The 64713-nt window shown below is 47.7% G+C and overlaps 2 protein-coding genes and 1 long non-coding RNA gene across 9 annotated transcripts in view; all 3 read right to left on the bottom strand.

Annotated features, from left to right (window-relative positions):
* The window catches only part of GPATCH2L (G-patch domain containing 2 like), a 36037-nt gene extending 35863 nt beyond the window's left edge, over positions 1 to 174 (bottom strand). For 4 of the 5 annotated variants that reach the window (XM_035327661.1, XM_035327662.1, XM_035327658.1 and 1 more), the window contains exon 1: positions 67 to 134. The gene's annotated coding sequence lies outside the window, so the exon portion shown is untranslated. Of the gene's footprint in view, positions 1 to 66 lie in introns of all 5 variants that reach the window. The other variant, XM_035327659.1, reaches the window with a different exon arrangement.
* A 4499-nt stretch (positions 175 to 4673) lies between these two features.
* On the bottom strand, positions 4674 to 25395 carry LOC118168652. Of its 2 annotated transcripts, none has more exons than XR_004751713.1 (3): positions 25069 to 25395; positions 6029 to 6202; positions 4674 to 5740 (listed from the first exon to the last, which is right to left on the bottom strand). It is a non-coding gene; the product is annotated as an uncharacterized LOC118168652 (long non-coding RNA). The 2 variants fall into 2 exon arrangements; XR_004751712.1 differs by having other exon boundaries at positions 4674 to 5456.
* A 14325-nt stretch (positions 25396 to 39720) lies between these two features.
* The window catches only part of IFT43 (intraflagellar transport 43), a 46553-nt gene continuing 21560 nt past the window's right edge, over positions 39721 to 64713 (bottom strand). For both annotated transcript variants that reach the window (XM_035327652.1, XM_035327653.1), the window contains 6 exons: positions 57552 to 57584; positions 57109 to 57155; positions 43952 to 44024; positions 42424 to 42499; positions 42021 to 42083; positions 39721 to 41240 (listed from right to left, as the gene is read on the bottom strand). In XM_035327652.1, coding sequence (XP_035183543.1) covers positions 41130 to 41240; positions 42021 to 42083; positions 42424 to 42499; positions 43952 to 44024; positions 57109 to 57155; positions 57552 to 57584 — 403 coding nt within the window. In that variant the 3' untranslated portion in view covers positions 39721 to 41129. The remainder of the gene's footprint in view (positions 41241 to 42020; positions 42084 to 42423; positions 42500 to 43951; positions 44025 to 57108; positions 57156 to 57551; positions 57585 to 64713) is intronic.

Below are 64713 nucleotides of genomic sequence, written 5' to 3'. Positions count from 1 at the left end.
TAACTCCCGGCCCCGCCGCCCCCTCCCAGCCCCGCCACCGGGCCGCGGCCCCCCGTCCCCGCTCACCGGCCAGCGGCCGCTCCGCCCGCCCCTCGAACGGCGCTTCCGGCCTCCCCGGGCCGCTTCCTCCCCGCCCGCCCCGCCGAGGGGCGGGCCTGGCGCCGGGGGTTGGCCCGGGACGGGGCCGCGGCGCTTCCCGGCCCGCCCCTCGGGGCCGCCGGGGTGCCCTGAGGGAGGGTTGTGTAACGGCGGGGTCCTCGGAGGGCTGTCCCCTCCGCACTGCTCCTGTTACTGGGCTCGCGGAGTTCTGTCCCCTCAACCTTTTCCAGGCGCTGTTGGGATAGGGTGGACACGAGGTGCCTCAACGTGGCACTGCTTCGTGGGAGGGTGTCTGTGAGGTGCTGGGACTGCTGCCACGCCACCGAGGTTTACTGTCACCCCAAGCCACAACCACAACTTGTCCCACGTGAAGATGCCCCCGTGTTTTCATGTTTCACCCCAGTGACCACTGCACGCCTACAGACACAGGGCCCAGCGTGAGAGGTCCTTCCTGAAGCTCAGCACCCAGATCTCTAATCTCGACACATCCCTTGATTTAGTGCGTGTATATTATCAGGTGCCACGGGTCGGTTTATGAAGTTCTTATTTATGGAAATATCAGCCACCGGCTTATCTGACCTCTGGCCTGCTTGCGAATGAAAGTAACATCTGCCCTATAGAAGGCCCGGTGTTCCTTATCGATTTTCTGAAGATTTGTGCCTTGGTAGGTCCTGTTGTCGGAGTCCCAGCCCGTGTCTCTACAGATCATTAGCTGCTAATAGAAGCTGTATGTTCGCAGCTCTTGTCATGCGCTCACTCTTGCGCTGCTTGATTTTTATTTTTTAATTGTAAGACATAGGTAACCAGTAAACTATGAACCAAAACTCCTCCATTTCATTTCAGTGCTGACACACCGATTTTATATATCTGGATGAAACTTTGTTATTTCTCAAGTTAAACCTCTCTGTGTAATTCCCTTGTCCTTAAGAGCTGTACCTCCCTTCATATTGTCACAGCATATTCTTATAATCTCTCCTATATTCTAGATCACCAGCAGCCATCAGCAAAGCCAAGTGTGACCCCACACTCACATTGTACTTAGCGTTCCCTTTTGTTTCCTGCCTTTCCGTTTATTTAATCCATGTGGCAGCATTCATATTCAAGACAATATTGGTTCATTTTTCAAGTAACATTTTACGAGGCAATATATTAAAGGCTTTGCTGAAGTCCAGATATATTATGTACATGGCATTCTCTTCATCTGCTAATTTTGTAAATTAAATCAGAGAAAGTAATCAGGTTTGTCTGACATGATTTGTTCTCTATAAATCTACACCGCTGCTTATTGCTCATAGATCTATTATCCTTTGTATTTTTGCATTTTTTTTTCTGCCTCTGTTCTGTCATGTGGCTGGGAACAGAAGTTATTCTGAAAGGGTGATAATTGCCAAGATCGCGACTTCCCCCTGCTCCCCCCTAAAAGACTGGTACTGTGCTTGCTCTTCCTCAGTCCTCTGGCACCCTCCCTAGTTTGCTAAGATACTTCAGGAATAACCATAAGAGAATCCTTGAGCTCGTGGCTGATTCTTACACCCCTCTAGGACAATCGCCATTTAGCTTCACTGAGTTCTCTCCGTGCCATTTTTCCAACTCGTCCTTTATTTCGTTCTGAGCTGTCATTTTAACATTTTCATTACCTTTTAGTTGTCTGAGAAATTTCCGTGGAAAAAATATTAAAAGAAGAAAAACAGTCATTCAGTAGATAATTTTTATCCATTTTTTAATGTCTAAATTCAGTTAAGTTACTTTCTCTGCATCAATTCATCTCTAAATGTCTGTGCTTTTATCTTTTTAACCCTTTCTATGGCATTAACTCACTCTCTTTGACTGCAGCATTTTTCCCTGTCAGTTTCCTATTTCCAATACAGGGGTTTTCTTTTTACTCTCAGATCTGAGAGCCAGTCCCTCCTAAAATCTAATCCTGTTTTACCACTGCAATCCTTTTTCATGCTTCAGGATATAAAACAGCTACAGAATGTCTGGGTTAGAGAGAAACTCCCCTGATGGGAAGGTTATTCTGTAAACATCCACTTCAGAGCTTCTTACCCCCTCATTTCAATCACTCCGTGCTGGCTGCGGTTCTGGGCAGGACAACAAATTAGACAAACAGTTGTGTAAAAGCATTCCTGTGTTGGTGTGTCCTGGGCAGATGCACAACAGTGGATGCCCAGTCTAATTTCTCTTATTTTCCATTTGTTTTCCCAAACAGTTCTCTGTTGTTCCGTTGGTCAACAAGCTGTTTTGCAACTTTGCAGCTGATACAAATATTACTTCACCTGCCCTCCTGTCCTTTTTTTTTTTTTTTTTTTTTTTTTTTTTAACAATTTTCAGCATTTTAAACTAAATTTCAATAGATGTCAGCAGTCTTTTTCCTGATTTGGGGGAGGTGGGGGTTGATTTTCTGGAAGAAGGTTAAGGGTAGCAGAAGTGCTTTTGCAATTTGCAAGTCACAAGAACTACTAATACAATCCAGAAATAGTTCATTCACAGTACAAGAAAAAAAAAGGCAATAGGAGTTGGAGATACATAATGGGGCAATTGGGGTAATCTGGTTTTGAGCAATTTATGATATTTCTGTTCTGTCTCATGAAGTCGAGAATTGAGTCAGTGACTATAAATTCTGAATCCTTGCCTGAGTTCAAAGTAATCCCTCATCCCTGGCAAATTATTTAATCTTTGTGTAGTTTGTGTTTTTCCTGCATGGACAACAGGAACTGATCCATCTTCTCAGCACTTATTTTGCTTGTGAAATGCTCTGGAGGTGCAAAATGTTCAGCACTCTTATCCTAGCTGGATTGTTAGCCTTTCCTGGGGTTTGCACATGCAGCTATCTTTTTCTTGCCCAAAGGTTGTCGTGACCAGCACCAAACTGTTTCTGGGACTAGAGATGGGAGCAGAGATGGTGGTGGTGAGGGACATTCCTGAGGTGAGCAGGAAAGGAAGGTCCATGGGATGCTAACAGCATGTTATAGCTGCTTCTTTGCCCAGCTCATACTCCAGCTGGCACAGGGAGAGGTATGGCCTGGTAGGACGGGAAGAGTAAAGGGGTCGTTGCTCTACCCCAGCAAATGATCTGAGTGGTCCCATGGTGCTTCTCAGCAAAACCTTCCAGGGGTTAAAAGGAAAAAGAGAGAGACAGAAAGGGGACAAGAGACAAAGGGAGGAATAAAGTCAAAAAATGTGCCGTGAAGCTTCTTGCAGCAAAATGCGGAGAAAGTCATTTCCAACTTCTTTCATCTCGGAGATGAAGCCACTAAATAAAAGGGCAGCGCAGAACACAAGGGCTTTTAATCTGTCTCATCTCCTTCATAATAACTGCAAATTTTCCCTGGGCTCCTGGGAGTGAGCCTCTTTCCTCTGTCTTTGCCTTATCTCCCCCCTCCATATTTCACAGCCGGCTCGGCTCCCCTCACTCGGCTGCCCCCGGCCTAGTCTCCGAGAGGCCTGTGGGAGCCGCCAGCTCCCAGGGCCGCATTGTTCCCGGCTTGGGAGGAAGCTCAGGGAGGGAATTGAAGGCAAGTCAAAGGGAAACGGCATCATCGCTGCTTCATTAATGGGAACCTTTCAGCAGAAAACATATCAGAGCGAGGTCTTTTCAGAGGCAGTAATTAGCAATTTGGAGCCTTCCCCCCTCAGGAGATGCAGCTGCGATCTAACAAGTGGGAGCAGTGCTCGCCTCCTTTTACGCTCCGTATTTATTGTTTTTCATTTTCTCCATCTTCCTCCCATTGTCCAGCCTCCTCCTCGCTGCCAGATAAGGGCCCTTTATTAATCACTCCCTTTTAATTCTTCATTAATGATAATAACTTTCTCTGGCACGCGGAGAGGAGTTAATCTTTCCTGGGTATTGAGAAAGGACAGGGCTGAAAGGGAGGGAGTGAAGAAGTGCATGGTGGACAAGGCTGTACCACCACGCTTCCCTCTCTCCCCACCACCCGGAAGGAGTTCCTGGAGACTTTGGCTGTCAAGCTGTGAGATGCCCATTGGAAAGTCCTGGGCTGACAGTGTGGATTTGGTAGGACATACCCTGGCTCAGGGAGCAGGCCCTTACCAAAAACAGGAATACTTGGGCCAGATGGAGGCACTTCCTCGGTGTCTTTGCCAAAAAGCCAGTGGATTGGTGTAACTGGTGGTCTGTGTCTACTCATCTTGTAAGAATACTCCCTCAGGCACCTTCAAAGCCCAATTTCCAAACTGACAATATCGCCCAAATCTAAATAGCACCTGAAAGTGAAAAAAAAAAAAAAAAATGTAACTGGGGGGCTCTGCACAGGACAAGACCCTCCTTGGTGCCTCCCTCCAACAGATGTCAGAGTCTGTTCTGAGCACTGAAAGGAGATGCAGACCCAACCTCAGGATTCATGAGGGATTTATTACTGCAAGCAGTTGGCTGAGCAATGACCACATGTGGGGTACGTGGTAAGAGTTGTGACAAGGGGCCAGTCCTGCTGATACGGCCAAGTCAAATTGCTATCAGCTGTGGAGAGGGCATTGTAAACAAATAGGTGTAAGACAGCTTAAAGCAAACGTGATTATTTCTGTGACAGGCAAGAGACAAAGCATCACAGATGCAGAATTCCTCAGGAAATAAGTTTAAATATTAAGAGAAACCGGTTTTATTTGGATTCTTCCATGGCAAGGACATTTATATATAGTGTGCAGGGTGTTAATAGTGTTGTAGCTTGGAAGAACTAAACAAAAAGAGAAACTGAGGGCAAGCAAGACAGGAACTAAAGAACAACTAAACAAGCTACAGGAATACCCCTAGTCTTACAACCAAAAGCCCGATCATGAAGCTGCTCATCTCTTATCTAACTCATTTGATGATTTTATTTATTTGGCAATAGATCACTGCCTCCTGTATAACTGTAATGGTCTGGGTTCTTGCTGTGGCTGCCTGTGCCCCAGCCATCGCTGGTGTAATAACAGTGGCCTCTGAGCCACCCAAAGGGGCACTCATCAGTCTCCCAGCAGGCCTCAGGGGCCCAGCTAAATTCTCTGAGGATTCTTTGATGCTCAGAAAAGAAATACGTTCACTGTGGCAGCAGAGAGCTGGAGGTGTCACTGGTGATGCTGGTGGGCGCTGGAACATTGTGGACATTAATATCGGGTGGCAGAAACTGGATGCTAGCTTGCCGACAGCAAGAGCAAGCAGCATTTCAAACGTTGTGGGCCTCAAACACAGCCAGCAGAGCCAAATGCAGGGATCACCCACAAGGACTGGTGAAGCCTCAAGGAGAGTGGAGGGATGACTTTTTCAGTTATAATAATTGCAGGTTTTGCTTCCTGAAAGTCCTCTTACTCCTCTCCTGTTGTCCTTGCATCTTGTCATTATCTGCCTGTTGCAGTGAGAGCAGCTGGAACATGGGAATGCAGAAGGTCTTTGTAGATAGTGCTGCAGGGCATGCCACAGGTCTGCATAAAGCAGCCAAGCAGAAGAGGCAGAAGGTCTCACTGGCTGTATTGTCATTCCCAATTCAAGGGGAAGATGAAAATGTCCTCCTAGCTGCATGTATGAACAGGGCTGGGTGTTTCAGCCAGGGGCACACTTGTTGGAGGAGACCTGCAAGTTGTCTGGCATCATTATGTTGGTCTGGGCCTGGTGCTGCTCTTTACACATGGATCTGTTATGCATATGGGTCTATAAAGAAAGCAACCAAGATGACAGCGATCCCTGAGTCACAAGTGTTACTAAAACCTTTGCACACAGCAGCAGCTGGATCCCTGCCCCAGGTTGTACCTAACCTCCCTCTGCCCTCCAGTCCAGCCTGCAGCCAGGACTCTCCTTGTCTCCATGTGGGTGCTCTTCCCTTCTACCATCACTTTCTTCCTGCACCATGCATTTTCCTGGTCCTTACCTCTTGCTGCTCGGGACCTGAGCTGATCTGCAAGCCCCCACCCCTTGAGCAGCTCCTGCTCACTGCCTTACCTGGCTTTTGCATGCTGGGTGCTGCGACTTTCCATGGCTGTTCCCAGCACGGAGCCCAGACACCCCCTCCTGCTGCCCCATGCAGCGGCCAGGGGAGCCTGCGGTGCTGACATTGCCAAGCCTTTCGGAGGTTTGAGAGCGTTTCACGGTGAGGAAGAAGGCGGCAGCATGGATCTGCAGGGAGGGGGAGGGGAGCAGCCTGACAATCCCCTTCGAATTATAAACATATCCTCTTTAAATACATTTCTAAGGATAACATTTGTATTACTGCGTCCTGTGGCTGCTGATAGGGCCCTGCTTATCGCCTTGGTCTCTCCTCCTTTCTCTGGGCCCTGCTGGGAAAGGTCCCTATCTGGAGCCGAGCTGGCAATCCTCCGCCAAGCAATTGTTTCAGTCCAGGGGAAAAATTAATTTCTGCCTATCGTTAATTGAGAGAATTGTGTGGAGAGCTGGGAGGGGGGCTGATGGGGGGAGTGGGGGATGGAGTGGGGAAGAGAAAGATCGTGTTATTAACAGTGTCCCTTTCATAACCAAATACCCTGATTTCCATCAGTGAGATGAGAGGCTCATTACAGCAAGAAGGTGATTAGAGAACTTGGAGGAGCTATCAGGCTAAGCAGGAGAGTGGCAGGGAATTCGGGAGGGACTTGCAGCAGAAGGGCAGCCACACCAACCAACCATCCCCTCTCACCCTAACTGCCTTCTCCTCCACCCCTCTTCTCCCTGTCAGGCTGTGACCCCCTGCACACATCGTAGGAAAAAGCCATGAAGAAGTTCCAAAGATCAGCAGTTTCAGCTGGAGAGATAGTTTATGTGGTGGCAGAACCCACACGCTCAAACTGAAAACCCACTGGAGATAACCAGATCCTAAAGGCCCAGCTGAGAGTTCATTTGAATTCCTTTTGCTGGTAGTAAAAGAAGATGCAAAAAACATTGGCCTCCTTCCAAGCTACATGGTCATTCGGGGTGTCTCTAAGCCAGTTCCTTGACGGGTAGCTAAAAACTAGGACTCTTGACCATCTCACTCACCAAAATTACATACAGGTGGAAGAAAACTACCCCTGATGCTACTCTTATCCAGCTTTTGCACCACTCTTTGCATGCACGTCCCCTACAAGATATTTCCCCTATTTTAGAGGTATCAGTGCTGTGATACAGCCCACCAGCCCCCGAGCCATCTCATGCACCATGTGTATGTCTTCATGAATTTGCTGTCCTTCAGCTCACAATTGCTCCCCTGACAAATAGCTGCAGAATCCCCTTGATTCCTGACATTGCTAGAAATAACTTTCTCCCCCTTCGGGAAGGTAAGCAGCCTTGAAAATTCATCCAGCCCACATAAACATTAGGGGAGGGGACTCGGATAAAAAGTTGAACTTCTCCCACCCTGCATGTGAATAATGCAATGAAAAAAAATCCATCAATTTAATTTTCCTTCTTTTTTAATATAAATCTTTGGCATCCCAGAACAAATTTGCAGTGGACAAGATGATAATAAAGATTCTACTTAATTAGAGCAATCTATCTAACCCGTTGCTCCCACTGTTAATATTAGTTAATGCTTTAGTTATTAGGGTTTTTCTGTTATTAGTTCATTGCCAATACTGCACTTAAGACTGTTAAAAATCCTGTTCTGAGATGATAAAGGAGTCTTCAGCAAGTTCCAAACTGGAGAGAAAAGGTGCAACAGAGAAGTCAAAGTATCAACTGAACAGGCACAGATTGAAAACATGATGGGGACTGAACTCTCCCCTTCCTTTGATGAAAACCACTCCTCAGGGGTAGAGAGGGGCAGAATGTCTCACTCCCGAGACTCCAGGAAACTCAATATAGTATGGCACTCACAATAAATTGATGTGAAAATAGAAATACTTTTGGAAGGTAAATGGACTTCTTTTCCTCTAAAACACACAGGAGAATGCGAAGGCAGACAGAAGTGTTTGGTTTCACAGTATACAGAGCTCTCAATAAAGCAGCACAAACAACCACTCCTAGCTCCCACCCCATGCAGATCTCCTACCTCTTCTTAGCCTAATCCCATCTACCCATGACCATGTGTTGAGCTCTAGTAATCTCCAGCTCCCCAGGGAGATCCAGACAGAATCCAAAGCAGACCATCCACACAAGGCAAACCCTCCCATTTTAGCACTAAGTTTCATTGCTGTCGATAGAGGAAACGCCCAGAAGTACATGGTCCCTTGGAAAGCTAGTTAGAGGGCAGAGTGGTCACCATGGTCCATTCGATCCTTAGCAATTTCTCTTTGTTCACTTACCCCCGTGAGACAATTACCAGCAAACAGCAAATCAAGACTGTGCCAATGGTTAAGAGTAGGCACAGAGCCAGACTCAGAAAACTTTGAAGTCAGAATGATTTGTGAGAATCTGTATATTTAGACTTTCCTCTTTAGCACAGTCCATTTCTTACTGACTTCTTCACCAGTAAAATGGAAATGGAGAAAACTATCATAGTTTGTGTTGAAATTCTATGTTAGTCATGTCATCTTCTTCTAACAATGCTGAGAGCTCCATCTTGAATTTCTAGTATTATCAGTCAACTAATTAATAAAGATCCCAAAACTGTAGGTAGCTCTGGTCTAGTACAATTGCTGGTTGATTGAACACAGGCTACATGACAGCTCCTCAGCTACTCTGACATCTGGCCAGAGGGGCTCTGGAAAAAAAATACACTTAACATGAGTGGCAGTACTCAGTCCTGGGCAGTTGGACACAAGTGTCCTCTTGCCAAGCCATAAAGAGCAGTAAGCTGGTGGTAGCCTCTGGCTGCGGATACCTAGTCTGAACTATTGTTCCACACTTACAAAATTGAGATTGTCTTCAAGTGGCAAAATCAAGGACTTACATCTCAAACCAAAAATGATCAGGCACTTAGAAAAGCCCCAGCTGCTAGCTGCTTTCTTCCTCAGACAGTATTCTGGCACCGACTTTGTGAGGCCGCAGCAATGAGGTCTGAGGAACAGCCTGCATGGCAGCTTACCCTCTCACTCTCTGGAGCACATCAGGAAAACGGTAAAGAGGGGAGAGTGCCTGCTCAGCCTCCCACTAAATTCATCCCAGTCAATGGCTCTGAAGTGTCAATTAGACTGACTAGTGTAGAATGAGACCAGGAAAGGGGACAACTGGAATATATAAACAGAACAGAAAGGGAAGATGTTTGGAGGAAAAAGATCCAAGTAGTGACAGTGAACCAAAAGCAGTGACTGAGATAACTCCAGAATATGGATGGGAACAAGAAGAGAGGATTACAGCTTCTCAGACAGGAAAAAGTGCTGAAAAGGAGAAAAAGAACAGACAGAACTTTAATATTAGAGATATAAGATCTATGTGATCATTTCATTAAATGGGTCAATGAGAACACAAGATAGAAGTTGACAGATGGTATACAAAGTAAAAAAAATTAAAAGCAAATTAACTGAGGGAAGGTGGGAAACCAACCAAGAAAGTACCTGCAGCTTCAATGCTACTGAACTGAAATGACCGACGTTCCTATTTATTTTTACCTTCTTGGCCATCACCCTGTGTCTAACTTCTCTTTGCTTCTCTTTGTTGAGTCCGTCAGCATGGGATTCAAAAGGGACTGTGATTATTTTGACCATATCTTTCTGCATTATCATGAATTACTCTAGATCTCATAATGAGACAGCTAAAGAAGAAAGGAGAGCATAACTGAATGGCACCAAAGCATGCTGAAGTATCTCAGCAATTAAGAAGGCTCCCTCCCACATACACAGCTGGTCCTGCTGAAACCCTTCTTGGGCATTACTGGGTGACACCGTGTACTGGGTCTGGCTGGGATGTTAACTTTCCTTGCAGCAGCCCATACAGTGCTGCACTCTGCACTTGTAGCTAGAACAGCAGTGGTATCACACCAGTGTTGTGTCTGCTGCTGAGCAGTGCTGGCACAGCATCAGGACTCTCTCTAACCCTCCTAAGGGGTGGGCAAAAAAAAGTGAGAGAGAAACATCAGCAGGACAGCTGACCTAAACCAACCAAAGGGATATTCCATATCATACGATTTCACACTCAGCAATAACAGGTGGAAAAAGGAAGAAGAGGGGAGGGGTGGGCTCTCATTGTGAGAACGTCTGTCCTCCTCCAGAACACTGGCTACGTGCGTTGAGGCCCTGCTTCAAGGACGTGGTCAAGCATCGCTCATTTGTGGGAAATAGAGAGCAATTTCTTTCCTCTACACTTCCACATAGCCTTTACTGGTTTTGTTATTCCCTTTCCCTTTTTTCCCTTTAGTTGAATTGTTTAATAATAATATTTCCTTAATAATATTTTTTTCATCTTTAATTAAATCATCCTTATCTCAACCCATGAGTTGTTCTTTCCTTTACTTCTTCCCCTCCTCATCTGAGGAGGGGGAGTGAGAGAGCGGTTGTGGTGTTCAGCTGCCTAGCACGGTAAAACCACCACACATCGAGGGCCAAACTGCACTTAGCTGGAGACCTTGGAGAGAATGGGACAAAGGCGCGAGTGCTGAAAACCAGTTCTTAGGGCAACTCAGACGCTCTGATGATCTCTAGCATCCCATGGAGTCCCAGGGCAGTGCAATCTGGGACAGGCACTACTCTGTCACAAGGTGCATGCACTTCCCAGCATCTTTCCTCCAGAACCTCAGTTCAGCACAGAGGAAGAATGGAGATCAGCCAAATTCATTGAATGAAAGAGAACATGACACCTGTACAAAGAGGGACAGACAAACAAGCAGAGCTACAAGCAGAGAATGCGAGAGAATTTCAGGAGGAAGAGTTTGAAAAACAGAAATGTGACTACAAAAAGAGGAGAGTGAGGGTGAATTAGACAGAGAGAGATGGAGACATGGGTCGTGTTTGGAGGAAAGAGCACAGGGGGGGAAGGAGGGGGCAAAGTCCGAGGCACTCAGCGAGTTCAGAACAATCTCCATTCTCCGCAGTGCTTTCTGTTTAAAAAAATAAAAAAGGAATGATGGAGAAGGGGAGAGAGTCAGACAAGTTTAATGATGTGTGTTCAAAGCTCAGATTGGAAAAATGACAGAGAAAAGCAGCCTGTTTCGGCTCTAATAAATTGTTCTTTGCTGTAAGAGACGCCTGTCGCAGCATTAATACAGGGCCCTAATACACGGGTCAGGGTTAAGTAATTTTCTCCGGCAACTTAAGCGAATAATGAAGCTGGCAGCGGCTAGTGGCGCAGTGGGAGAGATGGCCTGGGCCGCCAGCACTTTGTCTTCATTTATTATGCCAGCTCTCATGATTTGGGTACTGGCTGCAGCAACGGGAAGCCTCCACCGAGGAGATATCGCTTCATTTCGGCAAGGTAATGAAAGCTGGGATGGGGGGAGGATAAACCAATTTGCTGGCTGACATGGGAAGGAGTGATTTGCAGACCTGGGTGAGGGAGGGGGGTGGCCAAGCCAGAGGAAGCACAAGGCTAAACCAAGGGGGGTGCTCAAGGCCCTTCCCTGAGGTAACGCACCATGGGCTTGTGGGGAGGGCAACGGAGGATCGGGTGGGAGGGGATGGTGGGGCTGGAGCCTGGAGATACCAGCTCCTGAGGGGGCAGGGAGCAGGGAAGAGCCACCAGGGAGGACAGCAAGGGTAGAAGAGAGGCAGTGGCTGGTGGAAGAAGCAGCGGCTGGAGCAGGTTCAAGGGCTGGTGGAAGCGGTTGGTGGAGCAAAGCTGAAGAACACACAGTGGTGGGATGAAGAAAGACAAGCAGAGAACAGCCATGTTGGGGAAGGCAAGCATAAGAAGCAGGGTGAAAGGGAGAGCTTGGGAGGTTGTCCTGTCATTGAAGGTAAAGGAGACCCTCAGGAGCTCCTTGTCTGAGGCATGGACAAGGAAGTTCCCCCCCCCCCAAGCTCACCACTCTTGTCATGAGGGAGAAAGCCCAGATGAAGCACAAGGCTCCCCTGCAGCCGCAGCACTCCAGGGAGAAGAGGGAACTTGTGTCTCCTGGACTCTCTCCCACACCACACAGGCTTAGGCAATGCTGCTCCAAGCCTACTTCTTCAAAGCAGATTAGCAATGACCGATTTGGTGACTTAACTCCCCAGCCACGGGTATCACTCAGACCAGGCCAGGCATACTGTTCACATGCTCTGAGTACTCAGCACTGCTGTCTTCTCTTCTCATCCTACCTGAGGGGATATATCCCAGCAGCTGGGATGCCATTTTCATACCTGCTCCAAAATACCTGCATCTCTCAGAGCAGATCCCTACCTCCTTCAACCCCCAAGCTCCCAAAACAGCAAAAGGAACAGAGGGGACAGAGCCCTGCCAGAGTCGAGTCTGGGACTCTTGCATTTCTCCCCCCCCTTCCCCCCCTCGATGTGGGTTAAGGATTTCCAATAAGGACCAAGTGTTGGAGGCTTAACACTGCAGTCTCTGGAGAAGCAGGCCAATTTCACACTAATCTTCCCCATGAAGGCAGAGAGCATCGGAAGCAAGAATTACATCAAAGAGAAGTTAATGCTGAGAAGCAGACGACAAAAAGGAGCTGCTTTCAGTTTCAAATGAATACACACAGCTGGATTAAGAGATCAGGCAGCTCAAAGCCTGTATCACAAGCTTTGGTACCCAGGATTTAGCCAGCAGGGAAGAGTTCTGATCTGGGGGCTCTTTTGAAAGGAGAGGAGGGTCTTTATGGAGCACTGCAGGTATTTGAGAAGAGCTGGGTAGAAGACACAGAAGGCTGATCTCTTGGTCTGGCCTCTGCTGACCTCTTCTAATAAATATCATGACAGACTCAGATAATGAGATGGGCTTGTGCAGCCTACACAGCTCCTGAAGTCTTCTTTCAGTAAGCAAGTGGTTACCCTGATATTTTCCCCCTGCCCCATGTGCTGGCAGACATGAAACCAGCCAGGGTCTCACAGCCCTCCCTCCCCTTTTAGTCTGGGACATTTCAGCTGTGTGGGGAATAGCCCTTCAGGTGCTGAGATGCAGGCAGTCCTTTCCCTCCTGGCAGGAGGCATGTCCAGCTTCAAGTGCGAGTAGCAAAGGCAGCCGAGCTCCCTGTAATATAAAACACACCCTCTGGAGGAAAGGAGAGCAGAGGCTGATTGCAGTAATGTGTCTGTTGTCCCATTTTAAGTGGTGCTGAAGTGAGTCCCAGCACGCTCCCCCCACCGGGAGGCTGACAGGTGTAAATCCCGCGATGAATGAAGGCACCGAGCCCTATAAAGCTGGTGTCTCTCCACGCATCTCCGCTCTGATTGACTTGTCCGCTCTCTAAGACTGACTCTATCAGCTCCTTGCTGCCTCCAATTCCAGGTGTGATTTAGTTTGGAGATGAGAGGTGACAGTTAACATTGGTACTCGTCAGTGTAGATCAGACACAGTCACGCTGTCTTCTTCTGCCTCACTCACTTGCCTCCTCCCCCATGCTCCCCACCCCTCGGGTATCTCCCACTCCTAGCTGTTGCTCTCACTCTCCCTGCCTATTCTCATCCAATTCCTCTGTTTACCATCATATCTTTTTGCCTCCCATCGCCATTGCCACAGCTCTTCAGTAAATCACTCCCTTTTGCTTCTCTTTTCTGACCCAGAATAACAGATTCTTAATGCTTTTTTCAAGGAAGCTTCTCTTGTGCAAAGACTAGGAACAGCTGTTTTGGCTTGTCCTTTCCAGCCGCCTATAAAGCCAAGCAAGTAATAGATCACAAATATTCTATTTGCCAGACTTAACCTATTTCTCCATTCATGAGTTGTTCACTCAGGTTTAATTCTCTTAAGTGTATTTGCTGTTTGGAATTCACCAAACAGCTTTGAGGAATGAGTCTGGGCTTGATGACAGAAGAAAAGAAGGGTTTTGCACTTGGTATGTGAGATTACAACTGCCTTGTTTGGTTTGGAAGGGCTTCTTGTAGTCCATATGCTGTAATGTCCTACAACAACCCTAGAACAACCCATTGTTTCTGATACAAATGCTCAGATTTCATGTTTGGAACTCCTCCTTGATTTAAAATTCCCAGTTCACCAAACAGCTCCTGCCAATGCCCACTGTCTGTAATCCTTAAGGAAAAGGAACACGATGGAAAGGAATCACATTTAATAGAGTTAATAACTGCAAAATTTGATGTAATCACACAGCTCCAAAGTAACTTAATACTCTATATCAATATTCGTCTCTCATTTCCCACTTGTTCTATTTCAGTCCCTAGTACTTTGCATGAGAGGTTTTCTCTAAGTCACACTAAAAAGACAGCAGCTCCAGCATGATCAAACAGGAGATGACTCAATGGACAATGCAGTGGTTAGGTTCATCCTTTTTGCTTCCCACCCTTCTAGTTTTCAATAACTTTTGTAGTTGGTTCCAACATTCTTGTTTCCAAACGGTGGTCACCCAAAGACTTTCACCGCAACAGACTATAATCACAAATTTACGGAAGACAAGCTGGAAGAGATGGCATGGACAATGAAGAACAGGCTAAGAAACAAAAATGACCTTGACAAATGACCTGAGGAAAGGTCTAGAAGAAAGGAGGCAGGTGAACCAACGTACCACACTCAGCTAGGAATTACACAAGCGGATACAGCTATACAACTAAGTGGAAGGACTTGCAGAGCCACATCATCTCAGCACAGGACATATCACATGCTTGTTGCACTTGATAAAGGAGATGGGCTAAAGCTCCCCTAGCTTAGTCCCTCTCCAGCCTGAATAATCAATCATGTACGTGGGTTTGAGAAGTATCATGCAGGTAGCAGCATTACAGAAAAGTGGAGAAAGTGGGTCACAACTTGAAAACATTCACATGCCAAGTTGTCATGAAAAGGCAAACGTACTGGTCTGTATAAACAAGCCTGCAAGGCACAAGAACTAATTCTTGTGCTTTGTTTAGTATTAAGGCCTGAGCTGGACTTCTCTGCCTTTCCTTGTTCCTCTCTGGACAGTGAGGTTCAAGAAAAAAAGTGAACGAGCCAGAAAGACCCAGGGAATCTGAGCAAGAGTGATCAGAGACATCGAAAATCTGCCCAGCAAGGCAGATTTATTTAGTCTAGATGTAAAAAAAAAAAAAAAAAAAAGAGTGGAGGGGTATATAACAACAATCTTCAGATACATATCAGGCTGCTTCAAAGAGGCAGAGTCCTTGGAGAGCAGAAATTGTCAGTTTAAACTGCATGAAGAGAAATTTAGAAAGCTGGGATAACTTTTTAGTTGTCTGATTAGCAAAGTCCTAAGAGAATTTGGTTAGAGAGGTGGAGGCAGCACCATCATTTTTCCTAAGGACCAAGTTATGCAAGCATTTGGAAGGAATCACATAGATATTTGGGCACTGGATTAGTTTTCCCACTAATTTCTCTGAATCTGCAAATATATTGATGACACTGCTAATGTAACATGGACTACACACATAGTCCCTTCCAGAAATAAACACATTGCTGAAAATCTGCAGTGGAGCCACATTAGCATGGAAATAACAATGAGGCATTAGGTAAGTTCCTATCTATGCTTCCCAGCATGGTTATGACAAAATGGAGAGGAAAAGGAGAAGAGCCACTATACATGTACCACAACACTGCTGAGGATCTGGAGGAACGTGTCTCCTTTGCAGGAAAGACCAAGATGTATAATTTGGAGACTGCAGTTTGCCTGTTCCAGGTATTGCCGAGTTTTGTGATTCTTTCTAAGTTTAGGTGTTTTAATGATAAATTAAATTATGAGCCCTTGCGCTTCAATGAGGTGTGACAGTAGTTTTGTCCAGGCCTGGTGAGAAAGACACTTATCCTTTAAGAATACACTTATCCCTTAATTCAAGCTGGATGAATAATATTTACTCTTAGCTTATTCAGTGATATCTTTCCTCTGACCATAAATTATTGTTCTGGTTAAAGATTTGCACTTAGAGCTATAACAGTGTGAGAATAGCGATGCTATGAGAAGCTAAGGTCAGTTGATTCCTTCACATTTGGTCTCTTTTGGGTTGGTTTCTTTTTAATTATTACATAGGTTTTGTTCATATCTATACATAACCACTCATCCTCCTAACCTAGCGGTACCACAAATGAGACCTATCCTGGCCCTATGTATCACCAGGAAATCACATCTGTTCCTCCTGACACGTCTGCTCCTTCAGTCTGAAGGGCTGGCCTTCCTTGCACTGTCAAACAAGGCTAGTCAAAAGCTCGAAGTGGTACTGTGCACAGCTCTCCCCATCACCATCCTACAAACTTATGAGAAGACCTTAATTGTGTAACACAACAGACCTGTGGACAGAAAGAGGAAATTCAAACATATAGCCTACCTGGTGCATCTGGAAGAGTACTCAGGCAGCCTCAGCTTGTCCACAGAAGACTCCAAACATGGGAAGTGCAGAGGAAAATGGGCAGTGCCAGCACTGGGTGACTGAGCCTACCAAATTCTGTCAACTGAGCCCCAGCAGATCTTGCAGGCCTACCATTTCTGTACACCTGAAGATACTCCTGCCAGTGTAGTGCTGTCAGTGTTGGGATGCAGCAACACATGGGCCTTACAGCACTTCAGACTGACCAAAAGCCTCTCCAAACAGAGGGCTACCTCCTGATCCCAGCATCTTTCCAAATGCCCTTCCTCCCCATCCTGCCCTTCAGAGGCTAGAAGTTCAGTTCTGGGCTTTTATACTTCCTACTTCCTCTTGAAAACACAGAGTCCCTGTTTCTCATAACTCGCTGTATGTCCATCTGCTCCCCCTCCCTGCTCCAGCACCTCTTTCCCTACCTCCAGCCCGGGTGACGATCCATGAAAGCCCCCAGCAGTATGTCACGGGAGTGATAATTACATCCCCCGCTCGCATCATGCCGCCTGCTGCTGACCTCTCACCCCTCCTCTCTTTTAATCACCCCCTGGCATCAGTCACTCTGACAGGGCAGCGGCACAGCACACGTGACATGTCAGCCCAGGGACATGACTTATAGGGCCTGGCCAGTGGACAAAGGGAAGGGAGATAGGCAGCATAAATCTCCAGGGTGAATAAAAGAGAGTGATGGGGCACTCTGCCGGGGCCTGCGTTAGCAGATTCTCGGCCTCTTGTTATTCAGCCCAGAGTTATGGTGATGAGGAAGTGGCTGAGAGTGACACGCACTGGTCCCAATCAACCTTGCAAAACCTGCAGAGACCTAGAGGAGCCCTAACATCACACATGGCTGGAGGGCCCCAATGAGGTGCAGGTGCATGTGGGCCAGGGAGCAGCCAAGGCAGTCTCCAGCCACCAGGTGCATCTGACCAGCAAGGGCTTCATCTGTCGGGGCAAGGCATTAAGTCACACAGAATGAGGACAGAAGACCCCAGGTTGTACATTTCCACCTCAACTGAGCATGGCTGGGGCAGGATCTGCACATCAGAGCATCTGCTGCTGGCCCAGGACACTTTCAGCTTCTCCCCCAGCTCACACACCAGCCCTCCGCCCACTCATGGGGGTCACCTGCCATCTATCTCCTTTCCATCTCCTCCTTGCACTCATCTGTTGCCTGGTAGGATTAAATCACCAGTGCCTCAGTCAGCTGCTGCCACTCTGAAGACTTAGGACATCCAGGCTTTCCACCAAGCAGCAGACCCACACCACTCCTCTGGTGGGACAGAATTGCTTCTCTGGGGAATGCAGAGAACTTTTACCTCTGTACAGGATTCAGCAGTGTGTGTTGCCTACCTAAACATGTTAAGATCACAGAATCACAGAACTGTAGGGGTTGGAAAGGACCTCGGAAGATCATCGGGTCCAACCCCCCGCCAAAGCAGGTTCCTCAGAGCAGGCTGCCCAGGTAAGCGTCCAGACAGGCCTTGAATACCTCCAGAGAAGGAGACTCCACAACACCTCTAGGCAGCCTGTTCCAGTGCTCCATCACTCTCACCATGAAGAAGTTCTTTTGCATGTCGGTGTGGAACTTCCTGTGTTCTATTTTGCGGCTGTTGCCCCTTGTCCTATCCCCACAAACCACTGAGAAGAGGTTAGCTACATCCTTCTGTCTCCCACCCCTCAGATATTTGTACACATTGATAAGATCCCCTCTCAGTCTTCTCTTCTCCAGGCTGAAGAGACCTAGGTCTCTCAGCCTTTCTTCATAGGGAAGATGCTCCAGGCCTCGTATCATCTTTGTGGCCCTCCGCTGCACTCTTTCCAGGAGGTCCCTGTCTTTTTTGTACCGGGGAGCCCAGAACTGGACACAGTACTCTAAGTGAGGCCTGACCAGGGCAGAGTAGAGGGGGAGGATCACCTCCCTTGACCTGCTGGCCACTCTCCTCTTAATGCACACCAGGATCCCATTAGCCCTCTTGGCCACCAGGGCACACTGCTGGTTCATCACCTGTCATCCACCAGGACCCCCATGTCCTTCTCCTCAGAGCTCCTCTGCAGCAGGTCGTCCCCCAGCCTGTACTGATACTTCTGGTTGTTCCTTCCCAGGTGCAGGACTCTGCACTTGCTCTTATTAAACCGCATCTGGTTTCTTCCTGCCCATCTCTCCAGCCGGTCCAGGTCTTGCTGAATGGCAGCACAGCCTTCTGGCGTGTCAGCCACTCTTCCCAGCTTTGGGTCATCGTCGTACTTGCTGAGGGCAGACACTATTCCTTCATCAAGGTTATCAATGAAGATGCTGAACAAGACCGGACCCAACACCGACCCCTGGGGAACACCGCTAGTCACAGGCCTCCAGCCAGACTCTGCTCCACCGATCACCACCCTCTGAGCTCGGCCAGTCAGCCAGTTCTCAACCCACCTTACTGTCCACTCATCTATCCCACACTTTCTCAGCTTTGCTAGCAGGATGTCATGGGAGACTGTATCGAAAGACTTGCTAAAGTCAAGGTAGATGACATCCACCTCTCTCCCTCCATCTACCCAGCTGGTGATGCCATCATAGAAGGCAACGAAGTTGGTCAAAAGATGGGTGTCGCAATGGACAAATGGCCCCAGGAAGACTTGTCTGGACTGCCATCACTGTACCATGCCAGTCACTACCCAGCATCCCTACAGGTCATTGCATTCCCTTCATCCATTTTTCTCAGGAGGGACAGTGGCAAGGCAAAGTTGATGTCCCCAGTGGCTCTGTGATTCCCCTAGCACCACACCTTCAGAGAGGAGAGAGAAGTCCAGGAGTGCCTATACTAGCACGCCCCAGGTGAGGGTTCTCATTGCAGAGCCACAGCCACACTGCACAGCCACAGCAGCATCCCACATGTCCTGTGGGGGATACCCTCTCTCCTCAATGTTCGCCAGCCCCTCAGCAGCATGAGAGGAGACTTTTGGTCGGGCTGGGACCTGCTCAGCCCCAGAGATGAGACCAAACATGGCCCCACACCTCCCACCCCATCCTTCCTGAAGGCCCCATCCCTGCATCGCGGCTTCTCTCTGGGCTGAGGGGGAAGCTCTGCAGCCCCCTGCCTCCTCACCAGCTGGGTCCTAGTCTCCGAGATGGGAACACACAGCTCCCTACCCTCCTCCCCCCCATCTGCCTTTTAACGATGATGGAAGCTGCTGTCAGCATGCAGCGACAGTAATAAACACTCTTCTTAATAACACAGGGTGTCCCTCTTATTAAAATGAATAGACTTCTGTGGTGAAGCCGGGCTGCCTGCCTTGCAGCCTGGTGGGGACAGCAGCCCTCAAGCAGAGCAGTTTATCTGCTGTAATTACTACAGCAGCTTCAGCTCCAGGACATCCCTAGTTACAGCACAGTACTGTAGCCCCAGACAGAGGCACAGGCACACGGACAGCCCAAGGTACCATCCAACACGAAGAAATGCAGGCAGATAATTACCTGCGTGCCTGCAAACACCTACAGTAAGTGCCAAGATGCAGACATAGAGCAGGGTTAAATGCACTGACAGCCAGGCTTGTAGGCATCCTAAGCCCCACTCCTTCCTCTTCTCTCCTGCATAACAGGCATATTAACACACATCCATGACCACGCTGCACTGAATACAGGTGGAAGAGGGAAAATATTTGGCCTGTGGGTGAGAACCTCCTCCAACAGCTCACAATACGCATGCCCAATCTTTCCTGTTCCCTGGTTAACAAGAAGCACAGGATAAACGTCCTTCAGGTTTTATATACCAAGGTTTCTCACCCATATGGAAGCTGTCCATTTCCCACCTACTAATTCCACAGGATCTCTGTATCCCAAGTACTGTCTTTCACCCTGCATGCTGTAGCCAAACACCAAGTTGGGCATTCATGGGACAGGCAAGGAAGCCATTCGATATACTTGCCAACAGTTTTTTTGGAGGTATGTCTGGACTGGCTATTACAGAAGATTTTGTGCATGCTTTCTGGCCTGGGAAACCAAAGCATACTTCTCTTCTGCCCATTTTCACAGCATTTTCTAAGCTATTGCTGCAGTTGTGCCTGGGGCTACATGCATGTGGAAGAGCTGCACTAGGAAGCACTCTTTACTCCTTCCGAGTGTTATCCAAGGGAGAAAAAAAATCCATCAGAAAAACATGGCAGTAGCACATCACCACATCCAACAGTTCTCTGGACTGCAGGGACCCAGCAAGACCAGTCCAGGTCTACTGCATCTCACCCATCCAGGAGTAAGCACAGAAGACCAGTCCTCAGCCACTGCATCATTTCTCTGCACCTTTAGTGCATTAAGGGCACTTTCTGCATTGCTGTCATCATCAGGCCCTGAACCACTCCCTCTCTGACATGCCTCAAGTGAAGAGGAACACCTGTAAGGAGCATTGCAAGGTTAGAAGACCCAGCAGCAGGCAGCAAATCCAGCAGTTGTCAGTTTAGCAGATTTGGCAGTTGGGTGGAATCAAAACCATCTGATTCACACGCAGCCAGGAGCAGCAGTCTGCAGAGCCTTACCACAAAGAACCAGACTGAGGTACATCTGCCTTACTATCTGTGAGAGAGACTGGCCCTTCCCAGAAAATATTCCTGGCACAGGATATTGCAACCTTACTGTTTTCATCGGTGTTTGGTACAGTAAGAGAGACTAGGGCACTAAAGCAAGTAGGATAAAAAGAATGCAACAAATAATGATGAACAAACTAGTCTTTTGCAACCAGCTGTTTCCCAAGTTCAGAAGTCGCATGCTTCACAAGAAAGCTTTAGACCTGCTGTTTATGCACATTTCTCAAATCACTTGTGTCATGAATTACCTGTATTTCTGTTCAAAGGATGGTTAGCAAGGATATATTTTGGGGGGTAGCTGATGAATGCAAAACAAGACAAGGATTTAATATATCTTAAGCATTTCTAAAGACTCAGTATTATCCCAGAATGAATCAGTATCTCTACCTACTTGCAAATAGACTACAACACATTTGTCAACATTACTTCCACCTTCCCAGGTTCTGGCATGGATGCTCCAAAGCCCACTTCTCAGCAGCAGATCTAGACTTCCAGATTCACACAGCTCACTCACTGCCACGGGCTTTCTCCTTGTGAAGAGGCCTTGAGCAGCAGGGAATGGCTGCCCTGCAGGGAACTCCAGGGGCCAGAGAGGTCCCAATGCATCACCTACATAGCAGTAATGGCTGCTGCATGCCACTGCACATGAAAAAGAAAATATAGGAATATTTTTTTTCCCCTTCCATTGAGAAAGCAGTTGAAACTTCATTCACTGCAGCACTTGGCTCAGGCACTGACAAAGATGTGCTGGTGTCTGGAGACACTGGGCAGTAGCTCATTGCCTGTCACCAAGCAGCATATGGAAAACACAAGAGGGAAAGAGGCTGCAGTGTCCTGAGTGAAGAGTTTCTCAACCATGGATACTCCAAATCCTGAAGAGGCCTCCTGCTTTATATGTAGCCTGCAGAGAAAGTTTTTGCCTGAGGACATGATTCACCATAGCTACAGTGAAGTCATATGGGAGAGCAGAGAACCAGTCCTCCAAAAACCTCAGCACCAGTGACACCATTTGCAGTGACACCCAAGCAACATCAAGGTTTTTCTGCTGGTGCTCCTTGCTGTGGGCTTCATCACACCATGCAGGAGTTACAGAAGCATGCACACATAGAAGAAGACTGAGACCTGTGGCCAACAGCCTGGCCAGAGGACAAGGAGACAGGAAAGGACCAGTTCTTAATGATCGCTAGAAAGTTCAGACCATGGTTGTGGCAAATCAGTTTCTGAGCAGGTGCCTCAGTGGTCAGACAGAGGGCAATGGGTAGCACCCAGCTGCAGAGCTGTGTGATGCTGAGCAGGGTGCTGGGAGGAGGTGAGCTCCAGGGAGAGCTGAGTAGCAGAAGGCACATCCCAGACAGAGACTCTCAAGTGCTTGACATCCAGAGAAACTGAGCCATAAGGATTCAGCCCCATGAATTCACCAGGCTCACATGCTCTACGAGGCTGTGACATGTCAAGAAGCAGATGAAGAAATTATTCCGAGCAAGTGTATTTTTCTCCCATTGCCCTGAAGACAAGCACATACAGATAAAGAGAGACCTCTAGTGATGCTGGAGGGACTTTGCCTGTCCTCCCCCTCCGAGCATCCCTCACAGCCAGAAACAAATGTCTCAGTTGCTCTGACTAGTGCAGTAATCGCCTTCCTCCTGAGCCAGAGAAAAAAACAGGGGCTGATCATAAGAACATTTGCTCAACCACAGAGCTGGAGAGGTGCCACTCTGAAAAATGGGTTCAGATCTTGGCCACGCTGCTTCTCCAGTTGCAGCCTCCCAAACTCCAGCACAGTCCCAGGCATACACATCAGCAGACATGTGGAGAGCAGCAATTGCCAGGTTTGAGAGATGGGCACTTGGGCTGCAATTTTGAACATGTGGCTGAAGCTTGCATCTGGTAGGAGAGGGAGCTCAGCTGCTGGCAGCTCAGCACGGCTGGAGGCAGGAGCAAATTCTGGCTGAGCTCTGCCACACCAGGAGACACTACCCCCTTTGCACAGTTCTGACAACTGCAGCATCACATGCAGCTGCAGGACAGAAGAACATTTTGGTTCTTCTGGATTCAAACCCAAATTCCCAGGGTGCAGCCACACAGAGGATGATGGGCTGCATGTATGGGTGTGTTCATGCCAAGCTCCCCAATGCCCAGCACAGGGAGAAGGCAAGCAACCACCACCATTCACCTTCTCAACTCTGCCCAAAAAAGGGCAGAACACAGATCCAAGAAAAGAATTTCTAAGTCTATTCAGACAGCAAACTACTACATTAAGCCTTCCAGGTATGAAAGGATTTGAGAGGAAACACCAGAAGTGGCACAAGCTAGAGGCACACCTGGCTATGGCAGAGAGACAGCAATTGCTCTGTGCAAACTCAGAAGGTGGACAAATATACCTATCCTGTATACCCATGGCAAGAAAAAGGAGGGAAGAGCTCCTGTCACCTGCTCCTCAGTTCAGAGCCTTGATTGCTCAGTTAGCAGCTTCTATAGTGCCTGCCTTCTACTCTGCACTCTCTCCTGTTGCCCAGCCAGCACATAAATCAAGAGGGAGCAGCTCTTTTCCTGGGCTTCCTTTCTCTTGTGCTAGTCCAAGCCCCGGTGACCTCCTGTAGGGAGGAGGGGGGCAGTTCACTGGGGCTGTCGTATTTTGCTGGAATGTTTTATTTTCTGTGCTGAATGAAGAGTAATTGTGGAGGGGAGGGAGAGCACAAGCACAAGAAAGTGCGTGCACTGCCAGCCAGGCTGATGTCCTTGTCCCGCAAGGTTATGGAACCATTTTAGCTCAAATAATAATAAAAAAGCCTCATAGAAGCAAGGGATTCATAAAACAAAATGAGCTGGGCATTCGGCGGCAGCTGCCCACAAAGTGGGAAGCACACACTGAAGCCTGGAGGTGGACAAACTCTGTACCCTCTCAGCAGCTCTGCAATTTCAGGAAACTGGCAGGGTTTGTTACAGCATCTGCATGTACATGTGCACACATGTAGGAAGAGATAGCTGGCACAAGCCCATTTCTACACAGGCACAGCAGAAATGCAACTTTAAGTGCTACATGAGGCACTTGCACTGAATGTTTCTTTCCTGTTTAGAGTACAAACATCATGAAGTACAGAATAACAAGCCTACACCATAGAAAAGGCCCCCCCCCCCCCCCAAATTCAGTAACTATGGGGACCTGCAAACTTAGGATGAAATCCCTAGAGATATTTATCACTTGGAAGAATTTATATAAGACCCTGAAAATCAAATTCAAGACTTTCTAGGGGAATAAAGACACAAAAACAACAACAACAGTCATACATTTTACTTTGCTCCATACTTGGTGAGCTATAATAATTACCATTTCTTTGTTGTTACAGACCAGGCATGCATGAAGATTTCTTGACTACATAGAGTATGCTGCTTGCTGATCTCTATCTGTTGAGACAGATATTTATAGCAAATTCAAAGGGACTTGGGATGAGTTAGGACTACCTGGTAATTCGGAGGAGTCCATTGTTTAATAAATGATGGGTTAACAAAAAAGCATGTTGAATAATATAGAAAATCAACTAGTGTTGTTGAAAGATAGCTGTTCTTACAGGAATAAGCCTACAGTTAACTATGAAAGCTGAAGGCAGGATCTGAGCAATCAGTTGAGTTTACCACTCAGAGGAAAAAAAAAAAACTAGACTACTGACCAGTATCCACCAGCCTACACTGTAAGCAGCTCTTGCCCAAGCTCTCCAAGCTCAATGAGTCAAGACAAGAGAAAACAAACTGTAGGAACAAAAAGCAAGATAAACTGAGGACAACTCAGAAATGCTTTTCTGAAAGAAAACCAGCTGTGATTAGTCTACAAATAATCTTGAGCAACATTACGACAGAAAGAAACAGTACCAGGACTTGCAAAACAACGATGTCATCTTGAAGAGGCCACTGATAAAGCTGAACTACAAGGAGGTGAAGGCAACAATGAAATTTGAACACAAATCATGAAGATTAAATTGCTAATTTCAGCACAGCTGACAAAGAGCTTTGGGATGCCAGAATGGGAACTCTTCAAAACACTGCTGCATTTTTCAGGGACTAGGGGCTTAGTAGAGCAGTGGTAAAAATCATGGGCTAAATTTAACTGTATTAGCAAATCCATGCCAGATAAGCAGTAAACTTCAGAGACAGAGAGCAGCAGGCATACACAACGCTGAGGGATGCAAGGCCACACACATTCACCTGTTTGCTGTCTCCAGACCAACTGCAACTGGTAATCCACATCAGCAAGCAGTGAGAACAAGCTGTTCCTAAGGGAGGGTGATCCCAAAACCAGGCATAACAGCCCAGGCAGCATCTGAACAAGGGCACAGCCCTACAGCACAATAGGCAGAGGTAGGGCCCATCAATAGGCCCAAGCAAGGAAAAGTGGTGAACATGGTCCAACAGCCATCCAGGGAACATGAACTGAAGCAACAAAACATAGGGCTGAAGTGACTGCTGCAGTATTAGCATGGGGTTCATCCAGGAGAAGAAGCCAGAGACATATAAACCTACAGCAGGGCTCAAGAAACAACCATGGCCCCAAGCTGACCTTAAATGGGCCCATGGGCAGAGGGTGTGTAGGGGTGGTCCAGGTGAGACCACTCAGGGCAATTAAGGCCTATTGGTGCCCTCAGGGCTTGGCCAGTTTTGCTTAATCTACAGATGCTCTTCACATGGGGTAGGACCATCCACCTGGGGAGTTGATGTGGCATCACACATCCTCACTAGCTGGCCCTTAGTGACAGCCTTCATTATATGCTCCTGTAATATGTCTGCTTGAACTCAAACACAGGGGAAAATCTGTGCTCAATCCGTGAGGAAAGGATTTAATGCAGTAACACTATAAAACAAACAAATACAAAGATATATATATATCCCCTCAAACTGAATTAAAAATAATACTACTGTAATTCAGAGAACCACAGAATGGCTGAGGCTGGACAAGATCCCGCTTGCTCCAGAAGCCCCACAGTCCACTAGCTATGCCCCCAGTCTGATACCTGTAATGGCACTAAATTCCACCCACGATGGTCCCCCAGCAGCTGGTTTCTGGACACAAAGTCTGCAGGACCCTTCCAGATGCACAGAGCTGTGCCCTGTGTTGGCATGACCTGGTGAGGTGAGGAGGGTGCAGGGGGCTGGGGCTGGTGGGGCTGCTGAGGGAGAAGGGGGCCAGTGCTGCAAGCCCATCCTCATCCCACTTCTCCCTCAGGTTTGGCAGAGGAGTGTCTGGAGGAGAAAGCCAGGTCTCTCCAGTGCTTGCTGTCAATGTGTGCCATGTTCCCAAGGAAGCAGAAGGCTTCTGACTCGAGTGAGCCAGATGAGAGCACAGCATCCCTCCTGCAGCTCCCTGTGGCCAGGTAGAGACACAAGTCCCCAGGGAGTCAGTTGGTCTGCCTTGGGCACAGGGTACGAAACAGGAGGATCTCCCAAAAAAATGCCTTTTTTGTAGAATTAAAGAATGGCTTGGGTTGGAAGGGATCATATAGATCATCTAACTCCAGCCTCTCTGCAGGGGCCCTCTTCTGGACTCTTTCCAACAGGTTCACATCTTTCTTGTGCTAGCAGCCCCAGACCTGGATGCAGCACTCCAGGTGGGGCCTCACAAGGGCAGAGCAGAGGGGGACAATCCCGTCCCTCGACCTGCTGGCCACTCCTCTATTGACGTAGCCCAGGACACAGTTGGATTCCTGGAGTGCAAGTGTGCAGTGCTGGCTCATGTCGAACCTTTCATCCACCATAATCCCCAAGAACTCTCCACAGGGCTGCTCTCAATGAGTTCTCCCAGTCCTCCTGTCTGGGATTGTGTCTTGGCCTTTTTTACCTATAAGCTTCAATTGTGGCCACCCAGAGCAATGCGGCACTGGGGGATAGGTCCGTTCTCATCCCTGCCTGGGTAGTTCACATGCTAAAGGGGGGCAAAAAGTGCTACAGGATGAAATATCAAAGAAAAGCAGCAGGGAGGAATACTGGGGACAGATTGGTGCTGCGACAGTGCCTTGTGCTGGGAGCTGCACAAAGCTCAGTCCCAATCCCGATAAGCTGGGTGAGACTGAGGAAACATAGAGTGCCCAGGTGAGCTCGGGGTCTGCTGCTCCCCTCCCTGGCACCACACTCTCCCCATCTACCCCATGAGCTCTGAAGGAAGCAGCACAGCAACTGCCATGCCCATAGGCGCATTGGTCACTTATTCCCCAGCTGCATCTAGCTATTTATTTATTTGATGTAGAAGCCTTCACGTGCTCCCCCCCACCCCTCGCCGCTTTTCGCCATCTGTCCATTCTCTTGGAAATCTGTTCCATCTGACCTCGAGCTGACCAGCGCATCCCTCGTCCCTCCATCCTGCCACGGGCTCCTCCAGACGTCCCCAGCTCAGCTCAGGGGCTTTTAGCTGACTATGCAAATGTCGCCCAGCCAGCTGGTGTCTGCCTCCCAGAAACACATGTTCCAAAGCCCCCCGGACAGCCGGGGGGGAGGAGGGGACAAGTCCCTGCGCCCCGGCCCGGGGGCTGTGCAGAGAAAGTTACTTAGCCAGGAATTATTCAGCAAGCAGATGGGAGGAGGGAGGGAAGGAAGGGGAGCAGAGAAAGTAAGAGCCAGGCGCCTCTGCGCGAGCGCACGTAGGTGTGGGTGTGCAGGGTCCCAGGTGAGCGTGTGGGGTGTGAATGAAACCACCACGTGAGGGTGTGGGGTGGTGGAGGGGGTGTGAGGGAGGCATGCAGGTCAGGGGAGGATGTTGCTGGTTGTTTTATGGCCCTTTCCTCCTAATGACAGCTTGTGCAGCATGCAGAAGGAGCTGTAATAGCGCAATGTAAAGGAGATGCAGCTGTCAGAGCCAAACATCAGGCCCTCAGAAAGAGCCTCCCCCCCCAGAGAGGTACTAAAGCATGGCAAGGCCAGAAGGGCTCATTTAATTTATTCTTCAAGATCTCTCTCTTCTCCATCACCTAGGGTGTAACCAGCCACCTCCACTCTCTGGGTCCCCATTCACCCAGAGGGAAAAGGTAGAGATGCTGAAGTGGGAGCTGAGGGTTTGGGGGGGCTTTGGGGCTGAACCAAGTAGGGAAGAGAGCAGGAGATCATTGCCACAGCACCCCACCAGGCCTGGTAAACACTGTAAGGGACATGTGCCAGCCAGAATGCCACTGTGGGTAGAAGTCCAGCTTATTTGGATATCTTCACAGGACAAAGACTCTGACACAGGCATTTCCTGAGGTGGCAGCAAGGAACAGGATTAATGTGATGATACTTGCTAGGTCTTTGCCCCGTGTAAAGTGAGAGAAGATATTGGAGAGAAAAAGACAAAACACACACAGTGCCTCTCGTGGACCCCCTCGGCCAATTTGGCAGCTATGCTGCTACACCCAAAGGTTAATGCATCCCCCTTCTCAGGCAGAAAGGAAAGGTCTGGTCCGTACATAATCACATTGGGCTTGGCCTCCCTTTCTCCACAAAGTGCAGAAGCTCCTTTTCTTTACCTCTTTCAGGTGCACTCCCTCAAGGCTTCAAGCTTCTGCATATTTACTTCTGAGCATTTACTGATAGAATTTGAACAAGGGGACACCAAGTCACATTTCACTGCCTCCCGTAGGCTTAAGAAAGATCAGGATATTGGCTCTTGAAATTTAACAATATTTTTCTTCATAATAACAATTAAAACTAGAAGAAGCTGAGGTACCTCTCTTCCCCAACCTAAATTTCTCCTGTCACAGCAGCAGCTCTGTCCCTCTGATAAGGACCCCCTGGGCTCCTGGGGAGAAGGCAGGATGGCAGCTCCAGATGTAGCTGACAGATGATGCTCTTCCTGGCCATGGGCAAGAACTGTGAGATGGTGAGCTGCCAGGAGCAGCTTAAGGAAGAACTGCAGAGTGTGTGTGCAAGGGAAACCGGGAGATAACAGCATCTCTGCAGTGCACAGGAGAACTGCTGGACAATGGAGGTGTCTCCTTTGTGTCCTGACTACAGGCGCCAATGAAACCTCTGTCTCTTGAGTCAAACCCGATGGTAGTGAAAATGCCCATTGTGTGAAACAAGCCCAGGCAATGCCACGTGCTCCTCCTTAGTGAGGTTAACAGGACACCAACCAAGGTAACCAGGGCTGAGTTTGTTCCCCTAAATGTGCTCAGAGTATGGGGTAAGAACAGCCACCATCCAGAGATGGAGGGGACTGCTCCTGCCCGCATCTGTGGCCATCTGATCTGGATTTAAGAGTAGCTCCCAGAATATCACTGGGTTTTACAAAGAGCAAAGTGAATGTGAATAGATATTGCCAGTCCTTAGGTGTATGTTAATGTTTTTGGGTTTGATTTAAAATATAAAAGTTGTTGGTTTTTTGGTTGGTTGGTTGGTTGTTATTCTAATGAAGAAGATAATCTGGATTATGTTTGCTCTACAGCAAGGCTCAACAAAGGCAAAGTGAGGGGAAACCATAGAGCAGGTCAGCAGATCTGAGCATGCAGCCAGGTCTGAGCATACAAACCAGGCTCTAGCTCTGGCACTCTGAATGTTCACAGGCTCTTTCAGGGTGCAGGTCACCACCAGCCAGCACCCCCAGGCCCTGCCTGACCATGGTTTGCGGGGGAGCACACTGCTCCCCGAAGGAGAACGGATGGGGCCACGTTGTTCCATGGTGGAAGAGAGCTGGGGACATTTCAGTGTGTGCCATGCATACAACTTGAATTTACTCGTATAGGCAGCACTGTAGAAGCCCATTAAAGGGCACAGAACCCCATTTTGAAGAGAAACTCACAAACTATAAATGAGCAAGTGCCCTCCGATCCTCAGTGTGCAGCCAGACCCACTGAGCAGGAGCCAGCACCTGGGCCTATAAAACCTCATCCTGACCATAAAAGCAGAACTTGGGCATCCACTTGGATGCAGCCTCGAGCAGTAGAACTCTCCTCCTGGCTGCCAGCATACGGCACCGGCTTGGCCACACGAGGATCCTGAGGCTGGCAGCACTGCTGCCACCCATGCCACCCCAAGGGAGCAGGAGCAGAGCTGTGTCCCTGCCGGGCTCCCGGCCTCCGTGGGGAGGCTGCGAGGCAGAGCGCGGGCGAGGAGGGGGAGCGGGCTGCCTCTCACGTCTCCTCTCCCTTTGTACGTACCTCCCGGTACGATTATTAAACGCAAATTACAAACGATGTGACCCAAGCGATCTTTATTTCTTCTTTCACCAAGTGGTGCCTGCAGGGTCCTGATTCTGAATTCCGTTTCAATTACCGATGCCATTTTAACACAAAGCGGCTTCTGTCTGCAATTACCGGCACCGACAGCAGCGCAGAGACAGCTCGGGTGGCAGAACACAAAAGCCTGGCATCTTCCGCCTGTTTGGAAACTTTCATTTGCTGTGATTAAAGGCAGGAGGCGCGGGAGGTGTCTGTACGCAGCAGCACGCTATCAGCTGCAGCGCTCCTTCGCGGCGAAGTCCCTGAGAAACCAACCCTCAGCGCTCACCTCCAGAAGTCGCTCCTAGGAAGGACTCCAGCTATGTTCCAGCCGCTGTTATGCAGAGGGACTGGCAGCATTACCCTCACCATGCCTTAACTTAGCGAGCAAACTCTCTGGTTTCACTGATGGCAAAGCCAAGCAGCCTGAATGGCAGAGCAGAGGCACCAGTATGGGCAGGGGAGCAGGTTGGTGCAAAGATGAGTATTTTTCCTTTCCTTTACGTTGGCAAGCTCAAGCACTTAATGCACTTCTCAAGCACTTCTCTTCCCCTGCACAGGAAATGCAGCCTCCTGTAGGTAGAAGGGTAGGAAATGGCACAAATATTCCTGGCACAGATTAGCACAAGCAGAGGTGAAGAGGAACCCCATACCCATTGATACCAGTACCAGGAGCCACACACATTTGCTGGAGTTGGCAATTGCTTAAAACAATGGGGACTGACCCTGGGACTCAGTGGGGCAGGAACCCAGCCTTACATTGTGTTCCAAAACCAGCAGCTTCAGCAGCAGGGCATTCCCTGATCCTCAGCAAAATTCACAGTGGCTGCGGCTTTGACAGCTAAAGCCAAGCAGCGGAATTGGAAGCGCACATCCCTGCCTGTGGCTCCCTGCAGCCACACAAGAGCCCGGCTCTGCCTCGAGCCAGGGCACCAGCTGAGCGCCAACCTGCAGAGAGCCGCAGCCCCAGGCAGGAGTCAGGCACCTCCTCTCTGTTACCCCAGCCACCGCGGTTTTGCTGCTGCTGCTTTGGCACATCTGGCTGTGCCCAGCTCTCTGAGGGGACACAGTGCCCGGTCAGAGGAGAAGAAGCAGAGGGACCTCAGGAAGACTCTGTCATCCTTTCCCTTCAAAGTACTCCCAGAGCATGCGCAGAGTGAGTCTTGAGGCTCCTGGTCCCAAAACCAGGCTTAGGTAGGCAGTCTGTGGGGTCAGGAAGGCAGCAGGCCCCTGGGTGCTGGACAGCACCCATTTTCCAGCAAGCCCCCAGCAGGGAGTTGAGAGGGTTCCCCTTAGGGTAAGCCACTAGAGAAGGGGAGTTAAGTTCCCCTTCTCTAGAGGTTCATTGGGGGTTGCTAAATCCCACCGCCTCCTGCGAGGTTGGCTGGGGCAGTCTTTGTCCCATTGATGGCAGGCAACCAAAGACCCCTTGGTTTTCCCCACCCCACGGTGCTGCGCCATGGGGCAGCAAGCGCTGCCTGAGCCCCGTCCCCGGGAGCCGTCAGGGGGTGAGGAGGGGACAATTTACAGCCCTGGTCACGGAGCCGTTTGTCACGCCGAGCCCTGGCACCTTGTTCTACCCGTGTTGTGCGTGTTTTATTGGTGTTGAGCAGAGGGAGGCCGGAGCAGAGGGGAGCCTGGGAGGAAAGGCACTCAAGTGAAAAATGAACCAAGGCAAACAGGATTGAGAAAGAGAGAGAGGGAGAGACATGCAGGAGAAGGGGGCGAAGGGGCCAGATTATAAAACACAAGACAAATGTCCTCACTGGCAGCAGGGTTAGGGAAAAGAGGGAGAGGGAAGAAATGAGGGGGGCAGGGGAGGGAAAAGAAAGAATAAAGATGGTGCCTTGTGGCCAGCGCTATCCTAGTGGGATCGGGGATGCTCGTGTAGTCAGAAAAATAATTCTCAGGCTAACAAAGCAAGAAGAGGGGGGTGGGAGGGGAGGAAAGCTACAGATCCGAATGGAAAGTGCCCCAGGGTGTCCAATCTGCTGGGTTTAAAAAAAAAAAAAAAATCATTTTGCCTCATCCCCCTCCCTCCCCCACCGGGGAGCCGGCTCCTTCCCCGTCCCCCTGCCACCGCCACCAAAAGGAGCAGGCCCAGGGAGGGAGCAGAAGGTCTGTTTAGAATTTCACATCCCTTCCATCCTTCTCCCTCAGTGCTAAACTTTCAAGACAAAAATCATAAAACGAGGCGCTTTGTTGGTGAGGCAGATTCAGAGATCTTCCTGTTAGGAACAAGAAAGGGAAGAGAGAGACAGAGAGAAAGACAGAGAGATAGCTAGATGGAGGGCTAGCTTTGTGCTTGCAACAAGCCACTAAAGGTGCATTTTTAATTAAATTTATACAAAATGTGTCAGTTTTATCTCTATGTTTCAAACCTGACTCTTTTCTATCAAAGTAAAGTATTGATCTTCACTGCCCCGAAGCTACCTGACTGAATTAAACAGAATAAATAGAAGAAGGACTGAAAGGGCTTAGAAACAACTGCAGAGAGGCGAATGTTTAATGGCTCCATAGTCATTTGCTGCAATTAAAAAACAAAACCGTTTAGAGGGGCTGTTAACACCTTGAAGTCTGAAAATCCTCACTTCAAAAAAGCCCCCAAACAGCTCCCAGGCAAAACATTTTAATTGCCATAAATACTTCCAACCTCCGCCATCGCTGGCGCATGTGCATGTTGTGCAGGCAGACAAACAGAGCCCTGGACCCAGGACAGAAACATGTGGCTGGCAGGGTACAGGTGTACGCTCTGGATGGTGCAGGCACCCCCAGCCAAGGAAAGGAGCGTGCCCAGTGGGACCCAGGCACACATCCACACTATGTAAGCAAAAAACACGATTAATTGGGCAAGTTAAAGGTGGATGTTTTAGACACACGCACATTTTCCAGGGCCATTTGCCTAATGTGACATTTTTCTCAAAGCTGGCCATACCCAACTGCATATCATGCATGTCATGGGCGCCTTCCAGGGCCCTCTATGTGCCTGTCTCATGCCACAAGAAGCTATTGTGGACTTTGTGACACAATCAGTCCCACTCGGTCAAGAACTGAGCTGGGGCTAGGACACCTGTGACGAGAGCCCCTGGGACGGGCAGACCCAGCAACTGCATTAAATGCTCTTGATCATCATGCAACTTACAGAAGAAATAAAAACATTTATATTTACTTGGTTAATCTTCAGGCATGTGCTACTTACCCAAAAAAGACTTACAAAAGCCTTTTTGAATGGCCTGTGCATCCCTCAAAGTGAAGATCTCCCATCCCTGCTCTGTGGTCCTGCTAGGGCTGAGCTCAGCAGAAGAGCTCGATTTGGGGACTTTTTAGAGGGAGACAAGCAGGCTGAAGAGCCCTATCGGCTTTGGGCTTCCAGAGTTTGCACTGGAAGCATTTGGCACATTGACATCTCATCTCTCTCCCTGGGTATTTCAGGGACAAGAAATGACATACAGCAGGCAGCTGCTTTTGCAGGAGGTGAGCAGGGTATCCAGTCTCAGCCAGGGTACCACCAGGCGGGCAGTGTGCTGTGCTGCTCCTTTTTGGTTGAAAATCAAAATTAACAAATGCACCAGCCTTGCACATCCCACAGCTGGAGGAGTAATGTGGCTGAGGCACTGGCTGGCAGCTCGGGGGGCTGGATTCAGTCTCACTGTGGGATGCTGAAATTGCATTATTAGTCCATGGCACTAGTCCCCATGTATGAAATGAATACCAGACAGGATCTTAATTCTGGGAAACCACAGGTCTGAAGGCCATGGAAATGAGTAGCAGTATCTCCATGGGGCACAGAGCAATAGAGAGGAGCTACATCAGACCTAGCTTTAAATGAGCCAGCTCAGATCCCCGAGGAAGAGGAGCCACAGCGCTCAGCTAGGCAAGTGCAGGCTGTTCTTATCCCTCTGGGTTAGATGGAGTTTGATTTCTGTTAGCTCAGGTATGGCTACAACAGCCTGAACTGTTACCACCCATTTATTCAGTGGGTTGATTCACCGAGCCGCACACATAACCCCGCAGGCCACAGGGAGCCACACGCTTAACTCCACTTTGGCTTCGGAGCTCAAAGCGCTGAGAAAGTTGCTTGACTTGGAGCAGATCCTTTGGCAATCTCTCAGGCCACTTTCCTGGCTTCGTGGGCAGTTTCACCGATCGGGGCGATGATCAAAGCAAGCCTCCAGCCTATCGCACGGACTGGAAGTCCATCTTTTTCACCACTTCAGAATGTCCCACAGCACCAAAAAAGGTGTCCCGCGTCATTTCAGTGCCAAAAAGCATCCTGAGAATTTTCCTTACTTGGATCTGGAGCGGGATGACTTTTGCTGGAGGAGCAGGGTCAGATAAGAAAAGCTCAGACCAGCTATTAGTGCCTTATTAGTTTAGGCAAGAGAACTCCGCATTTTCTCATGTTTCAAACATTTTGTTCAACATTTTTTTCAATTCAGTAATTGTCACTCGTTGTCTGCCACCAATAACCGGCTATAAAACAGCCACACTCCGTAGGGTTTTTTCCTGACATTTTCTTGGGTGGAAGAAAAGCGAGGGAAAAGATTTCCTGGGAGTAACAGGACATTTCACGTGGCGGCTACAGCATGACTGCCACCATGCACAGCTTCTGCCTGCCGTTGGTAACAAACCCCATGTTTTCAAGGCATCTGCTTAGCCATACCCGTGGGTCTGTGCTGCTGCAGCTCCTAACCAGCACCTGAACTGCAGGTGAACGCTCACTGCAGCCAGCTGAGACACTGAAAAGCAACAGAAGGGCAGGGACGGAGAGCAGCACGCTCTGCTTGACAGCATTTCAGAGCTGTGCTCCCACCTGAGCACCAGCAAGTTCTGCCCTGTCCCCTTCATGGGCCTGCAGCCTCTCAGGGGTGGAGCAGCCCTACAAATCTGAGCCAGGTGCCATATTCTGTAGCAGAGGGTACATACGCACTCAGTCAACACCGCAGCGTGTGCATCCCAGACGAACCGTCTGGGAACCAAGGAACGCGCGCTCCTGGTGCTGAGGTTGAATGCTCCTGCTGCTCCCCGCCAAGCTCCTGCTGCTGCACTTCAGAGCGTTTTGCTTCGTTACGGACCCCTGATTAACACTTCCTAAGCATTTCAGCCTACACTCCGGTCACTTTACAGGTTGCAATGAATGCAGATTTGAGTTTATGGGTTCATAAAAGCATGAATTAAGTCAACAATTTTTCCCCCAGCCTATTTACACAGCCCTTCCTCGAATGACCTGGCCCTTCAGACAACACAAATATTTTAGCTCAAGCGAGCTGCCCAGCAAGGCGTTTTTAAGGGGCCATACCCATACCGGTGCCCAGGAAGCGCTGTGCAGCCCAGTGCTTGCAGCTCTTCAGCCTCTCCCCCGACATCCCCTATCTTGGGGCCGTGGAAAAGGCTGTCATCCAGCAATCTGCCCCTTTTCCTGCTCACCGCATATCGCTGCTGTGATCAGCCCTATCTCTGCGAGGAGGAGGGGCTGGCTGACCAAATTTCTTTAATTAAAAGAAAAAGGATCAGGTTTATTCCAGATAAGCAGGCAGGATTAAAACAGACAGAAAGAATAGACAAGGGGCAGCTGTCAGCACTCCAGCCGATCCAGCGCGATTATTAATAACGATAAGCAGGAGAAGAGGGCTAATAAAGGGATAATGAAGTGGTCCTGAAAGTGACAGGAGATGCAGCCCGATAACGGGCCACGTGGCCTGGAGCTGCCCCAGCCCCAGAGAGGTTTGCTGCAGAGCATCCCTCTGGGGCCAGCTCGGGGAGCAGACACCCAGAGGAACGGTTTCACTCCCCCCCCCAAACCTCCCCAGGGACCTCAGCAGAGACATCAGTGGGGTCGGGAGCTCTGGACATCCTTGCTGGACAGCATTCATACTGAATCCATCAGGATGCTTGCCAGGTGCAGGAAAGACTTGGAGCATCTGGCTGGGCTCAACAACCCCTGGGCTTTGGAATGTGCTGCAGGCACAGCAAGCTCTTTGTATCTATGGGACCTTCCCAGTGAGGGATTTCTGCTCTCAGCTCTTGCAGTCCCCCTTAGGCTCTCTCAGCACATCCCCAGTATGCAGGCTGCCTGTGTTCTAGTCCACGTGTGTCCTAGTTCACGCTTGCGGTTGTCCAAAAACGTGGAGGGATGTGGCTGGAGAAAGAGCTGTCAGTGGAGGGTTGGCTCTGGGTGCCCTTTCCCGAGGGAAAGCACATGTGCACGAAGCACAGGCGTAGACCACTGCAGCCTGAAGGCAACACGTGCGCACACCTGTACCAGCTGGATGCAGGTCCTGGCCACAGTGCCGCTCGTCGGAGGGGAAACACTGTGGGCAAAGTTCTTTCCTGAGAGCCATTAAGCAGTGAATGAGAGCCTGCCTAAGAGCAAATCCAATCTCTGTCCTCTCTGTTGGGGAGAGGCTCAAATCATCTTTTGGGATACTCAGGAGAAGTAGGAAACAAGAGGGAGAATGAGGAGTCAGTGCCTCAGAGCAAGCCACAGAAGGCCAGATGGCTGGAGAAGGGTGGGCTTGCTCAGGGAGTGCCCTGGGAGGAATTAAGGCTGTTTGGGACAAGTTTGGTTTCTTTTCAATTCAAGCACACCCTTTTCACCCCCAAGCCTAGATGATCTTCGTCAGAGAGACGAAGACTCTGGCCATGGGCTGAGCCGCTCCCGCTCCGCCGGGGCTGGTGGGGAGCAAGGCCCAAGTGAGGAGCGGGAATTGGGCTCTGGCTCGCGCCGCCTCGCTCTGCGATCCTGCCACTCCAGGTCACCGCAGCAGATGCCGGGAGCATATGCCATGAATTAATTCCGCTTTCCCTGAGACACTCCAGCGAGAGGAACGGCAGCGCCTTTCCAGCTTATTAACATAGGAGCCCCCCCACCTCCCGTCACTTTGTCACACTTCATAAAACAACCAGCCAGAGTCCCTTTAAGAGGCTCCAGGCTGGCAGGCAGGCTCTCTAATGGAAAGTTGCTAGGTCTGGCTTTTTTTCAGCTTTTATTTTCTACACCTTTTTCCAGAGCTGTGTGCAGCCTGTCCCAGCGCCCCCTCACCCCTCCCCAACAAACTGTACTCTAGGAAGGAATCTCCGCTAGAAAAGTCTATAAGTACTCTATCTATTATTATAAACAGAACCAAAGATTCCTAAATACAATAGGACCTAGAATTATTTATTTATTTATTTGTGCATTTCTTTTGCATTGTCTGTGACGAGGCTAACTGTCTGCCCTGAATAGAGTGCTGAGCTCCCTGCCTGCAAGGGGCTCTCTGGGGGCAGGTACGTACAGCAAACCCCTCGGCACACACCCAGACCAGCTCAGTATGCAGGACTTGCTGTTGATGATGCACTTCGATGGGTTTGCACCACTCCCTCAGCAATGTAGGAGCAGAACAGAACAAAGAACAAACAGGACACAAGGCCCTCCACAGTGAATTACCACCTTCAAGCTGAAGATGGGGAACACTCACCACGTCTCGGAGAGGCACATGTGAATTAGGAACTTGAGGGCACACATTTCACCCTCCGTGATGCAGGTCTGTGGAGGCTGACAAACTTCACAGAATGGCTCTGTAGCCTTATTCATCAGCACTTGTGAAACATGGAGAATCTCCCTCAATAAGTGGTAAAAACCAGGATTATTGCTCTATTCCTCAGCTAGGCGCAGCCCAGATGGCTGATGTGAGATCTGGAGCAAGGCACAGAGTTCTGCCCTCACTTCTCACTGTGCCTGAGGATCAACCAGAGCTACACCTAGAAGAAAATTACACCTGCCGTTTCCTTCTCTGCACACTCTTTCCACTGGACTTTTCAGAAATGCAGGTTCCTGAGCAGCCATGTGGCAGCCTGCACACACTGGTGCTTCACCAAGAGCTGGCCTGGGCTGGAAGAGGCATCTCCTTGTTTCTTTTCTGCAGGGAGAGTAGCAGGAGCAGGTTCTCCCCTGACTGCACCAGAACCTGAGAGGGGAGAAGACACAATTCTCAGTCACTTCCCAAGCACTGCAACCAAAACACAACTGTGGAAGGAAGACAAGAGGGAACGGCTTCCTGGAGAAAGGCAAGGACCCAGACAGCTCACCTCCCTTCCTCCAACTAGGGAAGTAATTGAAAAGGCATGGAAACAAGTCTCAGTCTATTAAGTTTATTGAAGGAAATTAAAGAGACAACTTGATCATGGTGCACATAAATACTTGAGCAAGTAGAAAATACCTGACAGCATGGTTTAACTGGGAAGGTGAAAGCATAATCAGACTCAGGGAACAGAAGATGAAACAAAAACTGAGTCTAGAAATAAAGCAGATTTTCAATCATAAGGGCAGTTACCTGCTGGAATAATGAACCAGGGAAGACTTTCAACTATACCGCCTGTCTTTCTAAAAGGCAGGCGAAGCTCAGCCACATCTCACTGGACTCTGCCATGGCCTGTATTATAGCAGGTCAGACTGAATGATCAAAGCCATTTGACTTCCCTTAAAACAGATGAGGCTGTGATTTTCTCAAGCCTCATTCTCAAACTCTGCCCAGGTATGTGTTGGGCTCCCAAGGTCCCCCCCGGGCACAGCATGGCCCACACACTTGTCTCCCTCCCACCCTGAGCCCTCGAGGCACGGGGAGGCCGACAGGACTCTGCCCCAGGCACGCTCCTCTAGGAGATTTTGTGCAGCTTTAGAGTGGCTCCTCCAGCACGAAGTCACCACAGCTCATCAGCAAAGGCCTTGTTCAAATCCCAATTCTTCTCTTGCGCTCTGTTCTCTCCTGTCTCTCCGCCAGCACCCGCTCTGCCCTCACTCCCCTCCAAATGTTACACAAACTGTGATCCCAACCACGCACCCTCCTTACTCCCCTTGCCCCTACCCTTGCTCCAGCCCCTCCTGCCCACCCCCTGCCTCAGATGGCCCTCCCCATGTCCTCACACCCTCCTACCTCTTACCAGGAAGATCTCTGGGGGTCCTGTATCCCTCCTGCTCTCGCTTCAAAGGGTGCTTTCCTCTTCCTCTTGATTCCTGAAGGGCCCATGTAGCCTCCGAGGGGCTGAGCACTGCTGCACAGCCCAGCTACACTTCTCCTCCATCCCTGCTGGGGCAGCAGCCCCACAGGGGTGCTCTGCCCGCCCAGGAAGATCAGAACAGCTCTCAAGGGGTAGAAGGTGAGAGAGGCAGGATGGCTGGTGCTGCACACGGCTGCTGGAGGAGCAATGGGCTTGGCACGACTCCTGCCTGGAGCACTTGTGCAGCCTACATGTCACAGACCCAGTTTCAGGCTGGACAGCCAGAGAGTTGGATTCATAGTTCACCCACTCTTGTGACTCAGGCCTGGGCATCCTCTCAGCTTTTGTGGTCACTGAAAACCAGTTGATTTGCACTGAGTATGGTGAAAACAGGTGAGCAGCTTAGAGGTAGAGGATCAGTGTGGATTAGTGCCTCAGCTCAAGTAGAAGGGAGAGAGCTCACACTCGGTGGTCTGTTTTTTGTAACTGGGAGGAGACTGCTTTCTCTGTTATCCTTCAGATAGGAACTGCACAAATCTACATCCCTTTTCTCCCTCTCTTTACCATTCTTTTCCTCTCACACAAGCTTGCTGGACTTGTCTAATTTACTAAGCTACTTTAGTTTCCTAAACTTAGTGTTTGTTTTTTGATATTTATTTATATATATATATATATATATATAATTATTTTTGCTTGTTTGGTTTTGTTTTCCATGGATATGGGAAGAATCCTAAATTCTCTTTGGCCAAGGGCCAGGGGTGTCAGAGAAAAAGGGACATTGGCCCAGCTGGGAAGATTCTATTAATACCAAAACAGATTTCTCTGCTCATAGAAAGATTTCAGGACTGTCATCCACACACTGGACCCAAAGCTTCTTTCTCACCTAATTTTCTAGTTAGAGGGGAGATTTCTTGATTTTACCAAACTTAGAAAGATTATCTGTCTCAAGGAGGTGCTATTTTGGTGGCCCCAGACTGGGACCCAGTTGCTTCTCTCTTGCTGGTAGATTTTTTTTGGCCTATCAACTCTGATCTGAAATGTTGCAGAGTACTGAGCTGTCCTGCTCTCGGTGCAAGAATAAGAATGCAGCGCTCCATTAGGCCTACCAAACAAGCTAAGAAAAGCAACACAAAAAGCCTTCCTCCCAGCACCTGCACTGCCCCCAGAAGCATACAGCAAGATTCTCCAGTGGGACAAGGCTTTGAAGGACATTGGCTTAGAAGTAATATTACTGCTTCCTGCAAATAATGACCACGGTTCTATGGGGACAGGGCATTAACAGCTAAATGGATTTTTTTAGGTGACAATGAGAGTGGGTTACTTGGTTCCAAGGAAACACACACCGGGGAGTTACCTTGTTTCAGAGCAGCAGACTTCATTCTTTCATGTGTGGAATAAATGGTATTTTCTTTGCAAGCCACCTATTGCCTGGAGCATCTCCTTCCACATTGTGATCTCGTCTGATTGCAAAAGCTAAGCGGGTTAGGCCTGGTCAGCCCTTGTCTGGGATACCTCAAGGGAAAAAGAGGTGCTATAAGAAGCAGTGGTGGCAGTTTAATTGGTTATGCTGTTTCCTCCAAGTCAATACAGAGGTGATGTCCCAGCGGAAAGGTTAAACTAGCAAGGGATGGCTGGAGGCTGCTGGATGAAACGTAAAGTACATATCCTGACAACTTGTGGCATCTGTTGTGGGCAGATGATAATCTTGATGTCCTAGGCAAACAATTCATACCAACCTAAGCTCCTCTGATAGCTGTCACTGAAAACCACACTCCATTCTGTGGCTTTGTAAGATGGTCCCCCAGAGAGGCTGAAATTTTGGTTGAAGAAAGATTGACTGCTACAGTTATCTGCAAAAGTGCTGCAGTGATGTGGAAGTGGCTGCTTATAAGTAAATATTTTGTTGTGTTTGGAATTCTTCATCTCTTTGGAGAACAAAGAGTCTCATTACAAAATATTCCAAACTCCTCCCAAGCCAGTTTTCCTATGGAGCAAGCTCCTATTTATTTCCAGTCTGAAGTTAATTCTCAAATACAAACAAATGAATAGAAAATTAAAGTGATAAAATATTTACAGTGAATGTGTGTATGAGGAGATGTCTGGTGTGCCAATGCTCTAGGGCAGACTGATGTGGTCCTCTCTCTCAGACTGTCCCAGCTCCCACTCAGTCACTAGTTCTGAGGATACCTCTGTGAAGAGATGGTCCCAGTCCCAGCTGACATCATCCTACCAAGAGGAAAAAGATTAAACATGCTATAATATTATTGGTGACTCCCAGACTAGTGACTCGCTCTGAATGATGCCCCTGCCACGGAAGACAAAGATTTTGCTGGCTAGGATAGGAACCCTAGTGAGAATGAAAGGTGAATCCATGGTACAATTTAAAGATTTTGACAGAATGATTGATGTTCTCAAATTCAGTAAAGGACACATTTTTGATATTGTTAAGCTTAGATACTCTCAGGCAGGGTACAAGGAGGAGCCGTAAAAGTCTTCCACCCTTCTACATGTCTACGGAAACATCTGCAGTTCTGGGCTGCAGAAATCATTTGTTTCAAGTCCCGAGCTCCTGCCTGTCCATTTGTACTGAGGTTCTTCTGTCCTGCCTTAAAATTGCCCTCTGCCCCAACCCTAAATGCCGTCTGCCTGGTTCCTCTGCACCACTCTGCAGAACCACCTGGAGAGCATGGTGTCTACCAAGACCATACAACAGAGCAGTGTTTTGGTAGGGATCTGTGATAATACTAGGCTCTTCACATTCTCCTTACTAGCTCTTTTAGACAGAAGGAGGTCAATCACAGTGACGCCATAATTTCAAACAGAAAACGACCTATAAGCCTTCAAAATAATCTGCTGGGGAAATCAGACCTCCATCAACTTTAACAAGCTTCTCTCCACAGGTTCTTCCTCACATCTCTCCTCACACCAACAAAGGCCTAATTTCAAAGTACAGCCTGAGAAATATAAGCAGCTTTTATCTTACTGGTGTTTCCAGAAAAGTCTCACCTCTCGTAGTTCATGTTCTGGAGCCAAAACTTTGGTGAGAAGCTTCAGGTCAACCTCACCATCCTATGAAAACACAGACAGTCATAGTCTTACAGACACAGAGAAAGCATCATTTCACCAGAGATGGTGTTGCTACAGATAGAGACTCAATATTTTGCCCGATAAGTGATATAAGCCTTATCTAGAACAGCACCTCATACAAGGTACCTCATACAAGCAACAGATACTATATCCACACTGTCTGCAGACGCTAAGAAACTAAGAGGAAAAGACTTGCAGGCAGATCAGAAGGTGTTTGGATCATCGGCCGTGCATTTTATGCAGCTGATTATCACTGTTAGGGATGAGGGGACACTGAAGGAGAGGGAGTTTCACTGGTCACCCCAGAGCAACAACCACTTACCAGAGTCTGAAAGGCAGCAAACTTCATAAGATCTTTGTCCAGGTCATGGTAGGTCATCACTCGGTTCACCTGCACACTGCAACCAGAAATAGGCAAAATACAAGCATGTGTAAGTGTAGAATCACATCTGAGGAGAATGGTGGCTTGAACAGGAGTCTTGGGGGACACCCATCTTGAGCGTCCATACTCATCACCCTGCGTGGACACTTGAGGTCGGTGTCCACAGACAGAAGCACATCTCATTCAGCAAATGAACAGTCATTGACAAATCTGTGGGCTGGGTTTTACACATGCATAAAAACAGGGTGTGGGGCAACCACGAACTTCTTTGGAGAAGCTGGCATGCCAGAGAGAAAATCCACAAACTAGCTGCAAGGGCCAGAAAGAAAACAGGAAGGTAATGAACATTAAAATGTACATACTCAGCACATAACAGCCAAAATGACTCTCCTAGCTGGGAAGTAAAGCACACCCTAAGAGCCTCACCATATAAGCTATAGAACAGTAGGGACTTTGAAATTTTCATGTCTGAGCTGAGTAACAGCTATCAAATACAATTTCCTAAAATGTAGGCTCCAAAGACGATCGGGGCTAGGAAGGCCATATAACGTCATGCCATACTTCCCTTTGCAGGCTATGCAATGCTGAGAATACCTGTATTAATTTATCTTCTGTTTATGTTTGCCTGTGAAAATTACTTGTCTTCTATTGCAGAGTGACTATGGATACAGGAAGAACAGATGGGATTATACAAAAGAGAGAAAACAAATAAATGAATTCTGGTGAGAGAAAAAGTCATTTTTGATTCACTACTCTGAAGTGTAATTTAATTATATTAATCATAGAATCATATTAACAGCTATTTAATTACAATACCTGCTCCATACTTGTAAGAGAGGCATCTGTGGTCAGGAGACCACCTGTACCTACCTCTCCAGACAAGGCTCAACAGAAATCCTAGGCCATGATCTTGGCCATAGGCCCAATAGGAGAAAGAAGATTTTCTTGATACTTTTAAAAATTAAAACAAAAACATTTTCATGTGTTTTTTTTTTTTTTTTTTTTTAAACTGACTGGTCTCCTGTAAGCTAGTTCCAATACCTCTGCGATAACACCTTCAAACAGGAATGCACTTTGCAAATTAACCAGGCACTTGAGTGAGAAGGCAAAACAGTGTGTAATGAAAATGTGCGTGAAAATACGTGTGTACTGGAGGCATCTGTTATACATGCAACTTTAAATCAAGCAACTCCTAACTCTTCAGTTACATTTTGCAGTATCAAATGTGTTGCCCTTATGTATTTTTTGTATATACAGAGAGAACATGCAGTAATTTCTATCTCTGTGTAGTAGGAAACAAGTTTCCCCTGTTCAGCCTGGAGCCCCACTGTCACAATACACAGCATCAGTTGCTGCTGAATGGCACGGCCACTGACATCCACAGCGCATGAGATAAAATGGAGTTTAATTTCACCAGCCATTTCGCACTGCGGATGAGAGCCTCAAGAGCACCTGGCAGTGCTTTTACCTGGGGGGAGCTGCCACTTGCATGGCCAGATCTTCCTCCTGGACTTCCTCCAAGTCGGGGATCACAGGAATGTCTGCAACAAGAGAAAGCAGCAGCTGTAAGTGGGAAGTGTTGTGCTCTCCTCTCACTAGAGACAAAGGCTCCCTTACTTCACAGATATGAAACAGCCTGTCTCTTATTAAAGGAAAACACAAGGCAGTTACTTAGCAATGATTAAAAATATATTGTTTAATATTAAAAGAAGGTAATAAAGCTTTAATGCTTGGAGTCAAAAGAAATCTGACAAGAGAAGCAAATTCAGGCTGGGTAGAACTCAATAGCCATGGACTGAATTTGAAGACAACCTTGAAGCTGAAAAAAGCTGGCTGCCTACCTGCCATCATCCTAAGACTGGCAAGAACTTGCCTCCTATGATATGTATTATTGTTTGTTCAGCCCAGCCACCAGTTTCCTAGAATCTGTTAGAAATGAAACGTGGGACAGAAACTGGGAGAAGCCTTGTGAACCTGCATGTTGAAGGAGGTGCTGGCTGGGTCTCAGACTGTTCAGAGATCCGTGATCTTCGTGATAGTTGAGGAAGGAAGTGCTGCTGGTCCAGCTGATACAAAGCCTAGGGAAGATGCACTGACTTGTGAAGTCATAAATCTTTTCATTTTTTCCAGTGTGAATTGGGAATAGCTGGTAAAGGTCACTAGATATTCCCAGCATGAGGACTATGGCTGCTGCACCTAAAAAAGATGCTAGAAACAAAAGAAGAGCGGAGAGCAGGAAAAACTGGGTGCACAGTGAATCCTGCTAACAGAGCAAGGCTCGGGAACACTGGATGCTTTTTGGTCTGAGTCCTGTAAACATTTGGAGATAAAGAAAGAAAAAAAAGGAGAGAGGAAGAAAAAGGAAAGTAACTGGAGGAGCAAAGCAAGGACAGAATACGTCAGCACAGAGTTCCTTTCAAGACTGAAGGCTACTAAAGTCTCCATGGTCCCTGAGCACTCAGACTGTGGAGATGCCAGTGGTCAGCTCTGGGAAGAGGTTTCCCTCACACAGGGTGGGGACAAAGTTGGCCCCTCCAGTGCTGAGGCAGGCAGGCTGCTCCTGCCTCTGCCAGCAGCGTGGGGCCATGTTACTGCTGGGCCACAGCAGGCGGCTGGGCCTGACTTTGCCCAGTTCTGCAGCCCAGGCTGAGATGAATATTCAGGAGCTGGAGAGACACCCCCACCTGTGGCGCTCTGGGCAGGGTCTTGCTGGAGAGCCCCTTGTCCGGCCGCCTGTCAGAGCTCCGCAGGCTCCTGCCTGCCGTCCCCTCCGCGTCCCCCGGGCTCACCGGCTGCCGGGGTGGGAGGCAGCCGTGGCCCAGCTGCACGGGGCATGGGTCAGCCCGGACTTCGTCGCGGCGGCCGTTCGGTGCCGGCCACACAGTGGGATTTCTCACTAATTGGCTGCCTGGTGGAGGGGCTGAGCGGGACAGCGGCTGCAGCAAGAGCCAGGCCGAGGCGAAGAGCAGTGACAGCTTGGACGATCTCAGCAGAGCTGTGCCTCCGAGCTCCCCAGCCACCCGAGGAACAGGTGCCTGCAAAGCGGCTTTCTGGCTATGGCGAACTTCCCAAAGACTTTTAAAGGAAAACTGCAGCAACAGGCCCCCAGGCTGTCCCTTAGATGGGACGTGCAAAAAATGCCTCACCAGCATGTCACTGTGCCTTTGCAATAGGTCTGTCCCCCTCTGCATGTAGGGACATACCCAGCAGAAGCTGTTGTCCTGCTGGCTCCTCTCTGCAGGGGCTCCCAGCCTGGGGTAAAATTTGTAACAAAATGCAATTACAGGATAAAAGCATCTCCATTGTCAGAGAGACTGACCTGTGGAAGAAGCTGCTCAGAGATAATGTGGGAGAAAATCCCTGTATATAAGCAACAATGACCAAGGGAAGGAAACAAGCACTGCACCCATGTGTCCTGCTAAGTCCAGGCAAATAAACACGGAGTGAGAAACAGCCTAATCTCTCCAGATCTATTTCACCCCTTTCAATGGGAGACTGCGAAGGCTGTACAGCAAACAAAAGTAAAGGAAGAGCTACCTGGGAGCAGAGCTACCCTCAGCCACTGGGCAGCATTTCCTGTAAAAGGAGAGGGCCAGATCCTTATCCGCTTTTGGCAGCACAACTGGGGAAGGTGTTCAGAGTAAACTGAATTTCTTCACTCAGTGCTCTTTTTAGGGTCCCTTCTTGTTTTTTGCTTTTTTTGATCTCTTTTTGAACTAGAGAAAGCTGTAAAGTTAGTGTTCTGACCAGTGATGCACCTTCCATTTCTGCAGGTTCCTGAAGAGTCCTGGATTTGCCAGTGCTGATTTTATCTCATTGCCACTGAATTCCATGGAGAGATTCCTAGACTCCTTGCCCAGCATCCTCTACTCTGTGTTACCAAAATGCAGGGAATCACACTGAAATTCTTTCCAGAAGAAATTCAAGGCTCCAACATTTTATAGACTCTTTGAAAATACTACAGACAGAAAAAGTAGAAATGCTCTGGAGGCTCCTTCCAGCCCCTCCAACAAAGGCAACTGCATGATTGTTCTTACTGCAAGATGCAGGTGATTTTGTCCATTTCTAGGCTGAGGCAATGCCCTTCAGGACTGTCAGAGACTGACAGGAAACAGAACAAAAACATGGCAAATTATAAGAAAATATCAGCTCCCTAAGCTAACTGCTATCAGTAGCAAATTAGGCCTGAAATATCTGGGTCTGAGTTTCAGTTGTTACTCATACTTTCCCATTCCCTCTTCCAATTTCTGTGGTGCTACATCTCCCCAATCCTTCTCTCTCTCCTTACAGTTCTCAATGTGTCTCCTTTCTCACTTTACTAGCAAGTAGCCAACCTTCCCCCTCAGCCGGTCTCCAGCCCTGTTTCTCTTCTTAGGGTTTACATCTCTTCTTTTTTTTTTCCAGTAAGCTTTTTCTCATAATGCAGCCAAGTCATGGCACTGTCAACTGTACCACATGGGCTACAGTGCTGCAAGAATATAGGCATATTCTTTATTTTAATGTTCCCATTAGGCGTAGTGGGACTACTTACATGGAATAGTAGCACATATAGAAATGTTCATGGGACCATGTTCTCCCAGCCTTGCAGTGCAGCATGCGTACAGCTGGAAACGGTTTTAGTTTTTTCCAACAACAAGGCCCCAATTACAAGCTCCTATTCCGTGTTCTTTGCCCTGTGACCCACTGTTTCTCCTCCTGTTGAGTGTGTGGGTTTCAGCTCCAGAACACTGACACGCCTGTGTTTCTGCTGTAGAATCTTACCACATAATTTACTGCCAGGCTCCCATGCTTGGATTCAGTCCCCACGTACATAAGCTTTAGAAATGATTTCACAACGTACCTACACGTTAAGGAGCTGCCTGTATGCAAAAGGGAACACCTTCACAGCTACCATGTCACTGCAAGCAAGTGAACAAATGGCCTGGGCATTACAAAAACAGAATGTTTTGAACATGAAAAGAAGGGATAGCTTCTAAACTTGGAAAGGAAAGGTGATTCTCTGCAGACTTGCTTCAGGTTTTTCTTTTTCCTTTTTCTTTCTGCATAATTTGGCTGCATTTGGAGAAGAGAGAAGAGTCCATATCATTTTTAAACAACTATTATTTTTTTTTAATCAAAAATGTAGGCAAATCTCAGAAACCACATGAAAATCTCACAGCTTCAGCTTTTTTTCTCCCACTTTTCCATTCTTTCCTGCAGACTTTGAAATCAGAACAAACTGATATGATACTAATAGTAAGGAACATTAAAATAAAACTTGAGTTACTAGTGAAGAATTTAAAATAGGGGAACAAACTGGGTACAAACTATATTACTGACCTTGGTTTTCCAGCTGGCCTGTAAGTACTGTGCTATAGGGGCATGCTTCTTCCTATGCAGCCTCCCTCAGACGGTCTTCTCCAGACAGAACTGTGAATCCCCATTTCATATGGCAGATAACAGAGAGAATGCTCCTACAAATAGCACTCAACTTCCCCTGAGTATCCTGATTTCCTTTTAGTTGAAAGGAAGGGAGAACCAGTGGGCACACCTGCCAGGTAGTGCTTTAGAAGCAGAAGAGATGTGTATGCAATAGAAGGTGGAGGGGGTAACAAAAAACTCAGTGTGTACTGTGATCTTAGAAATGGATGAGGCTTCTCCTTATTGCTCAAAATAACTGCTCACAATATTTTATTGCTCACAATAAAACAAAGCCTTTCCCCATAGATTTCTTAGCCCCAAAAGAAACAAGATACTAGCTTCAGAAACAGCTCATGGTAGAGATGTAAAATACTGAGCACCAAACGCTGGATGACCATTGCAGACTCCCCTCTGTCTCCTAGATGATGGTGAACAAGAGTGAACTGTCAAAAAATGAAACCAAAATCAGTGCGTCCACAAAGAGTTATGGTGGGGTAGGAGACACCAGGAGCAATTATTGGCTAACAGGGGAGTTGTAATATACTGCACCAAACTGATAGTCTCCAAATATCTAAATTCCAGGGTATAATTAAAAGTAGTATTTTTATTGCAACAGCTATACTGAGGTAGATCTTACCCAAAAAGAGCTTCATGGCTAAGTTATGGCAAGACATTAATAGCACAAGGCAGAAGTGTACAAATGGAAGGAGGAAAAGATGGAGGTGGAAAAAGTGAGGGTGAACCATGCAACAAATGGGTAGCGAAACAATAAACAAGGAATAGCCATTCTTAAAGTCACACACAAAGCAGCGCTCTGTGTGTTCATGCTAGAGTGCATGCAGTGCCAACACCATCACCTTTTTGCCCCTTAGCAAATGACTTACTGACAGCTGAGGACAACAACGGCAGAAGGTGACGAGCAGGAGATGGAAGAGCCCGTACCAGCTTACAGCCCAGTTGCTCCTGCAGGTTGTGGAGTTGCACTTCCCCTCCCAGGCAGAGCTGATTTTTGGTTTAGTAGCAACACCTGCAGGCTGGGTCCCTCAAAGTGCTGCAAGCTCATATGGTAAGATGTGGTCCTAGCCCCACAGAACCGAATTCTTTGTTAGAGACAAAGTAGGGACAGACAGAATCTGTTCAAGGTCAGGCAATAAATCAGTGTATGTAAAAAGCATGTCCTGGGTCAGGCCTGCAGTTATTCAGCTGTGTGGCTGCCACTTACTTGCTCACCAAGCTGCTTTAAGAGTCACCTGAGCCAAAACCCTGACACACCTCAAAATGCCTCCAAAAGAATGCCTCCGTCGCACTTTGATCCACTTCTTCCAGCCGGGTGAGCCTTCCAGAGGCCAACTCAGAGCAAGCATTCCTGCAGTGGGGACTGAGCTGTCCTCTCTGTACATCGCCACATCCAGAGAAAAAAAAGGGCAGTGGCTTCTGGAGCTGGCAGTCCCCTGCCGCTAAGCAGGCATGAGAATGGAACTAACTTTAGTTTAAGTTACTTGCTCCTAAAATGTAAAAACAAGATAATTACAATATCTCTGCTGCTGCAAAACTTTGTCTTACTGAACGCTGTTACCTTCTGCATCACGTTTGGGGAATTTTAAACAGGCAAATGGAAGAAGGTCTGATTGAAGATGAAGTTAAGTGAAAGAAATTGGTCTCATTTAGCACATGACAGGATTCATCTGTGTTCTCAAGTCCACTGAGGTAGCATCATGGGCGTTTCATATTCATGAGCTGCTGCGACACTGTGTCCCCTCATTTACAAAGCACCGTGTTCAGCAAATTCTGTCCCTGTGGACACTCCGTGCATTTCATGGTCTTGTCAGAGAGACATCAAACACTTCAGTAACCAAATACCAGAAAATGGCTTTAATTAGCGCATCTCAATGCAATAAATATTTTTTCTCTCTAAGTGGAAAAATGGAGAATTTTTTTTTTTAAAAAAAAGATTTTTTTAAAGAAAAAAGTAGAAAGCAACAGGCAAAAAAAAATCTTCAAAAAAACATAAGGAACAAGGGACACATACAGCTTCTGCTGAACACACAAACAAGCTTGAAGCCTCTTGGAAGCTTTCTCAGGAGAGCAGCAGGCAAATGGAGAGGATAAAGAATACATCTTTGGATGCTGGGACATTAATTTCATAGGGATACCTTTCCCTGATTGAAACTGCCCTAGCAGTGGGCTGATACTGAACAGTGTACGTGCCTGATCAGCCAGCAGGGAGATGAAAACAGCAGGGTAAAAAAGCAGGCAGTACTGCAGCTGCTACGGCGCTGCCTTAAAAGCTGAGACAAGCAGAGGATAACCTGACTGTTCCATGCCCCAAAACAGCCTTTAGAGAAGAGAACGGTAACAGCACAACATAGGCAGCTGAAGGGAAAAGTCACCCAATGGGCAGTTGTCAGGGGATTCACAGGACGTATGTGGGTCATGCAGTAGATGCAGTAATGACCCTCCAGCCTTGCCTTACAGAGGCACCAGACAAAATCATTTTTAATTCAGCCACAATGCCCTGATGATACTGCTAGCTAGATGGAGGGCTGCCTGGGAGGTCGGGTGGTTTGTTGAGACATCCGACTTGCTTTGATAAAGCGCCTTGCTTTCTCAGACTGCTCAGCATAGCATGACTTGTGCCTCATGTGACACTTTGCTGGGACAGGTGTCAGGCACATTTGCTACTGCCACAAAGCCTCTGCTCGGTTTCAGTGCCTGGGAAGCATGAAGAGAGATGCAGAGATACGCTGCTGCAATGCCAGGAGCAAACCGAGGAATGGTTTGCTGCAATGCAAACCAAGGAGCCGTGTCAGATGAGTCTCTGAGCTCTGTGCAGGGCTTCAACAGGCAGTAGCCTGTGTTGTATTGTGCAAGAAGACCAGGCACTAGCAGCTTCAAAAGACAAGGAACCTCTTAGTGCACAGGTTTTTTACCAGCAGCAGAACACAGACAGACTGGAGGCCAGGCTCAGGACCGAGAGTCCAACATATTCCTGAGGTTATCAGCATCTGCAGTGGCCAGATACCTCCTAGCCTTACCAACAGCCCACTGACAGAGTACTGTCCCTGCCCTCCTTTCCAGTAACATCTGTTTTCCTCTTTTCAAAGCTGTTCCCAGCTCCTTTGCAGTATTCCCCCGCTGAAACACACTTAGGAGGTGGTGGGGCAGCAAATGAGAAGGCATGAGGTACCGAGGGAGGGTCTGGTGAACTCAGGAGCACAAAATCCTCCCCAATAACACTGGAGATGAGTGATTTTGTGTGAGAGCATTAGTGTGGCAGAGAAAGAAGCTTCTCAAATGCTCCCGTGAAAGTATGTTCAGGAGCAGCCGTATCTGATTCTATTTCATCCTCTTCATGTAATGCTGGAAAAACAAGACAAACTACATTTCTTTTATGCTAAATCCTTAGGTTTTTTATTTTTTCTTATATATATTTATTAAAAAATGCCTCTTTGATCGGCAGCACCCATGACATTTCCACATCCAGCAACTCCTCAGAAGCCTCCCTCCCTCCACACAAGGCCACCGCTGCTGACAGCCAGCTGGGTTTGATCAGAGCCACTCAGAATCGGATTTTCATAAGACAGATGAGGAATCTTACTGCTGCTCTCTCTCATATCAGATGAGAAACTAAGGGGGAGGGGGAACGGGTCCTGAGGGAACGACACTACAATCAAGGGCTACGCAGTTCTCTCTCTGTCCCTCCACTGCTGCAATTTTCAAAGAAGTTTGCCTTAGGCAGTTTTAAATGATGGTGTCTCAATTCTGTAATCATCTTTCAAGAGCTTTTTCTTAAAGGGTATTTTAGGTAAACCTAGTCCGTCAACCGCACTTATGGACTAAGCAATCACAGGACCAATATGACTCTGTATCTATCATATCGTATAATTTAGTGGTGGAAGATGCTTACCCAGACCATCTTTTTCAGCCCCAAACAAGCTGTGCTTGTTCCCTTGCAATTAAACTGCCCACTGCCCCCTGACAAGTGGTTAGCCACTCCAAACCGCACTTGAGCCACATCCCTTGGGATATGTTATCTGCTCCACCCCTTGCACTGTGCCTGCCAAGGCAGACTTCCTCGAACACCGGAGGCTCTAGATCCCAATGTTGTCAGCAGTTCCTGGAGGAGTTCAGGCTGGCCTGGACCAGCGGCAGAGGGGAAACCCGCAGGTTGGTCTGAGTTTGCCCTTACCTGCCCTTGCACAGAGACTGAGGGCAGTGCTGTAAGGGAGCAGCCAAGGGGAGGGTGCCGGTGTGCTGACAGTGCCACACACACGGTTACAGAGCAGAATCCAAGAAACTCAGCAGTTTCTGTCACCCTGCCCCAGGCTCCTCAGCCCACTCACACAACATCCCAAACACCTTGTTTTCCCCTCAGTCTCCATTGCACTGATGCTCAGCACTTTGAGTCCATTCAGCTCTGCCCAAACTGTTCCCAGTGCCGTCTCCTGAGCCTCTGAAGCTCCCACTCACCATCTCCCTGACAGTTCCTGCAGTTCCTCTCACCCTTCTGCCTAATGCTTGGCCAGTAGAGCTGCTTTCTCTGTCACAAACTCCTAGCAGCCACAGTCCCTGGAATCCACCAGCACTCGGTGTGTTCTGTAAAAACAGCAGCTCTCCGAGGAAGCAACCAGCAAACTTTGTCAGGAATGATGCAAGCAATAACCCACACCGTGCTCTGTTTGGAGCAATTTCATCATTGGTGCATATCTGCATGCAGTTTGCGAGGTGTTTGGCATTTTATGGCTGTGTTTATTCCAGGTGCCAGATATCCTGTGAGGGCTGCCTCCCACCTGCCAGGCAGATGTCACTCCCAAGGCAGATGCAGGAACAATGGCATATGCCCATTTCTTTCTCTCTCTCTCTTTTTTTTTCTTTCTTTCTCTCTCTCCTTTTTTTTTTTTTTTTTTTTTTTTTTTTTTTTTTTTTTTGTCCTGTTCAAATGCAAAGGAGCTACTGCCACATGCTAGAAGGGTAAGAAGTCCTTCTAAAGGTTTGACATTCTATAGAGAGGTCTCACAGTTAGCTCTGCTTCCTTGAGGAGGCTTCCCAGCAGGCAGGAAGGGGTTTTGCCTTGAGGGCACAGATCTAGTGACTGTCTCCCTGCAGCTTTCCTCACCTGCAGGTCAGGTTCAGGTTGTCTGCATAGCACAGTCAGGCTTTCATTTCAGTCAGCTCTCTCATTCACACACACTATCTGCTTTAAAATAAAAAGCCGTTGTTCCCACAGACAGAGAATCGCACATGTCACAGCCCAGTCCTCCAAGGGAAGCCCTGTACTAGGAGCTCTGCATCCCCCAAGTAACAGAGAGAAGGGGGGGACTTCTGAAGATGGGGAAACAGCCTGTGCAGGAAGGAGAGCTTGCAGAGAGGTGCCAGTCGTGGCTAACAAGCCCTCACTGCAGTGTTGAGGGGAAAAGACCAAGGGCAATATAGTGAAGAGAGGCGCTGGGGGAGTGCAACCCAGCAGTGCAGAACAGGTGGACAAGAAAGGAACAAAGGGGAAGCTTGTAGCCAACATGATGAAGTAGTTTGCTGATGGAGAGGCAGAGAGAAGTGCCAATACTTCTCACCCCAACAGGAAACAGCCTGTTGTAGCTGCATGTCAGAATGAGACACACAAATTGAGTAAAGCCAAATGAAATACCCAAGCAAAGCAGAAGCAGAGACTCTATTGTCCTGCTGGGGAGGGGAAAGCCCTTTGACGTGTACTCAATTGTCCTGTCCTCCTCCCACTTTATGAGAAAGAATAGTCTGTACTGGGGAGAAGCAGATCTTGGATGCTACAGAAAAGGAAACAGTGCTCTGCAGATAGCACTTCTTAAATTCTGCTGATAGACTCCCATCTCCCGCAGTTTCCCTGCTGCGCAGCGCTCAGTCACTGCTGCCCATTTTCCCTGTTGACATGGACAGAAAATTGAGCAATTACCCTTAAACTCCTCTCTCTCAGATTGCCCAGATTGCTACATACATAGCATTAAGCCCCCAATTGCCCCTGGCCAAAACTGGGCCTGTCCTCTAGGAATTAAACAACTTTTTGTTGCTTATGAAGGTTTATTATTCCTCAAGTTGTGCTGCATTAAATCCTGTTAAAGCAGGAGCCCACAGTGCCGAGGAGCTGGCCCCCACCATGCCAGCTTTCAGTTGGACACACATCAGCCTAGCAAAAATGTTATCCATTTTCTGGATACATGTACCAGTGTGTCTGTTCAAGAGGATGGGCACTGAGCTCAGAGTAGGTGCTGTAGGAAACCCAATGCCCATCAACTAGACACTCCAGAACTATTACTGGAGAGACACTACACTTTTTCAGATCAGTCTTTCCAGCTTGGAGTTTTTACAGGAGCAAATGGTGCTTTTAGTCAAACACATTTATTTGCTTCCTATAAACTCAAACCTGTCTCCTTTTTAAATTGGTTCTCTTGTCCTGGACAAGAAGAATTCCTATATGAATTCCTACCTTCCTATATGAAGAAAAAATATGGATTAAAGAAAATGAATTCTGAGCAAAGCCAGAGCCAAGGTACTTACTTCACTTACTTCACAAGAATTTGACAGTCTGTGTTGTGCATTATGGATGACTTGCACCTTCTGGGTTTCCCTGTGCAACTCTAAGGAGTGGCTAGAACTGCATATGGTTCCATGTGCGTCCCTGTCTGGACCCACCCACTTACCTTCTAGGTTGCTTTGGTCTTTCCCCAGCCTTCCCACAGCCTGTGAAGCAACTGTCCTCTCCCAAAATCCCACAGAGATGAGTAATCAGATGCTATTTTATGCACAGAGTGAATGGTAGTGAGAGAATTCTAGTTTTTATTTCTGAAACTACAAGGGGTAATAAAACCCAAAAGTCTCCACTTGGCTGTGTGACCTTCCCTCCGTTCTCCACATGCCAAAGCACAGGCTCTGTCCAGGTCCTATGCTTTTTTAATGCTTCCTCCAATAGACTCTGAATTCTGAGCCTCTACTCATTAGTGCCATACAAATGATCACAACTGAGCACACTTCAGGCTGGATATCAGGAAGAGGTTCTTCACTGACAGGGTTGTCACACGCTGGAACAGGCTCCCCAGGGAAGCAGTCACAGCACCAAGCCTGTCGGAGTTTAAGAAGCGTTTGGACTGTGCTCAGTCATATGGTCTGAATTTTTGGGTAGGCCTGTGTAGTGCCAGGAGTTAGACTTGATAATCCTTATGGGTCCCTTCCAGCTCAAGATATTCTATGATTCACTTCAGATACATAGGGCTATCTTTTTAAGTGCGTACAGTTTTGTCTTTCATTCTTTCAATAAAAAGGTTGGACAGGGGACAAGCAATGTTAATGGAACAGTAGAGCTAATCTTTCTAACGGGTTAAAGGAAGGCAATCCAAACGTCTTGGGTGTCAGCAGCAATCAGCAGGCAACCACACCTGTTCATATTAAGGTGTACAAGCTAACACATTATGCAGCACGAAATAACCATGACCCATCCTTGAGGACCCACACGCCAGGAAGATCTGTGTGAAGGGGAGGCCTATATGGCTCAACTTACAGCACAACTGCACTGTGCTACGCCCTGCCTTTTACACTGGGCAGTTATTTATATCCCTCGGCTTATTCACAAAATTAATTTTAAGTAGGTTCTGGAGTTTGTTTTTATGTCAGTTTTCTTCATTGCAATTACTAAGCCCACACGGAAAGCAGCTCTCCCAGAATTAGCCTGTTTGCACTCCCTGTAGAAATAGGAGCACAAGCATGCAATGCACTGATCATTTAGAGCTTTTCCATACGGAAATTAGAACTACAACCCAGAGTACCTGACTGTACTAGAAACTGTCTGGGTAGGAATAATAGCAAGATTAGCAGGATCCTTCTTCTAACACATACATATAATCTAAAAATGAATTCTGATTAGCAAACAATCCAAAATCAACTATTAACCATAGGTTAGGTACAGATAAATCAGTGAAGCATATTCTGACTTACCATGTCTTCATAGCACATTCTGTATCAGTTCTATTCTGTACTTATTATCCAAGGTGTGGGAGCACTAAAAGTCACATGCTGCTAACATGTGGCAAGCATTATTACGCTTAGTTAGCAGAGAAAGTTATACTCTGCATATAAGCCCAAGTTTCAACAAGAAGGACAGCACATAGGCAAACATCAAACAGCTATTCAGAACAGACTATCAGCCTCAGTGATGTATGCTGAAGTCTAAGAAGCCCAAGAAACTTCCCAGAGGGGAAATTAAGTCTATTCTGAGGATGCCAGTGTTATAAAGGTGCCACTTCTGGCAGTCATATGTTGTAATGCTTAATTTGTCTAGTAGACCCAAATAAGCCTTCTACTTAGTCTCATTAACCATATTGATGTCAGATCATTTGTGACTCTTACTAATTCTTCAAATACTTGGGAGATATTTTACAGATGCAACATTTTATACACAATATAAAATTCTTAGCCCTTGAAAATTTAGGTAGATCCTAGAGACTTCAAAGAATTACTATGTCCGTAGTCCTCTGGAACTTCATACTGTGGATTTTTCTTGAGCATTTTCTTGGTTTATCCAGTTCTAAAAGAGTAAGTAATATAAACTATAAAGGAAACTAGTGCTAAGTCAGAAGTCCAGTAGATTTCACAGCAGCCTGTAGAGGGATGGGGTGGGATAACCTACTAGTACATATGTTTAGCTTATGACCTCAGATATTGCATTTGGGAAGTGGATTCTTCAAATGAAGAATTCTCTCATGACAGAGGCCCCAAGAGAACTGTGCAGGCACTCGTCCTGATTGGCACAAGACTGGGGTGTTATCATAAAACACAAGAGTGGCTTTAAGTAGAGCCTGCTCTCACCTAAACTAGGGGCAGCAGTGTTTTCTATCCCTCCTCTTACCCTTTTATTGGTCTTTTAGCTCTCTTCTTACCCCAGTGCACTATTCTCCATATGGAGGTAATCACAGAGAAGAGTGTCCCCTTGACATTTTCCTTCTTCCCCAAGGCTTTTTATTATTCTGTTCTAATGAAGAGCCAGACTTAGACTACAGGCTCACTTCCTCCTCCTCCTCTCTATCTCCTTAGCTCTCTCTCCCCCTTTCAGCAGCTGGGAAACTTAAGCAGCTACCACATTTGTTTCCCTCCAGGGTGGTTCATTCCCTTGCCATTTCTAAACAGATGCCTCTGCTCACTTTACTGGAGAACCCCCAGGCATGCATGAAGGCAATTCTTGCAGTCAAGTAGGTAATACCTTACCTCCTCCATCACTTGATGCCTCCAGGCTGTGCTGCCTGAGACGATGGCTGCAGCAAAACACAAGGAGGAAAGAATTTCAAATGCAAGGCCAGAAAAGCATCGTGTCCCCTTTTTGCCCACAAGCCTTGTACCGGAGACAAATCCCTAGGTTATTACACATGGCTTAGACAGCAGTGGTTGGGGTAAGTCTGCTGGGAAAGCAGATGCTTCTCCCTCTTTCCATTACATGGGAGTGCAGAGCCATCACCTTACTCCACACCCAGGGAACTATAGAGTGACCAGTCCTGACCCATGCTGGGACACACGACATGAATTCATGCCAGGTTCTGTATCCTTCCCAATTTCCAGATCTTGGTATACATGAATTTAGAGTTGCATGCCCCTTCTCCATGAAACCACATATAGAAGTTGTGAAAGAAGTCTTAGCAACAAGAGGAACTTACTCTTCTACTTCTTCCGCATGCTTTTTTCCTGACCTGTAAGACAAGGAAAGGCTTATGTTTAGAAAAGGATAGAAAAACTTATAAAAAAGCACACCTTTCCCTATATCACTCTTAATGTGCAAAACAGTTTCTGCACCCAGGTCCGTTATCACACATTGCACCTTTAAAAAGCTCTGAGTAACCACTAAGCCAAAGTCCTTGAATGCATCAGGTTAAAGCTGAATCATTTAGATCCCAAAGACAGCCAGACATGGATACAGTGAGAGCAACACACACTGGTTTTTGTTGTCTTTTATTTATTTATTTATTTATTTTCTCAGATCCTTTTTCATGTTCTCTGCCATCAGCTATGGGTAAAGTTTGCCTTACCTGAGTACAGAGGTCGGCACATCAGCAATGAAGAAGAAGGCATAATTTGTCTATCTACCCCTGAGAGATCAACAGGTTCTTCCTGCCACTGGTTGTGCTTAAAGATTATCTGGTTGCCTTTGCAGGTTAGGAGCCCCAGTTGAGCTGGCCAAGTTCAGGTCAGACACACTGTCGCTGCAGTAAATCAGGGTTGATCCAGCTGAATTAACAGGAGTTCATAATAATAATGTTGAGGGGGGGAGGCACTGGCAAATGGCAGCTCCCTTGCTCTCCACCCCAGCAAACCCAGAAGTAATTCAGTTCCGATTAAGGACGCTTGTTCAATATTCAAAATGTAAAACATGGAGGTTGCTGAACCAGCACTTTGAAAAGTTAATTAAATGCCAGGTTTCTTTTTAGCAGATACTCCATCACTTGCTGATTGCTTTGGCCATTTTGCAGAGTGAAGTTTCATCTCTATGCGTTGGGAATAAATATTCTCCCCTCCCTTAAGTCAGGGCACCATGACAAGGGATACATCCCCTACCACATGCACTGTCCCAAGACACACCAAGATGCAAAAGAAGCTGCTTCATTGCCTTGCACAGCTCCTTTCAAAGCAGTTGCATGATATGGGGCAGACTTTTCATCAGTTCTCTGTTCTAGCAGGCCACGGTCCTCATCTAGTTCTCCTGTGAATAGTCTGCAAGCCGCAGGACACAGAGGATGTCTAGCTATGAGAAGGATAAGGCCCCTTGTCTCCACTGCTCTCCTTGGAGCTTGCAGTCTGTGAAAAGCTAAAAATTGGTTCAAATCAATGATCTGAGCTCTATAAGATCCACTGCTATGGTCAGAACTGCAGCCATATAAGTGACATCTGCACCCAAGCTTTCAGCTGTATCTGCAGGCTTCTGTTCATGACAAGGCAGAAGTACAATGGAGGTGGGGAATTCAGGAGCATTCTTTCAGTGAGAAGCAATTGTCCAGTTGCCTCCTTTTCCCCAGTTTTGTGAACCCCCTGATACTATGGAGAGAGAAAGGGATGGCTCTAGAGAGCCCACCACCAGGTCACACTGGTGTATGGAATCTGAAAAGACAGATATGAAAAGATGATGCAAGATTTATCTTATTTTATCTCTCTCCCTTCTGCCTTCACAGAACTGCTTCCCACACCCTGTCTTCAGACCCTTGCCCTCACAGTGGGATCATTTCCTGGAGGTTCAATCTAACCTCTTCATAGCATGATCCCATACTCTTGATAATTGTCCAGCCCCAAATAACCCTTTTCTTTCCATCAGTACTCACACTTCTTACATCCTCGTTCATTGCCTGTCCCCAGGCAAGAGTGCAACACTCCACATGCTTATACTTCCCAGGAGAGGGCCTTGCTATCCCCGTAAGCAATTTCTGTTTTCTTTTTCCTGAGCTCCCTGTCATGGCAGATATCCATGTGGCCCAATGGGAAGACAGTCGTAAATTAGTCCTAGAGGCAGAGATTATTACGCACGTTCTCAGACTTAAAATATTCCCAGCTTTTCCCGGTTATGTTAGAAAAGGATTCATTGAGGGCAATAAGTAAAACATACACAGTGAGAATTCACCTTACTGGTCGAGATGACTCCAAATCTGGGCACCTTTGCTGCAGGTCCCAATGCCCTTGTTTAGGTTCAATCTTCTGCCCTCACTTGCATTTTCATATTTTGTACAATACACTCAGACTTCTACACAATTCTAGAATAGTGTAGCTTCAACATTCCGAAAACTATCTTTAGATTTGCCAAATAGCTTTATTTCATTATTAGACAGCTGCACTGTATTGGAGAAAATGGTAATCTGGGGAATAAAGTCATAAGCCAGGAGAGGACAATAGTACTGCCTGCTTTAATGCCAGAGTCTGGGTGTTAGGACTCTCTCCTACCAAACAGGACAGTTCTCTCCAGGGCAAGCTAAAGCCCCACTGTCAGCCCCTCCAGGGGAATACCCCAGTCCCGATGCTTCAGGGCACAAAGGTGGCAGTGGGTGATGCCAGCCTCTTGTTTTGACAGTACCATGGTTTACACAGAGCATTTAATTACCAGGGGAAGTAGAGCAGGAGCTAGAAATGACTGCTGTTCTGTTTAGGAGAGACATCTGCTTTCAGTCACCTGCACTACAGAGGTTTGTTAATATATGACTTAGAACAGCATCAATTGATGAAATTGGCATTTCTAACCAGCTCACAAGTAGAGAACTGTCTGGGATTTATGGTATGAAATCTCTGGAGTACCAGCAGGAATTGCAAGAAACCCTATGTGGCCTAGATGACCAAGCTATTAGGTAAAGAAGATACCAACCGGCTTACTATTTCCTTTCCTTTTTTTATGGAGCCTTAAACACAAAGTCTTCCTTTTGTTTTGTTGAATGACATGTTACCTTTTAATTCCTTGTTTCAGGCCGGAAAACAATTACAAAATATTTTTGGTTTGTTCCTGACTAATATTTTGCTTTTTTGGCCCAACTGCATTATCTCAATCTACCTAACAAAGTGACCCTAAGAGAAAAGACAAGCTTAGTCCCATGTCTTAAAGTTAAAAACCTTCAAGGCAGTAAAGGAAGAAATGTGTTAACAAGCCCTTAAAATGTGCTCTGCCTCCAACCCTGTGGGCTTCATAAGCTTAGCTGAGGGCTAAGCAATAGATGGAGATACTATTCGGGCACAACCAACCACCTGCCTGTCCCTTTGGTCTCCAGGTGCTGTTGGAAGCCCTGCAGGCATTCTTTGTGAAGTTACCACACTGCTTTAAAGTATGGTGGAGTACCCAGTCCTGAGAACTGGCTCAGCTTAACAATGCCAACTGCAACACGCTGAGACCAACATTTCGTTCTGTAGGAATACCAGGCCTGGCTACACAGCATCCTCCCCATCCACAAGGATACAGCTTTCTAGTGATGAGCGGAAGCAGGCACTGAAGAAACCAGACTGTAAACTCAAGCCAGTATCAATAGATTTCCTACCCTTTTCTTGTACTCTCAGCAGCAAGTGCGCTACCCTGGTCTGGTCTGTTTGCTCCAGGAGGAGGCACAGCGCAGGGAAGGCAGCAACAAGCACCCACAAAATGAACAACTGTGTAAGAAATATAGATTACAACACAACACAATACAATAGTTACACTGAAAGGGGCCTCCAAAGATCATTGAGTTCCTAACCACTTCAGAGCTAACCAAAGTTAAAGCAGATTATTAAGGGCATTCTCCAAATGCCTCTTGAACACTGACAGGCGTGGGGCATCAACCACCTCAGTAGGCAGCCTGTTCCAGTGTTTGACCACCCTCATGGTAACAAATTTTTTCTTACATCCAGCCAGAATCTACTGTGGTATGGCTTTGTGCTGTATAGATACAACCACTTAAGTAAGGGCAAACAAAATAATGCAATCCTAGGAGCAGTGCTCAGAAATGCGCTGTCTGCTATATTATACACCAATGATCATCAGTTTTTGTGAAGGTGATACCTCTGTTTCTCTCATTCCTTCCAGTAGACCCATTGCTGCTGGATGGCCGAAGAACATGGACTGACCATGCCACCTTTAAACTTTGTTTCACTTTAAGGCTGTCTGTACTCCCAAACAGGACCAAAATCCTAGAGTACTCCCCCAGGCTTTGACCAGCTGCTGAACCCCTCTCTGTTTCAGGGTGATGAATAAAAGAGAAACTGGGCAGAAGACCCCGACAGACCCCAGTTCACCTTGTTATACAACTCCTACTACGCAGTACCTATTTCTCTCCAAGCTGTGTGCTGGGACAGAGGATATAAAGCTGATCTCACTCTCGAGCGCTGAGTTAGCTCAGTTCTGGCCAGCAGGAATCCTCCCTCCGAGTTAATGCCGGGGGGCTGAGTCTCAAAAATGAGGCTTTCCCCCACTGCCACGCCAGCGCCCAGCTCAGCCAGGTGGGAGCTTCTTAGAGCAGTGCTGAGGGGTGAAAGGCAGGTCTAATGTAGACATGATCTCCGTTAAACTGTTTCCTTCTCATTTAATGGACTACCACGGAGATCTAAATGGAGATAAAGTAGCAGGGCTCAGAGAACAGCCAGGATGCTATCTTTATGCGGCATGACAATGTGCAGTGCTTAATTACACACCGTTAACCTATTTTAGCAGGGGACATGACTGGGATGAATGGGGGGAAACGTCCTTGAAACCTCCTAATGCCCATAGCTCGCGGGGGCCGCGGCTGGCTGAGGGGGGCCGGACACCGACACCTCACCGTAGGGCTCCCCCTCCCAGCTCCTCCTCGAGGCCTGGAGGCAGCGGGGCCCCGTGGGGGGGGGGTGGGGAACCGGGCCGCGGCCGCTCGGGGCTGAGCCCCGTGAGGCGGCGGGGGGCGCCGGAGGCCTCAGGCGGGCCGCGGCCGCCCTCTGCCGGGCCTCGGCGGCGGCTGCCGGGGCCGTGAGGGGACTTGTTGCCGTGGGGCGGGGGCGGACGTTGCACAGGACCTGGCGCGTCTGAACCGCTTCTCGGCGTGAATCACGCGGAGCCAGAAAGCTGGTTCAGGCTGCCCTCCTGCTAAAAGGAAAAAAAAAAAAAAAAAAAAAAAAAAAAGAAGGGGGAATGTCCTGATGTTGGAGATGTGTCATGTTTTGAGAGAGCGGAGCAGAGAGAGGGGCTGTTCTGGGCAGCGTTCTGCCTGCGTGTTTCATCCCAAACCGTACCCACCGGTATGGCTTGGCTCGATCTGCAGGGAGACACAACGCCTTTTGCCTCTGGGGCACTGGCTGTAAACTCAGGTCTAGGCCTGAGGGAGGGGAAAAACATGATTTAAAAAGAAAAATGAAAAAAAAAAAAAAAAAAAAAAAAAAAAAAAAAAAAAAAAAAAAAGGACATTGTATTCTCTTGCTCAAGTATTTTTTTAGTGCCCATCACCACACTGACTGGGTGGTGAGCCACAAGTTGCAGCTTGTTCAATAGCCTAAGGCACAACTAGTTACACATCCAAAATGACGCACAGGCACGAACTGATTGGCTCTCCCAGCTCTCCAAGTGTGGGCCTCGGCCACTGCTTGTTTGCTGAGGCACAGGTTTGCCATGATAAAATCACGGAGTTAAACCTCCAGATCTCCTAAAATCAAGACAGGCTTTGCCATCAATTTCAGCAGAGCCAGGACTACAACAAGCCTTTACTTCTGTCACTGCATGGCACCTCAGAGCCCTCTGCTTCCAAACACTGGGGCCCGCAGATGTATGTCTGCATCTCCTCAGTGGGGTTTTGGGCATACACAGGTTTGTGGTACCTGCAATGGTCCCACAGATGACTTTCCAGCGCCTCCCAGGCTCCCTGGGGTGCTTGGCCCACATGTTGAGCACACTGCCCTAGAGCACTGCATTGGAGGAAGAAGGACCCGGTAGATGATGTGGCTAACCAGCTCCAACTGAAACGAGCTTATGAGGCACTCATTATTCAAACTGTAACAAAAAATGTTGTTCCTCCTCATGTCCTAATACACAGGCTTGCTTAACAGAAACAAGTAAGGAGGAAAGCTCTGGCAACCAGGACTTTAGGAACTGGCACAGGGGAACAAGCGGACAGACGGAGTTCACAGGGGTCGCTGAACCTCAGCCTACTCACTGCAGTGGCCCCATAACAGATGTTCCCAGGGCTCCCCAACTCGCTCACTGGTAAAGAGCTGACCAGCAGAGCTGCTCAGAGCTCCCACTGAGCAACAGAAAAAACAACAACACTCAATACAAATTCCTGCTGTGTGGGAAAACAGCACTGCAGTTTCTGGAGGTATCCACCACACATCTTCATTCCCTGAGAACAGGGGCTCCTGTCCAAGAGATCACGTCTTCGGTCTCCAGTAACCACCAGGGCCAACTCTCACACCAAATGGCTCCTGAGGTTACAGGAGCATTGCAGTTTCCATTTAAAGGGAAACATACACTGCTGATCCCCATGGTTACACAGAAAAACTGACTGCTAAAGGGGACAGAACTAGAAATAAAAAGAACCCAAGCTTTCTTTTTTCTTTTTTTTTTTCTTTTTTTTTTTTCTTTTTTTTTTTTTTTCCAAATCCCACAACAGAAAACAAACTCTTCTGTAGGACCTGGCCAAAGTCCTTTTATTTGTGATGGCCCTCAATGAAAACATTTAAACAAATAAACAGAACTAGGTATTTGTTACTGAGTGGCACCTTGTGCTATCATCTGAGAGCCACAGTTCTGAAAGAAGGCATTTTAAGAACTTGGGTTAAGGACTTCAGAACAGTAAAAGGGTGATATGGGGATGGGGAAGGACAGAGAGGGAAATAGGGTCAAAGCAGTAGATCAGATCATCTTAGGTCTCTTTCCACAGGTAAACTGCATTAAGTCAGACTTCACAGTCAATTTAGAGGTGACCTACAAAGGCCAGACAAGTTTTTAGCCTTGGCTTTGATGGATACAAAAGGGTTGGTTGCAAGTGGTCTTAACGAGGATTTTGTTTTTTTTAAACTCAAAATATTTGGGAGAGCAAGGATGGTCTCCTGTGGATGTGCTGGTAAATTCCTTGGAGATGCAGAGAACTAAGGAAGGAAAATCAGAGAGACTTCACTGTGAGCACACTTTGCCACCTCAGCAGCTTACCTGGACTGTTACCAAAATGTCAGACTCCCAGTTTTGTCATGCAAACTCTGTTGTCTAGGGTAGCTAGACATTACAACCTTATTAGTTCTTCAGCTGCTCAGTGTCTTTCAGGAAAAAGCCAAAGAAAACTTCACTAATAAAGAAAAACAACAGCAGAAATATAGCTTAAAGAAAAGAAAAGAAAAGAAAAGAAAAGAAAAGAAAAGAAAAGAAAA

This window comes from Oxyura jamaicensis, chromosome 5 (assembly GCF_011077185.1).
Source record: "Oxyura jamaicensis isolate SHBP4307 breed ruddy duck chromosome 5, BPBGC_Ojam_1.0, whole genome shotgun sequence".
In the NCBI taxonomy this organism is placed as follows: Eukaryota; Metazoa; Chordata; class Aves; order Anseriformes; family Anatidae; genus Oxyura; species Oxyura jamaicensis.
This window is presented reverse-complemented; position numbering and strand designations above follow the sequence as displayed.